Below are 72089 nucleotides of genomic sequence, written 5' to 3'. Positions count from 1 at the left end.
ATAACAGTCGATTTATCACGCAAAGGCGTGGACACGCGTGCCGGTGTGCGATTAATCGAGTCCGGCTAGTGACACTTGAATCGCGACCCAGGTAGGTCGCACACCGTCGAACGAAACCGAAAAAAAAAGGAAACATTAATTCGCAATAAAGTTCTTCGCCGCGCATCCAGCGCGGGTCTGGCGGGCTTCATTATGCGGGATGCCGCGAGATTTAAGAAAAAAGGCACCCCAGGTGGGGTGAGAGGTTAAGAACCACGGAATAGCGAACTGACGGCCATGTGGGAGGACATTATCTTCACTGTAGCCGTTCACCATCGTGACATCGGGACACGTTGCCCAGCGTGACTCCGTATTATTTGGCGCGGCAGTCGCATACGGGGCCCCATGACGCGGCTCGAAGTCGTTAGGCACCATTCAAAATCACCTTAAGTCGCCATCAAGTAGCGACTATTTTGTCCTCCTCTCCTGGAACCACAGAAGAGTTCTCACTACCTACCCCCGCGGCCCGTCTCTGTCTTCCTCTCTCCTCCAGAATGAGGAATTATAATTTGAATGAACTCTTGGACCATGAGGAAGGACAACACGAGCTGCTGATGCGAGAAACATTCCATCGACTCGATGTCCTTCGTCGAGAAAGAAAGAAGCGCGAAAATTATCTTTCCGATTCTTAAAAATAATTAAATGGATATTTTGTCATCTTTATAATTATTTAAACGTTTCAAAACCATTATATAGTTTCTATATTTTTCTTAAACACATGCACACAAGTGAGAAATTAATAAATAAGTTTTAATAACAAGTTTTAAATAAAAAATTGATATCACAAGACTTAACTTTGTGTAATTTATCCAAGTCTATCAATCATTTCTTCAAATAATCAGCGTTACTTTGAAAAATATTTGTGTACAAATATCATATAGATATTGAAAAATAAGAGAAAAAATTAAGAAAATGAAGTAGTTGAGAGAAAGAAATTAAGTCTTGTCTGTCACTTATCTACATTTGTATTTCGAATATTTGCGCTTTTTTTACACAATTAATATTTTATGCGATAATTTATCAGTATATTTATTTCATACTTTTTCATTACCTGAGTAGATGCTACTTTAGTAGCATTTTCGTTAAACCGCATTTAGAATGCATTAAGAGGAAATCGTAAGTGAATCTTTCAATACTCTTCGATCGTGAGTATCGATTAGCGCCTTCAATTGGAGCCCATCGGTCGCTTTGTAGCCATGTCGACGAGATTTTACGAGTCGGTCTATTTGAATCGCACGCAATCGACTGCGGCCATAAAGTTGCACGGCCCGCTGGCGATACGACACGCCGCGGGACAGCGCCAAGAAGTGTACAATGCTATGTACCGCGTGTCCGTGGAACACGACATGCCCATGCAGTGTCCAACAAATGACGGGACCGTCGTGTGTGGTCTCACCTGCGTGGGTGTCTCGCTCTCTCTCTCTCTCCCTCCCTCTCTCTCTCTCCCTCCCTCCCTCGCTCTCTCTCTCTCTCTCTCTCTCTCTCTCTTTCTCGTGCGGCTGCCTCCCCCGACTGGGGATGTATCTCGATCGTCTTGGGCCTATTATATATGGCATTAGTTCACCGTGTCGAGATACCGACGCGGACATGGATCTCATAAGGATCTCTTCGCCTCCGATCCGATATCCGTTTCCTATGTACGAAGAAACTATAGATGGAAGAGAAACTAGTGCCAAGCGCACTGTGAGCGGTAACTGTGAAGATATTTATGCAATCGATAATAAACTTTATATGGAAGAATGAGAAGAAAAGATCTTTTTAAGAAAAATATAACTGATTGATTAATCAAAATATTCTAGCGCGTATAACCCAGTAAATATTTCTTTGTATGTTTTATTATATTTTAATATAAATGTGAGAACATTAATAATTTAAATAACCTCGTGGGATATTTGCTAGAAAACGAGAAAAGGTATTTCTAAAGTAAAGATAAAAAATATAAAGGGGGAAATAACGCCGTTCTCCCATGTGGGTGACTGAATAATTGCGGTACTAAAGTTCACGCGTCTCGTTGATCTTTCTATTATGTCGACCATGCTGCAGTAAAAGAGGTGATTTATATTAATAGAATGCTTTATGAGAAATTTCTCTTTATCTAAATGCAGACTGGCATCAGCTCCAAGATTATACATCTCATACAGTAGCAAAATATCTATGAAAAATAAAGTTTATGAAAAGATTTTCTAATTTTTTATAATTATATTAGCATTCTTGCTAAGGTTAATATTGTTCAATTTTGTATATATGTTCCAACGAAGTAATTCGATGTAAAATAGAGGATGCGGGAACCCTGCTTAACTGAGATTCAATCATTCGCCTCGGGTGGAAGAGTCGATAATTCTCGACGAAGGTGTCCGTGATGAAGCGAGGCCTCTCCGGACAGAGAGGATGTTGTGAGATAAGGTAGTTTCTCCTCTACGAAATAGCATGTGCAGGTAGATCGTGGCATCGCGAGAGTGATCAGGACGAAAAGTGCGTTGCGTTGGGGAAGATGTGTAGGATGAGATAGAGCATCGCCGAAGACGCCCCTTTTCATACGTTAGGTGTTAGTTTAGGCAAGGATTTGGAGAAACAGATAAATATCCTTTGTGAAAAACAGGAAGTTCCTCTACGTGGGCGGAATTCTGGGATATCGATATTTCTGCGTTTTTTCTTCCCCTTGCGTTCTTCATCACGTTCACGACTCTCGAGGGTAAGTTCGTATTCCGAACGTGTCGAGGCAATCTCGAAGCGTACGAAATAACGAAACACTCGAGTGAGACATTTCGCAGATATCGTCGGTATCTTTTTCCGGTTCTTGGGAAAGAGAGCTCTTGGCAAGAATAAAGAAAAAACTCGCGAAATTATCTCAAGTGCTTCGAGAACTTTCCAAGTTGTTAGTGCTCGAAAGTTTCCGGACACTCGAGGACTGCGAAGCCATTATCGACTTGACGCGCTCTGCAAGAGTGTCTGTGACCTATCATCAACATCGTAAGGCACATGTTTGCTATAAAAAGCAGCTTATATTTTCATTTCTTTATATATATTTAGAAATGATCCTAAAATCAAGATATATAATAAGCTTTTTTGAGATATATTAATTCAAACGAAAAACAATTTTATCAAGAATTTTATGATTTATAATTTATTTTATATCTCTAAATTTGTGAATTATTAAAGGTGATCTTGTTTCGTTCACCAGGATGTGGCAAAAGATCAAAGTGTCAAGTGCCTAGTCAAGATACACTAACGAAAATGACGTAGATGAAGCTCCTTTGAAGAGCCGTTGTATCTCTATAAAATTACCAGCAGGAGAGTAAAGTAGCGAAGAGGAAATAAGTGGGACTAAGTGGATACGAATAGCTTGATTGATGAAGAGCAGTTCGATCGTTCTGTGTGAAAGTCGTTAGGAAAGATTAAAATATATTTCTCTATAAGAATTGTCGTGGAAATTGCCAATCTTTCTGTCGCGACATGAGTAACGAGATTAGCTTATAATGGAAGATATTAAATGAAGCTATGCAAAATGTGCTGTACATTCTAACACTTTCATTTCAAAATATTGAATGATTAATTTGATCTTATTCTCTATATTAGTTTGTACTATAATTAAGTTTTATATAAATTATCATATTACACATAAATTATTATGAGAAAACAAGAAATAATTATTAGGAGAGATTAAACAAATTCCTTTAGAAAAAGAATACATTTTTCATATATTTTTGGTCAATAAATAAAATTGAAACGCGCAAGCAAAGGATATGTTTCGAAATGATAATGCGTTTGATGCGAATATGATTTACGATTATTCGCACATAATGTTCCTTCGCCTTTGCACTTCGTTTACGATGTCTATCTTCACCTGATAAGAGATTCCTTAAATCGAATGGTGTATCAGCAAGTTCGGGCTGATTTATGTTTCTTTATGGAAAAAATGCTTCCCTAATCCAGTCTTTATGCCTGCGTAAATGTTTCTCATTCGGTCATAAAATCTCGCTATATCCTATCAATGTGAACGACGTGTTATTGAAAAACACTAACAATAAAATATTTAAATGAATACGGAATGTGCGTCGGTACAATCGACAGAGTTTAAATGTTTTATGTTTCGGACGTTGAATTTAAAGTCATAAACCGACTGCATTTTAAGCCGCCGACACATTTTCGCTTTGTTTGTTAAATCGACTTTAATATTATCGATTTATTAATGATGATGTTTACAAAAATGAATAAAAGTCAATTTCCAATATGTCTTTCAATACTCGATAAATTATCGCCTCATGTTATTTATTTATTTTAAACATATTTGCGTTGCATGTTTAAAAGTTCATTATTATTTTATATTGAAACATGCAATATTAATCAATTTATGGAATATTAATTTCGTATTTATTGCGTGTTGTATATTGTGCATTTCGGTCTTCAAATATTGATAAAAAAAGTTTGAACAAGCTAGATTGCAATGTGCGTGTTGGAAGAATGTCGAGTGACATGGAATAAAATAAAAAAAAGGTTGACATTTTGTTCTCTTGGGCCGCGTACGATAAATCTTCGTGACTTTGTAATTACAAGAACGAACAGACACAATTGTCATTATTTTTGATTACGTTTCCCGTAGTGTCAACACGCGTGGGCACTCTTCTCCTCCATCTGCTTCCAATTAAAATCTCGGCGGACCGCTATAATTCACATCGACGCGCCGACTAATAAATTGGCTATATATCCGCGAGTTGTAGCGGGCGATTTGTAAAACGGAAGTATTGCGTCAGGCGTATGAGGTATCTCGTACACAGGACCGATCCTCGTATCGGGCCCGAGTTTAACGAGGGCGACGCCGATGGGTCCCATTCCTCCGGTCGCGAGCTCTAAGTGATCGGGCTCCGAGCTTGAGACGGGCAGATAGGTCTCGGGGCGAGGGGTGAAGAACGCGGGGATAATCGCCGCACTTAGTACCGTTCACTCGCGCGGGGGACCGACCGTGTCGGACCGAGGACGGGCAGGTGGAGTCCGAAATCCATGGTCCACGGAAAAAATCCCGAGACTAAAGATGCACTTTTATCGCATCTCCTGGGCGAGCATTCGTCCCCTAAGTGGCGTTTATCTCGTAGGCCTGGTCTGTAATATCTGTAACTTAACACTGTCCCGGGAGAGACTGATAGCGGTGACTGAGGCGGCGCACGCACGGGCCGTTAGTCGCAGGGCGTATCCATTCTCAGCTTCGAGGAACCGACCGAGGCGAGTTTGGGGACTATCGTGGATCGAGCTGTGTAACAGATACTACCCGTGCTTATGCTGCTCACGAATACGCGTCCATCTCAAATTTAAATGCGTCAGCCCGGCGTGTATCGAGGAGACAGGTCACGTTCGAGAGGAATCCCTTTTCTCGTATACGCTTGGATTTGGACGGTTGCGTGTCGTTAAAGGGGCAGAGAATAACGTTGCGACGCATCAGTCACGGTGCACGGAGAACGTCGGCTTAGAAGGCCCCTCAAAGAGATGTATTTTGAATGAAAATGGCGGAGAGCGCGGCAAAAGGGTGTCGCCTTTTTGCTGGAAACGAGACGACGCGCTTAGAGGCAAACTGTTTTCGTCTAAGAAAATGGATTCGGGATTTTAGCATATGGCCTTTTGTGCGCCGTTGAGAAAACCGCATTTGTGGCGTATGTTAAAAAAGGTGCTAAGAATTTCATATTTCTTTTATATGTTCGTATGCGAGAAAAATATCTCTCAAAGAAAAGAAATCTATTTAAATCTATTTAGGTCGACGGGTTAAGAGCGTCACGAAAGTCTTTCGCTATTCGAAAAAATTTAGGGGAAAGTATTAAAGATGCACAAAAGTTTATGCTTTACGATGCATCCTTCGGATGCATTTCGTGCGAGATTCGAGCGAGTTGAGAGAAGACGAGGACTCGTGCCCGAGCCTTCCGGCAGATATCCATTTCGAGCGTCTTGGAGACGTCAAAAGAAGTGCAGATGTTGCACACGCATTCTTCAATGACGCGCTCCGCCCGGTCCTTCTTAAGACAAAAGGGCCACGGTGCGCATCGCGAAGTCTTCTTTTTCTCGTGCGGGAAGTAGGTATATCGTATGCGTCGCTGTATGCAACACGTGTTGCCCATTGGATGTCCATCTGTCGTTGACAATAGCCTTCTCGCTGACAGTACGAGAGGCAAACCAACCTCCTTATAAGGCTCCGTATGAGGCTCCTTATATCTTTACAATAAGTTGGTGTAATAAATGAAAGTCTCGCGTGTGCAAGTCTCGAGTATCGTGGCCGATCGGAGAAATTTGCTTTTGATGAAACGCTCATCTCTCTATGAAGAATAAATTAATTTTGTCTCTTTTTAATTTTCTTCTTTCATCTTTTTAGCTTTGTTCGATGCCACTTTACCTGGCGAGAAAGATCGATTATTCACACGCTTGGTAATTGCACTTTCGATTTTGCATTGTTCCGAACTTGCGCGTCAACATCTGTGAAGATTAAACGCCAGTCGGTGAACGTGGTCGGCGGAATTGATGCTTTCTAATGGCGGAATCGCGTAAATCCTCGATGCACAGCCGCTTCTCGTAATCGCGGCGATATTTAACCGGATGCTGTTAAGTAATGGTCTCTTTAGAAAAAGTCGACGATGCAATAATTTACGAATTACAAATTCAACGCGCGCGAAGAGTCCGAACCGCTCCGTCTCATAAACCACGATATTTCAACAGAGAAGACGTCGGGCTCTGGGGTATCACATCACCCTACGTGAATAAATCGCCGTCGGGGAGATCTTTCATCAACTTTATTTCTCTCGATTCTTTCCGACAGCCCGTAGTCGCCCGCAGAAATGATATCTCGCGTGATTAAGACTCTCGCGCCTGTATTCTTTTTCTTCAAAGGTAATAAACATCTCTCTGTGATTGTGTAGAAACATATTTATATAATACTACAGCAACATTAATTTTTGTAAGAATGTCAATTAAGCACGCGCAAGAAAAGTGATATTTTTACAATTTAAAATATATACTTATTTTATATCGTAAATACTTCTTATATTCTTAATATAAAATATATTTTCATAATTTAATGTTTAAGCCAAATTAATTATAGAAATGGAAGCTTATTATTAAAGATAGTCTGCGCGGCAATCATTAAAATAAATATAAAAGATTTGATGGTGGCATAAAATGCGGCTTAGCATCGTCAATAATTTTCAGGTTGATCCAAGATCATCGGATTGCCGTTTCATCCTCGAAAAATATTGAACACTTTTTATGAGGAGATTAGGTTTTCAGCTCGTGGAACCAAAAGTTTTTGATAATCTTCGGAGCCACGATAAACCATTTCGGGGAAGAGTTCAAATTTGGTTGAATTTCGATGGCATCATCCTCGTAGCCACGCGTGAGAATTTCGAGGCGTAAATTTTCATCTATCTAATCTGTAAAATCCGAGTTCCCAGCATGTCGACATTTACGTGCGTGTTTACGCATACAAGGAAACGAAATCGCTCGATGATGTAGTATCTTTCTGTAAACTTGGAGGACTCGTAATATATATATATGTATTTCTCACGATGTGGAATTCATTTGCTTCCTACAACAAGAGATATATCATATCAAGTATCATATCGTTATATCTCTGATATAATATGAATTTTAGGAAACATATTTAAGATTGTAGAAGCTTTAGAATGTTTTTCTCTTCGTATTAAATTAACCTAAAAAAACCTAAAAAAGAAATTAATTTTCTAAATTATTAATAAAAAATTTTGTTTATTTTTAGAAAATGGACAGAAAGAAACTAAAGAATATTAAAAATGATAATTAATTATAATTATATATATAATTGCCATATATAATATATAATTACTATCCTCACTCATTAGGCAAATATTAATAATATTCTAATTAGAATATTATTCTAATATCATTGTTTCACTAGTTGATAATTTATGGCACAAAATGATGCCTGTTTCTCTCTCTAGTTCTATTTACTTTCGCAATTTCGCAAAATTGCTACAGATGCAATATCCTGAATTACCTCGGAAACATGCCAGGCATGCATATTATGCGCAAATCCTAACGGGATACTTTTGCGCGCTACGGAACCGTAAATGTCTTTCTTTCGAATCTGCGAATCCGCGCAGATGCGTCCCGTGCACGCGCGGGGACGCGCGCACGCACAATGTAACGATGCAAATTGCGGACGGTCCGAGACAAAAGTGTTTGCTCGCGCGATTTGCGGTCGGCGCGGCTCCCGAGGCGGCGGATTTCAATTACGAGTCTTCAACGGCTGACAGACGCGCGCGCGAGTATTTCTCTCCGGCCTGGCCGGTAGCTCATTCGAAATTCGGTAGCTGAGCGGTGAACGCTTCCCCGGTAATGAAACATTCGCAGCGCACCGCAAATTGCCCCTCGCACCTCACCGTGCAAGAACTCAAGTGCTTTCAACCGTTCGCTTATATATATCTCTCCTTTTTCCCTCTCTTCCTCGCTCTCTATCCCTCGCCCCATTCACCCTGCAAGTTAGCTTTTTCGTTCCTTCTTCCCCCCTCGCGCCGGAATCGCATCTCCGACACGTACGCCCCGGCACTTCGCGGCTACTGGTACAATCCCGTATGCAATTATTGGTTCTCGCTGCGAAATTTGCTCGCAAATGAGATAGGGAGACTGGGACTTCACTCGCGTTTTTATTTTTCAAGCTCGGCGAACCGTGGGAGTCGCGTAGCCGTCAATCCACGGCGGAATGATATCGTATCGCTTCTCACGATAGGTTCCTCGTTACTTTGCTGCGATCATCGATCGCAATTTCCAGATACCTGGAATGAAAATAAACCGCATAGAGGATTGTGCGCGATTCGACCCTCGCGACCGAACGATTCACCGCGCACGGTGAATTCGTTTTGCATCAAAGTGGTCTTTTAGGTGACATACATGGTGTATGTTGGATACTTGGAGATTTATTTTTAGCCATGTGGCGCTAGGAGATGGAGAGAGAGAGAGAGAGAGAGAGAGGGAGAGAGAGAGAGAGAGAGAGAGAGAGAGAGAGAGAGAGAGAGAGAGAGAACATGGCTCCGCGACGAAGCTTAATGCATCGTAAAAATAATATTACGGTAGAAACTTGCGTTTATGCGCACGATTTAGGACTTTGTTTCATGGATCTATAAATTCGGCGCGTCGGACAGCGGCGAGCCGTGTCGCTCTGGAGAAATCCAATTCTTAATTAACCCATCGCGAGACGATAACATAAATCTGCGCGAATTTAGCGTTCCCGGCTGGTCGTAACTTACTGGCGCTCAACAACTTTTAAAATCTCGTGAAACGAGTTAATAACTACTGCGCACGGTTTCAAGTCGTCGATTGGATAGATCCGAGGGACCACTTTTAGCGAGCGATAACGACGAAATCACGAGCGTGACTCCGGTTTCCGCGCGAAGTACCTTTACCAGATCGGCTAACGTTCCCATGACTATATGGATGAACGTGGTAGTGTATCCCAACGCGATACACGATGCTCTCCGCAAGACCAGGTGTAACTTTGGAACGGCATTCCTCGTTCCAATTGATGCGCGGCGCAACGATTCCCGCGAGAGCGAAGAATGTGATAACGCGAAGCTGAAAAGAGATACGTACTGTATTAGTAGAGTGTTATTGATAAGTATTTTTTTTAATTAAAAATAAACTTCATCCTTCTCTTATCTCTAGATTTTATTATAAAATAGCGCTAATAAAATTGCAATCAGATGAATAAATATACACGAAACATTAATAATTAATAATTTAATAATTTAAGTTTTTTTTCAAGAATGTTAAATAAAATGGGAATCATAGACGATCTTATTAAATCTTAAGAGAATTATAAAAATATTCATCCTTTTTTTCTTTCGCGTCAAATTGACTGCTTTAGTCGCTCGTAAGGTTATCGTCGTTAAAGCTTACTGGTCGATTTCCTTCTCGTTCCTCTCGATGAGTTAATAAACCGAGCGGCATCCGCGGCTCAGCGTGATCGATGCGTCATCGGCTGTTAAGCGCGATTAATCGCGAGTGCGATCGGACATGCTTGCTCGTCTGGTTCAGGCCTCGAACTAGGTCTCTTTAAGATTCATGGCGTTTCTTGTCTGACGGCGAACTGCGAGAGAGAACAGCTTTTATAGGGTTTTAAAACCGGTAACATGCGCTCCTCGAGAAACGTGATATTGAAAGTTACGATTGCACCAGAAGAAATCGATCGACGGTATTGGATTATGTTAAAAGATTTTTAAAAAAACCTGTGTTCTTGTTAAAAATTGATGATCGAGAACGCGTCTGTAAATGCAGTTTTATAAATAATGCGAATTATTATTGAGAAAAAAAAATGTAATGAGTTATGCACTTTTTTATATATTAATATAATGTTAGATGTCTCTAATTCAATTATCATACTTAGAGATTGACCTGAATTAAGATGTTTGGTAATAAATTATTTGCGGAAAATAATAAAATTTTATCATATGTACAAATTAAAGAAAATAATCGAGAAGAAAAAATTATAATAAATTTTCTCAAAGCAAGATTTTGCATATCGAGAATCGACCGCATGTGAATTGAATTGTAATTTCGCGATCGTTCGAAACGATATCTGTTTTTAGCGTATTGAAAAGAACGGCAGATATCGAGAAAGCAATACCAGTATCTGTTGGGAAAGAGCATTCCACCATAACACAAGTTTAATTGGATCCGATCCATGTCCGAAAAAATCGAATCTCACGCAAGGGTTTCAACGAAGGATTCCAGGATGCCATCGACGGATGAAACGTCGTTGTTTCCACCTGGACCACCTTCGTCCAGCTGGTGGGATAATTGCGCGATGACATATCTAAAGTTTTTGCGATGACGGCCACACAAGGATTATGAGGGGCTTCTTCGTCAACCGGTAATTAGACAGATCGGATACAAAAATATGTGAGTGTCGTAAAACGAAGCGGCTCGGCACAAATCGGACCTACTGGGTATCCGAGATGGGACGGAGATTCGTCAAATAATTGACAAATGAATTTAATTGTCAGCTGTGTTTCTTACTGGAATCGGGCACAAGTAAACGGATCTGAGATACTCATGGCGTTAATTATTGAGAAGTTGCTCGTTTTAATGGATTCTAATAGTTGCTCGATGAATCTACGCAAAAATTAATCTGGAAAAAAATCTCAAAATACTAAGAAATCATCAATTTTGATTTTGTGAAGGAAATTTTATGTGTAGCTTGTCTTTTAATAATATCTAAAAAATCCGAAACATTTTTTTCAAAATATAACGAATTTTTATTTTCATTTTATGATTACATTATATTAATTTATTATATTATATTATTAACTTTTTCGTGCACGTTATTTGTCCAAGTACATATTCCGTAGCCGATTGATTAAACTGGGACGATTAAGGCCCTGCTGTTGCTTTATTATGCACAAGTCGGGCGTCGTTCGATTCGTTATCTCGGTATCCGTGGCTAATTTACTCTGACAAATATGGATCGTTCGTTTGTCCAGAATACAGTTGCACGCTTATGCGGGCCCACATCCATGCTCGCTACGATCCACTTTAATAAAGCGCACCGATTACTCACCCGGATGTTTTAGACCGGATGGACAGCGCGGAAATTAACCCTCCAGCATAATATGGGGATCTGACAACCGAGCAGAAAAGTTACACCAATATACTCGGAAAATATCTTACTTAAATACAGCAATGATCTTCATTGTGTATATTTAAGAATTTTATGAACTCTTGTTGCTTTAATCTCAAGTTCATTAAATATCACATTTACATTTACTTAGAAGAACAAATATATGCATCGCGTATAGTTTTCAGAGATCTGTCCAAAATAAAAAATAAGAAACTCGAATTTAAATATTCATACTGTATGTCCACGAGGAAGGCGTCCTCTATTCTCGAGTTGGAACGATACGAAACGAAATTATTTGGTCCCGATCGGAATTCAATAAAATTCGAAGTTGTTAAAGAATCGACGACCGTTTCATAACATCTAAAAGAGCCATTCGTGTATCGTGTTTCGGGCGCTGATTTAAATTTCAGTTGTGCCACTAGGCGGGAAGGGCTCTCGAATCATTAGGATCTCCATAAACGGCAGACGGCCTAACGAAGCTTCCTTAAAATACGCGATGTACGAGCCGTAACGTTGCCGCATCGCAGAAAAAAAGAGAGGGAGGAGAGAAAAGAGGAAGACCGAGACCAAAAGTACATCTGCCGCTTACCCCATAAACGCACTTGTAAATCAAGACACGCGCGCAACCGTGAACGCTTCGCTAGTGAGGCAGAGCCTATAGAGTCTTTGAATTATTAATACGAGCTTGCTTACTGGTCCAATCAAGTCCTCCCACCTGGCCACCTGGTCAATTCTTGGTCGATGTTCTTTTAGCGACCCGCCATATTTGAAAGCGCGCTGCTCGCATGATCCTCGACGCGATTAAGCTCTTCGGCGTCTCTTAAGAAGCCGGCGAAGAGATAAATGGAAAAAATTCAAAGCGCGCCGACGAGAGCTTCATTCTCAGACGGAAGAAAGAGCTTCGGGGTAATCCATCACTCTCTCTACGTGTGGTAGTACGAAAGGATACGCCGCGGCGAGCGATGCGCGATTTTGTTTCGCGATGTAAAAAGGGATGTCTATGAGGCGAGGTAACCGGGGGCATAAAGTCTCTCGAAAAAAATTCCTCCCGCTCGCGCGACGATCCCTCGTTTCACCGCATCGATTTTATTCCCCATTGTTTATCCAGTCCTACATCTTCTCAAACACAGGCGGATACATCCGGAGAGCTGCTATATGTTTATTGCATGTCGATTCGTTAAGCGTTTTCTCGCACACCCGTCGGCTACCGTGCTCGTAACCATCGATGAGAGACTATGCGTGAATGCACGTCTCCCATGCGCGGGAGAACCCATGCTCGTGGCAGTGGGAGAACCTTATGGAATGGTATGAGAGGGCGTCGGGTCGGCGCGTGGGCGGCCGCAGGCAGGACGCACGTCCGAAGGCCGGAGAGAGATAGTCCGGCACATCTCTCTCCCGTGGTATGCCACGAGACCGAGTTCGAGAGGGGAATGCATGGGGGGGAAGAAAAGGAAAAGAAAGACGGGAGGGAGCGAGAGAGAGAGGAAACGAACGTGAAATAAGGAAGGTCGATCGAGCTCCTACGTACCCGCGTACGGCAAAGGATATCGTGGGGAAAAGGAGAGAAAGAAAGAGGGCGAGAACGAGGATAGACGGAAAGTACCGGGCACAAGAGCACGATCCACAGCCGGTTAGGAATAAAAGGAGTTTTATATGACGCCGTGGTTTATGGCCGTGGGTTTTATCTGATCACATTGCCACCGGTGCGGATTTCGCAATAAATTAGACCGAGGTGTAATTAAAAGGGCACCAGTTGCCGTTGTTTCGCGACCGTCGTGTAGTCCTACCGAACGAGAGAAGAATCCTTGTCCTTGGAAATCTCTTTGGGTTGCTTTCGATGACCGGTGAGAGGAGAGGACAACGGGCCAATATGAGAATATCTGTTAGTAATTACGCAAAATTGCGGATATTTAAGCGGATACGGGAAACGTACGATTATTTTTAATTAGGGAAGAAATAGAGCCACATTATTTTATGAAACAATTTTTTGGATACGTGAAAGAATTAACGGCTATGTTTTCTCCTTTTTCCTTTTCTCTCATCTATCTTGCAATAAGATTTCATAAAAAATTTTCATTGCAAGATAGATTAAAGCTTTCTTTTTATTTTAATACGAACCAACCGAAATTGTAGGGAGCATTAAAAATCAAGAAAAAGCGAATGCAGAAACAAGGAGTTAATAAACCAAAAGCGGCGGCTCAGCCTTTAAAGTCTAATTACCATTAAGTGGATCGAAAATTCATCTCGTGCAGCGTACGCGATATCATCCATCTGGGACGTGTAATTCGGGGATCTGATGAGTTACCGGCGCGTCGTAATCAGCAATGCGTTCACCAGCGACGACTAATTTGTCTGTTCGGCAAATTGAAATTACACGTTGTTGCTCTCACGACGTGCCACGCTGGTTCTCTCCATGCAACTGTTAAATTATTATCGCGGCATGATGTAAATCCTTGAAAGAAGACGATGAATGATTCGACGTGCATCGGTAAAGATGAATGCCATGTGTCTTAACTTTCTCCTGACTTTCTGGTCCACCCTCGTTTTCACGAGCGTCATTAATCCTCGGATATCCCTGCATCTTAAACAACGAGATCATAATTCGGGATAATCGTTATTACAAATGTCACAACTATATATCTAATTATTATTTTTAAACATCTGTATCTCTCGATGCAATCATGCAACTCTCTTCCGATAAGAGCAAGAATTGTGCTGTGATTATTTCTTCTGCGAGAATCCGACCTGACTGGAATAGAAACAAAAACATAATGCGAAAATGTTAGAATCTTACTCACATATACTCGTGGACACGTGTCGCATTCGCGATAACCGAAGAATAGCATCTTGTAACGGCCGTAATCATGATAGAAAGAAATATGTCCATAGAAGCGTTTTGCGGGCAACTTGTTCGTGACCGAAGTAACAATCGCGAGGAGTCTCTTATAAACTGCGATTTATTGTACGATCGTACCTGTCGATACGTTTTTTTCAAGTTAGCATCGCTGCAGCGCGAGTCCGCTTCCGCTTTATCCAGCGTCGTGGAGTCGTGACCGCAAAATAAATCCGAAGGCGCCTCGGGACGCGGCCGTGCCTCGTCTCTCTTCTTACATTAGTTCATCCTCCCGTTCTCATGGATCCTCCGTGACCTCCCCTTCTCATTTCGCGGTCTCCGTGGAATTTTTACCAATTTCTGTCCTCCGACGTTTCCCGCTCATCCTTCCTAAAGCCCCCCGAGGATCCCGACAAGATACTTCTTCCTTATACTTCTTCAACGCATTCTTTTATTGTCTCTCTACCGAAATTGTCTACCGTATTCTTTTCTCTTTTCCATTTCGTCCGTTCTTTCCGTAGCTCTCTTATCTCTTCTTTTTCTCTTTTGTCCACGGCCATCCTCTTACCTCTATATCCTCTTTTCTTTCTATCCCTTTGCGGCCTCTCATCCTTCTCAGTTTCTTCGCGAATCTATTTCTTTCTTCTAGTTTCTTCGTCGTCTCGTTCTACTCTCGCGATTTCTTTCTCTTCCTCGCCAACCCGGTGATTTCCGACGATCTCTCCGAGCGACTTCCTCCTCCTTCTCCTCCTACGCCCCCGTCGAGGATCCCGACGAGAGATAACCCTTATAAACTGGAGCATTAGTAAAGCGCGGAGCAACTCTGTGAGAGGGTATCTACGGATCTACACGTTGCGAGAGGGGGCGCAAAGGCGTGCCACAATGAAGCCCGGTATATAAACCATATCTGTATCGCGTTGGCCCTCCACCGAGCGCAGAGCGGCGAATGTGGGACCACCACAATGTATATCGTACAGATGAGAGCAGCGTCAGCCGGTTGAATAACGTCCGGGTATATCTTCCTTCAAGCATCTTACTTATATCTTAACCGGGCGGGCTCGGGTAAAAATCTACGTAATTATCGGGTTCGTGCTTCCTCGGGGAAATTAAGTGAGGATCGTGTTGCGTTAAGGGAAAAATAATCCTGATGAGGTCCATGATAATTAATTAATCCCAGACGATATCATGCAACGGCGTCAAGATCGTATTTTCAATATGCAAGAGTCGCTGTTCGGTAATCAGGAGCGTGTACTTTGAAATTCCGCGAAGACGAGAGCAACTGTGTTTATGGAGCAACAGAAAGGAGAATCCGATGGAAGGAATGCGAGGGTGTTCGCGATTAAGTTGTATCAAATCCGCGATTGAGTACCTCGTGCATCGCGAGTTCCACAGCCATAAACGTCTGGCTTGTGGTGTTTTCCATAATCTACAGGAGACCAACGAGAAAAACGAGGATCGATAACGATTTTAATAAGGAGCGAAAGAGAGACCGAACGAATCGGACGGTAAATAACCGTGAGAGGAAGAAGCAAAACGTACGATAAAAAAAAGGGAAAGGACATATGAAGGGGATAAAGAAGTATAAAGGTGAGGATCGGAGATACCGGAGTGAGAGAGGGAGAACCGAGTGATGGAATAAAAATTTGCGAGAGAAAGGGGAGAGTGCTAGAGAGGTAGAAAGGGAATGCGGAGGAGAGAAAGAGAGAAGATGGCTGGCAAATTCCCGGCTTGTGGTCGTTGCTCTTGAGCGTGTAAGAGGTATCCAGGTGCGGAGGTGACGCTCTACAATAACTCCTTCGGCTTTATGTTGTGGGTGGTTTATACTTTATGTCCCGCAGGACAATCACGAAGCCGCGGACGATTCGGGCTCTCGTTTCTACCGCCCTCATCCTCGCTCAAAAGTCTCCCTTCTCGTTGTTTACGACGATTCGGCGTCGTTGGTTGCGGTGCATATTATTACGTGAATATCCAAATATCTTCTTTCTGCGAGTCATCGAGATTTAGAATTCGCAAACATTTTTTTCACTTTTTCGAAATTATTTTTCTTAGGAAATTATCGACGTTATTACGATCTTTAAATGATTATCTCGATAAATAAAGACTTTCCAACATTTCTGACAATCTCTCGATTTATATTTTTATTCTATCCTTTTTAAATTATATACAAATAATCGATCGTGCATATTTTGATGATTGTATTTCTCTAAATCCGATCTTGCGCGCTGCGATTTTCAGGGATCTAACGAGCGGATGCATAACGCGCCCCCACGCGTGCCCTTAATTTTATTCCCTGCATCGATCATAATTACCAGACGTGATATATGCGATCTCGCATGTATAACAGGCAGGTGTGAGGAGTGCTCCTCGCGCGAGTGATGCAACGCGCATCTCGCGATAAATCAAACTTCGAGAAGCGGCGCGGCCCCCGGATCGATGTCCGAGATTGGCAACGTGCCAATTTTCTCCGGGAGTGAAAGCAGATTTCGAGAAGGGCCCGCTTGTGCGCGCACGACGCTCGCAATGATAGGTGTGATAAATGCAATTATTTACGGTCGATTAAGAGCACTTCGACGGGTGTTTGAGCCGCCGCGGGTACCCGATGCGGCGAGAAAACGCTCCCGATCGGAGCCTTCGATCGAAAGCGGCTATGCTCTCTCGTTGTAAGCTCGAATTTTAAGTAGATTATCTGCTCGTCCACTCTTAGTGGGCTACAGCTTGGCGTTTGTTGCGAAAGCGAAGCATGGCGCCGTTGCTGCCCGATCGATACTTTTACATATTTTAACGATCAAATTGTCGTCGAGATGCGCCTTCGTATATTTCATGATAATGGCGTAGATATTTATGATAAAAGTTAATAACATAAACGCAAGGTGCGTTGTAAAAAAAAAATAGATAACAATTTATCGAATCGAATGATTGACGTCGATTGTCGCCACATTATTATATTTATTTAATTTTTCTGCAAACTGTTATTTTCTTTGATTGCGCGAAATGTAAATAACAATACAATATGCATGCCATCTTATATATTGGACTAACGAAGATCTACGATCGTATCGAATCGAACAGGAGACGATCCATGAAGGTGAGATCTTTTATTTTCTTCCCTCTATACCTGCTCCCGAGATTCCCCCTCCCCCTCAGAAGCGTCCTCGAATTGATGCATCGTCGTGTACGAGAATATTTCACGTCGCGTGTTTTGTCCCACGTATGAGAAAAATATCCCGGTCGCAAGCCCACGCACAATGCGTAGAGAAGCGTGTGGTGTGAGATACAAGGAGAGAGGAAATCTTCGAAATAAATCACGGATCTAGGCAACAGGTGTACAGATTGCCTCACGATTCAAGTTCCCGCATCCAGCGTGTTGGAGGATCCGCCTGTGAACTCGTTTGCATATGTAGCTTTCCTGAATTATCAAATGCATTGCGCGCATCGACGAAAGAGAAAAATGCCCCTATCAGAGAATATAACCATTTTTTCTTTCGATTCGGCATGAACACTAATCGGGATATTCTGTCACCGCTCTAAGAAATCTTGAGTTTGACGTATCACATATATTTGTATTCCTAAAAATATTTCGTAGCAAGTGAAAATTCTCTCTCGTAAAAGGCCTAAACTACATTATTCACGTCCGAAGGCGCCAATATGATTAACACGATTATTCATCAATGTAGCATATATCAAAAAGCAACGCGGGGGAGAGCAAATGAACACTTCGGGACCGAAGCGTATTCTAGGACCGGTCGAGAACGACGGCTTTTTCGTGTCGAATAAAATGAAATTAATCGTACGACCCGGCGGGGGTCGGCGGCTCGTCTGTCCTAACTCATAATAAATAAATCCACAGACCCCTTGGCCCCCTGACGGTGTCCCAATTAATTCGATCTCATTGTAACGCGCGACTCATCCCCGGGATAACGCTCTTTGTGCTATCGACTTTAGTCACGGTCCCGCGAGTACATTATCATGCCTCTCCCGCTTCGACGAATTTAATTAAGCCGCGGGCGACTCGCCGTTACTTTGTTAGAGCGACACCGTGCACGAGTTTCGAGAGAGCCGGGTTGTGGATAAATAACTTTCAAATTACGCGTGTAACGATGTCGCACGAGGGACCCCTTATCGACCCTCTGCGTACGGCGGAGTCAATTTAACTTTCAGTCGGACGATTTCTCAACCGCTCCAAAAAAGTTACATGCGAACCGCGCAAACAAAAATTAATCCCTATCTAAATTGAGAATTGTTGCCGAGGCGATACACGTACGTCAGTTGTATCTTGTCGTTGATAACTGATAATAACTTTGCACAGTGCACGCGTATTATATATTTATTTCCCCGCATATACATCTAGACGAGGAATCTAGTTAGGGAACTTTCTTCTTTTTCAAAAGATGTCAATTTTCGCAAATCCTGTTCCGCTTATCTTGTCTACGAGCTTGAAAATGAAGACAGATCACCTAGCGCATCGGGAGACGTTGCAGGTAACTTATTTAGAAATCCGAGTTAAAGTGCGCAGGTGCGTGCGGAATTGTCTCGAGCCGCGGGCTACGCAATACGCAGCAACGCGCGTGTACGCGTCTCGATCGCGTGGAATGTTGATGTAGGATAAATATCCTTGAAATTACACGCGTAATCATTACGATGTCGCCCGAGGTGGAGGGCACGGTAGGCATTCTCGATGATCATTCGTTTTATACGCGCGCAGATTGGTTGCTTGGACGATCGGCATTTGGAGACGAAATCGAGATTGGACCGGACGCATTAGCCGCGGGGCTCGTGAGACGAAAGTGGTACGGTTGCAAAACACATTTGTTATCTAGTCTATTTATTACGCTGTAGATTGGTACGGCTTATTGGCACTTTTTAATGGAGAGGGAGATCAAAGCCGTCTTGCACGTTTAATGGATGGGCTGATGGATGTCGTTAGGACAACGATTTAAATCGAAGGAAAAAAGCGAGCTCGCTAGATATATGCAATGATGCAACGTGAATAAAGGTAATATTAAAAATTGCGTAATTTGAAATAATCGAAAATAATTACGAAAAATCATAATAGTTATTGGAGATTATATTTTAATGATGAAAGTAATTTTTATGCTAGATTGACAGATTTAAAATCATATATAATCTTTCTTGGATAATTATACGATTGATTGCTATTTGGAAACAGCAATTCACGCTGTGAAAAAGAAATCGAATCGTGGATCGATCGAGATAATGACCGTTATGACCATCGAGATAAAGCTTGGATTCGATCAACGCGTTTAAGACGAAACGAGATCGATCTATGAAAGTGCAGGTCGACCACTTCTCGGCGAAACCCTTATTATAACGTTACATCGCTATAAATACGGAACGGAATTACACAGGTTATTATGGAGTTACTGTAAAGGGGGGTTGAGCAAATAATACGTACTAAATATAACATTACCGGTGGAGTAAGCGAGCTTGAAATTACGCGATTTAGCATCGTTTGGAGAAGATTCCTAGATCCAATAGAAAATACCAATTAGATACTGGAATTATCAGTTTTCCATCGAAACCGAATTCGAAGAGGGTGTAAACGTATCGGGCAAGATACCGAGGATCTCGTTAGGTACATCGAGATAAATCAACAGCTCGATGAAACCGTTTATAACAAAGCGAGATCTATCTGGAGTAACGCACCTCGCCCCTCGTATATATTTTACTAGCCGCGGCTATCCTATTATTACGCGGAGCTGCCAGCACTCCCACGCTGAGGGGTAACCTGATCGGGGTTAATCTGACCCTGACCTGCATGACGGCACCTGCGCGCGCGACCCAACCTAATTCCAACTTTTCCCCTCACAGCCTCCCTTAGTTGGCTCGCTTCACCTCTCGAGCCGCGTTGTTCCGAGATAAGAGCGTAAGATAGGAATTTTTTTCTATCATGACCACCGGTATCTCTAACGAACGCTCAAGTCTGACCATGTTCGATATCTCGTACAGCCATGCGGATAGTAGTAAGAAATGAGATTCCAACGTCTTTGGTGTAAAAACGAAAATTTTTTTGATGACAGCTTTGAGAGCTTGATAAGAGTATCTATCAGACAATTTTGTCATTATTACAAAAAGTAAAGAAATGTTTTTATGTCGAGATATGTAAAAATTTGTGATATTAGAGCTACAATTTAAAGTACTAATACTGGATTAGAAATCTCGTATTTTAAAAATGCGATTCGATTGCGCAAGCTTCGCAGAAGGAACCAGAGGTACCTCAAAGTCTGACCGGTTGCCTTTCGACGGATCTGAACTGTCGCTTTACTTCGACTGGGGACTAATCAACGGCAATATTTTGGGACGTCGTTCGAGCGTTAAATAACACTCTTTGCAGCACCGGACAGGCACGATAATTATTCTGTAATTGAAACACATAGACGTACGCCTTCTGGCAAATAAGATACGATGCGTTATTTAGTTGTCATGCACGATGCATGGCCGTTTCTGGACTTGAATTCGTATGAGAAATCGTATAATGAGAAATCGTCGAATGAGCGTCATTCTTTATAAAGAGATCAAAAGTGATTCCATCGTGGCAGAAAGAAGCATAGTGATCTTAGCGTCGGCGGCCAACCACGCTTTCCAAGAAATATCGCTGCTACAAAGTTGCATTTCGCCGACACCTTTATGGCGGACGACGTCAGAGATAAATTGCTGCGTCTTCGTTAATGGTTAATTAATTATAGCTTGCGGAACGTAAACGATTTTCTCGAAAGAATATTGATATGCGATCCTTCGTCCAGTCGGGAATATATATTCTTATGTTGTCAGGCGAAGGATTTATAATTTGCTACATCTCGAGTTTTATAACTTTACTATACATCAAATGTATTTTTATTAGAGTTTCATCTACGAAATTGAAGATGTGCAACATGGTTGTTCTTCCTATCACTTGGATTTTTGACTGTGCATATAATGACGTTGACAGGTATTCGTTGCGATAAATTTCTGTAACGGTGCTGCTCTAACTAAGTAATTTCGAAATTCCGTAGACGTCAAATTGTCACACACTGAGACGGAATGTCGCCGCCACGTCAGACATCTGCCGCGGCAATTGGCGTGTCGCACCATAAATGCCAAGGTGGAGCGCATCGCGCTGACGAGAAAAAGTGCATCTTACATTTCGCTGCCGCTGCACTCGATGAACGGACTTTTTCGTTAAATGGGCGTGTGATCGTTTGCCGTGCCGAAATCTCTCTTGAAGAATTCGCTGACGTTCGCGGTGTTGGCTTCCCATGAGAATTGCCTTTAAATACTATCTCCTTTCATCGTTCTTTCGTTACCGACTTAATTGCTTTATTCTTCGTATTCTTGATGACTACCTTTTTCTTCGTACGCTTAAAAATGATACTTGAAGCGCATTTTTATGTTTTTTATAATAAGAGAAAGGTTTAAGAGAAATGTTTAAATTAGTATCGCCTTCTTATAAACATGCGATCAAAAATTATTTATGAAAACGACTTGCCATTTTAATGTGTATCCTGCCTTAAGAAGAGGATAACGCACGCTCGAGGCGAAAAATACGTTCTGGGGCTTATAAGAGCACGTAGAAATTGCCATTATGTTAAGCGCGTATTCTAAAAGGAGAGCCTGGAGGGCATAGGGCAGCGCGGTTCCCCGCGGCGTGCCGCAAATAAATTTTGCAAGTCCATAAATAATTAATAGATTCGTTACGTGGGCGTGTGTAAATCATCGACCGACATGAGATTCGCTCGCCTCGAGTCCGTTTGCCGCCCCGCTGAGCTCGTCGGGAACAAATTATCGATTTTCGGCAGTAAAAGCTTGCTTTTTGAAAGGGTCTAATAAAAACGAGCGAAGCGATTCTTAGGCGCGTCGATCAATTGCACATAAATGTTCTGGGAAAGATGATGTTATTTTTGCAAAAGTACAGTGAGAATACGTATATGCCTCATAAATAATTATAATAATTTTTTCACAAGCGCATAATATTACTTTAATTCATATTTTGTTACGTAAATGTTAATCGTGAATTATTAATAATATCCGCGAAAAATTTGCTATTAAAATATTACATTTTCCAATGTATTTATAATATTTAAAACTATTATTTGAGCAAATATGTGCGTTCATTTTGCTTCATGCTTCACATGCTTTGAGCCATTGATGAACACTCGAGTAATCTCCCTCTCACAAATAAAGAATCGTGGAATCCACGGGAGCATCCTCTTCTCTTGTGGGAGAAGCAGGTGCATGTATCCCTGCGGGGGCACGTAATTTGCCCCCGATCTACTACATGTTCGCAGGTCAGATTTTTCGCGGTGAAATAGTGGCATAATAGAAGTCCGGAGGGTCTTTTCTTCTTTCGGAACCACGGTTTTCAGATTCGAGACCTATCATTATCTGGCGCGAACCGGAAGCCCGCTGCCGGCGGGGCTAACCCGGCTATTCCACGATGTCGCGGTGACTTCCAAGGACTTGGGCAAATGAATGGGATTGCTCGGCAATGGCGGAAGCAGAAGATAAGGACGTTACGTTCGATTGTGTGGTCTCAAAGGTGTAATGAGCAGATTAGCGCTGTTGGTGGCATCGAAAGAATGGTTCGCAACCAATTCGCCATTCAATAGTTTCTCTTTCTATCTCTTTGTATTTCTCAAACTATTGTTTCCTTTCGATTCTCTGGTCCAGATGTTGTCAAAGATTTTAGATGCTATTATAGGTCACTGGAATTGATGGAAGTAGATTGATTTCAGTATTTTTATTTCTCTAAAATCTTACATAAATTTTATTTCCTATTTATTAGATATTTTTCTGTTTATTTTTTCATTTACATTTTAACTGATTTCCAATTTTTCAATCAAGTTTTTTCTCATAGTTATCATAACTTTTAATCTTAATTAAAATGTTCGCATTGTTAGCAGGGCTTTGTTAGCAAAAAACATCGCTACATCAATTGTATCATATTTTCGATTTGGACCACGACATCTGGACAACGAGAGAAAGAATCCGAAAATTTCCTGCGACAACCTAGGTCGGCGAGGTTGAAAGTCCATTTCGCAAATTGGCACCGCACCCCTTCCTATTCTTACCATGACGACTTCACGCCTGATTTTGTTAATTATTTTCGGTCTGCAAACATCTTTCCGTTACGTTAAGCTTTCACAGAGGACATATGGCGTTCGAGTCACGCAGTCCAGTCATTCCAGCTAATCTCGTCGAAACTTTACCAGAACTCCACCCCTTTGTCGAAAAAGGGATGCGGAATCGGTGCACTGATGCCTTCGATGGATTCGACACGCGTTGCAGCCGCTAATTATCAATGTCGGGCGCTTTTTTCTGCTGGAGTTCTTAATGAGAGGCCACGGTCAACTGGAAATAAACTAATTGGAGAAAGGCGCCTTCTAATCATTATGTCTAATGGCAAGCTGGCACCATAGGTGACGACCACGAACGCCTTCAGGAAGGCGTGAGTGCTTTGAGTAATTAGTCTTTGAAGGCGCTGCAGTAATTATAGTTTTCCAAATTTACGTTATCACTGAACCACGTGATCTTTCTGATTTTTTTATATCTATAACATTGAACGTGAAATCATTTTTTTCAACATTGATCGAAAACAATATTTTTTTTAGTCAACTGGCTTATGAAAAAAATTGTAATTTTTTAAAAATATATTTAAATTTCTTGAAGATCGTCAGTAAATAAATAAAAGAAGTAATTAAAATCGATCACCACTGGCAATATTTATTGAGGTAAAAAATCACAACGTTTCGACCATAGGTTTTGGTCCTTTTCGAGTGAAAGTAATTAAATTAACTGTTCTATCGTGAGAAATAAGAAATCACTTCGTCAAGATTATCATGTCACTGTCTCCATCAACACACAGAGAAAGACTGAGTCTTATTTCTTATTTCTCATAGAACAGTTAATTTAATTACTTTCACTCGAAAAGGACCAAAACCTATGGTCGAAACGTTGTGATTTTTTACCTCAATAAATATTGCCAGTGGTGATCGATTTTAATTACTTCTTTTTTTTTTAAATATGTTTATCAAAGACAAATATATTTTTTATTGCCAGATATATTTTTTATTGCCAGATATAAAAAATTTTATATATTTTAAGATAATAAATTTTTGCAAAGATTTCGTGAGATGTCTCAGCTTAAAATGCCAAATCTTATTGAATTCGAAGTCGGACGAAATTCCGGCGAATCTGGCTCCAAGATGATGGCGCGTGAAAGAATTCGAGCCGTTGTTAAAACGATAGACCGGATTACTTTCTGGCATTATCTCGGCAACCGGCAACGGCGCACTCAAGAAAACTCCGTGCGCGAATTAAAGTAAATCCTGTTTCCGAATGTCCGTTTTAATTCGGCACAAGGAATCCGACGATGAGGCACCCAGCGGGAAACCATTCAATAGCAACGGCGTAAAGAAACGGGTTCGAAATGAGCTTCGAAGATTATCTGGCTCGTTGCCGAGTTGGGCATCAGAAATGAATGTGGCCACCATATTTTGTCATCGTAACAATAGTTCTGTCACAATATACACGTTGGTCAAAGGATATCGAATTCTTTCCATTCCGTTTTCTCTTTCTATACATTTTTATATTGTAGATGTTAATTATCATTGTTTTTGTGAAATATCAATTCATTTTAATAGTACGAAATTTCTTCTTTATTAATTAAATTTGTCGAATTATATTTAATCCTTCAAGATCACATGGATTATTTTGATTCTATCGATATTTTAATCAATAAAAAATATTTAAAATTTATTTTTTAACTTTTATTATACATGATCATTTTTACAGATATCAAGGGATATATTTAAATTTTTGTAGATGTTTTCAAATACTTTGAGATAGATAAAATTGCGACTAGACATTGTGATTCATATGTGATTCATACCAGAAAATGAAAAAAAAGGTATACCTACAAAGATTAATCGCAGAATAAAAATGTGAAATGTATCCATATTATTAGAGATTTGAAAGTATTGTTGCCGAAGCCATTTCATGATGCCGCACAATCAAACCACAAGATCGTCATAGTTCTACGAAATCATGCCTCGGCTCGAGGCCGCGTCGTGTTTGAACCTAAAAAGAAGCTAAAAATATCGAATTGCAAATCAAATAAGAAGCACGGTCTAATCTTCCACCTTGAAATCGCGCTGCCGCAATCTCATTTTTAATCAAGCCCCGATCGCGCTCCTTGCAGATAGAGAACCTCCTCCGCGTATATCGAACGGCAGATGATCTGCCGTTCCCTCGGCAGAGGTCTATTGTATCCCAAATTGGCTTTTTATGGCGGTTGAATATAACATCAAGGTTGTTTGCAATATTTTTTCTGCCACTTGGTAACACGGTAGCTTACCCGCACCAGGAGAAAAAATTGGTTTTCGCATATCGCAATTGCCTCGACGTCTTTGATTGACTATCCGATAAACTAAATTATGCATTTGGCCATAATAAGGAAGAGGAACCCGATTGACAGGCGCTACTTTGCGTATAAAATTTTGATTTAACGGAACGTGTCTTCTTGAATTAATTTCTATACAGAAACGCAATAAATTCATTTTATCAATTGACTATTAAAATTTAAAAATTGCACAATAAAAGTTGATATGCGTATAAAATTTTGATTTAACGGAACGTGTCTTCTTGAATTAATTTCTATACAGAAATGCAATAAATTTTTATCAATTGACTATTAAAATTGAAAAATTGCACAATAAAAGTTGATATCGTTGTGATGTCGTTTCTTGGATATGGACGCTCTGCAGAGAGATTTTCTTCCATCTGCTTGATTCGCAGAGGGATGTCGAATTTTTCGAGGATAACGTGGCGCTTGTTATTGCGGCATTACAGATATCGGATGTCCTTTTGGTGCTTTTGGCGCTTCACCGCGCTCTCCTTTTCTCTCTCGCTTTCTCCTTTCTGTCCTCCGTATAATATAGAACGACCCATGAGCGAGGAAAAATCGAGTCCTTGTGTACAATGCCGAAGCGCAGGCTGCAGTTCCGCCCACTTCCGGACCTTGAATGCATTCTCGACTCGTCTAACTACCCTTAGCAGTTAAGCCACGTGAAACGTGGAGACGTGTCCTTTTGCCCGGTACGATTTTTTTCTCCTCTCTTTCAGTCCGATGCGTGTAAAAGTGTACGTCACATAGAGTGTACGATTACCAGATACTCGAGGCCGTGTATATTTTCGTGTAAAGCGCAAACGTCTCAAAAATTTTGGAAAATATATTACGCCGATCGTATACAAAAGACGGTAAATTTCTCTAAAGTCGTTATGTAAATCGCTTTGTCTTAGGTCGAACGGGAGTAAATTTTTACGCTCGCAACACGTATCTGCTCCGCTTTCTGCGATTTTGTATATTTACGAAATAAACTTGGTGCTTCATAGAATGTATGGCACGTATTTCTCCCAAGAATTTCACGCCCATTCACGCCCACGAATCGTCGCGGGTGGAAAATAAGCGAAACGTTTTTCTACCCTTCGCGCGCTCTCCTCTCTTTCTCGCTCGTTTTCTCTATTGAGAGGGTTTTTATTACGGCTTTCTCCAAGATCGCGCTCTCGCAGAGGAGTCGGGCACACCCCGTGACACCCACTTCCCTTCCAGCTTGGATATGGGACACCGTGGACCGTAAGAAGTTAAACGGACATATTATTTTCTGGAAAGAAGACACACGAGACTTTGGTCGTGGCGAACACGTGCGGCGAGAATGGAACGAAACGAGCGCGTGCAGTGCAGTCTACGACATCGTTTTCCAAAATTATGCGCGCGATAACGGAGTGCGAACAGACGATAATTGCCTCAAGTACAATCGGGCAAACAATGCGATCGAGACGATAAAGCTTTTTGGTTTAAAAGCCACGTTGCCTTATAAATTTAAATTATACGTATATAATTATATTTATATTATTATTATTTTCTCACTGAGATTTTTGTAACGATAAATATCTTTTACGTCAGATTTAATTTAATACTTTAATTACATAAAGATAATAATGTATCATTATTAATCTTACGCAGATTTTCAAGTATTATTAAATGTTTATCGTATACTTTGGTGCCATCGACATTTTTAAAATTTTTTAATTAATATCTTTTAATCATCATTATCTTTTTTTCAATGTGATTTTTAAAAAATAATCTTGAGGATATGAAATGTCAATATAGATTTTTTGATTCCGTTAAAGTATGTATGATTATGATTCAATTTAGACAATGGTAATTTCCATAGCAACTCGTGCGATATACCGAGATACAAGGGCGATATGCCAGTTTCATTTGCTTCGGCGCACATTTTGCCTCGGCGCTACGCTATTTGCGATTCCGTTTTACTGCTCGATTTGCTATAAACGGGAACAGCGCGCGATGTCTCGTAAAAGATACGAGGATCGTGCATTTATGTAGAAACCACATGCGCTCGTATTCGAACAAATCATTCGGAACCAGAACGGCTTTACCATGTCACGAGTCGCTTCGAAATTGGCCATATACACGCCAAATGAGGCACTATAATTGCAACACGATCTGGTCAATTGTGTGACTATGGCTTAATGACAATATCTTATAGCGGTTTATCCTGCAACGAAGAATCCTGCATACATTTTCTTGATAAATTTCGTGATAAATTTGTCTCTCAATGTCATGATAGAAATCGTCGAGATATGCAAATTGCGGAGAATAAGCATTATTGCGAAGTTAATATCTTTTAACGCGGACTGAATCTCGTAACTGACAACGATGGCGTTCATTTCCGTCGTATGGCGTCGATCTATCGATCGCAGTGCGACAGGAAACCAGGTGGACCAAGCCGCAAGAACTGCTCCAACATTTTTAATTAACCACTGCCAGTGATCTGGACAGTGTCTCTCCTGGCGACAGTTGGCGCACTTTGGTTTCGAGCGAAACGGGAGAAACTACTACGGGACTTTCCAATGGTGGTGAGACTCGTTTCCTACGAATAACTAACTGGCGAACTTCTGGACGGCAAGTGGAGACCCGTAAGGGGACACCGAGCCAACGGGATCGACAACAAACAGGAACTACGCAGGGCAGTACGGTTATCGGGTTACCGATGCGGTACAGCTCGATACAGCTGATTTATTGGCGGAAGTCGATTAGCTCAAATCTTACACTTAATTACGAAAATCGTGACGCGTGACGACAAACGACCCGCTCGATGTGCGTATGTGTATCGTCACGTTTGCGAATATTGTTGCACTTTACAGACAACGGATCTTGAAAAATTTTTCGCGCGATCGAAAGAGAATAAAACGAATAACGTTGTATTTCAAAGCCACGACTTCCTTGTTCCGTGCACGTTTCCCTCTGGAATAGAGTCTCTAATCCGTATCAGGCTTGCTGCGGGGATTTGCACGGGAATCCGGAATTATCCCGGTGGCCATTGAAGATGATCCTAAGTAAACACGCGTGCGGCCACACGACTCGCATCCCCACCATCCAGTGCGAGTTTCTTCGTGTTAGCACAATTCCTTGGTAGCAACCCTCGAATGAATGAAAAGGGAGAGGGGGTGACAATGCCCGGGCGGTGTTGTACAAGAGGAGCAGGTCAGTATTCGCCGACGTATTCGCGGAAAAAGGGACGAATTCGTATGCGAGGACGGTAAAGGTGCTACTTCTATCCGAATGCAGCCTTCGCGTTTTCGTCGCGCGCTGAATGCGTGCCCTTTTCGGAACATGTTATGTCACGAACTGTCTCCTTTAAAACTCCCCGACAAACTCCCTGGACGACGAAAGCAGAGCAGGGACGATACATCGGATTGCAGCTTGCTGTCGAAAGTGATGGATGAGAATTGAGACAGATCGATCGCGACGACGAATATATAGCAGTCTTTTGTATCTGCGAATACATTTGCGAGAATCGTTCCCTTTAAATTTAAATATCTGGCATTATTATTTTGTCTGATATAATGAATGTAAAACTGCAAAAAACCCTCATTATTCTAATTGTTATCCTGATATATATATAAGAATATACGTATACTATTTATCTCTTGTATACTTTTTAATTTTTTCAGATGATTATTCATATGATACATATATATATATGATACATATATATATATATATGCTCATTTAGCAAAATTGACGTTAGTATTTTTAGATCATTATTTTTTACCTCTGCACATTTAGAATTGCATCTGATGTTGGACACTAATATGTTCAAGGTAGGTGGTCAGGTTCAAGGAGTGTGGTTTGTGGTTAGAAAGATCACTTGCTCTCGATACATTGCATCTTTGGTCGATAATATCGACAAAACGATAATAGCGACAATCTACGCGCCATAACGGATGCTCATCATCGTTTCAAAATTGCAGTTCTCGTTCGGAAACGTGACTGGTTGTGTGCACAAAAAGCGCTTAAGTGTCCTGTTTTACGTCCTTTTTTCGGGTCAGCGATATTCCCATTGTGCAGTTTTCAATAGAAAGACCCTCGGTATATCGTGTAAAAATAATAGATAAACGCGTGGTGGCCTAATGCATCAGCCATATGTAATGCTTATTATACGACATAGCCAGGTTTCTGCGACGGGAATATCCTTCGTAAGACAGGTAGAACGCAAGTTTGTTCCTGGAAGATCAAAAAGCCAATCGCGCTTCGCGGTTAGAATCTACACCGCGATTTCTTGCAAGCACGCGATCTAAGATTCTCGCTCCGCTTGTTGATTCTTCGAGTGTTGCCGAGAGTCACACGAATACGCTTAAAAGGAGATCAGGTAAGACCAGTTCGAAGCGCAGAAACGGCGCACGGCTCGGAAGAATCGCGGGAGAAAACATTCGTCATTATTACCATTGACCGTTGGTCCCTAGGATCTACTCATTCGGGTTTCACAGGAAGTAGGCCGGTCGGATCAAGGACTAAGCTGCCCTTTTCCATTTTGAGGCGGCCCATTCAGGTGTAATGGTCAGTTAAAGACTAACCAAACAGAAGATACCACCGGTTCTCTCGATGAACTTCCGCGAGTCCTCTTTTTTTCTCATGACCAAGTATCTTCGACTCGAAATCTTCCTGAAAGGATCGGAATCTTTTGTTTACCTATCGAACTACCAGAATTGATTTTAATTTGAAATTTAGTTTTTATGAAATTTAATTGTATTTTAATACAGATTTTTATTTTTTCTTAAACATAATATCATCAGGTTTATTACAAAAATAATTTAGTATCTTTTTGTTTCTGAAATAATCTAAACTCGAACTTTTTTGCTATGCAAATATTGTTTGCAATATTATTTTTAAATATACATGTGTCGAATAAAAATTACATTTTGTGTATCAAATAAAAATTTTATTTATTCGATTTTATTCGGTGAATTCATAACTGTACGAATTCGCAGCTACGTAACCGGAGCAACTGAAACAAGCCCACCCGCGGTTACCTAAATAGAGGAATCATCTCAAGTATATTTATCCACGTGATCTTCGAATAACAAACGCGGAAATCCTTAAATCCTAAATCAACCTGGCGCGAGCCGAAACGAAGACAGACTGCAAACAAACGGCGGCAGTCGAACTATGGAGGACTCGTGGTCCAATGTGGCGAAAGTCAAATATTAGGTCACTAAATAAGACGTACTTTGAGTTCGGTCGAATTAAGTGATTTTACGGTGGTGCTTTTACGATTTAAGCTATTTTCAATAATTTTTGGTTTCTTTTTATATGGTTATGATATTTTACATTATCTTCGTTAAATAATAAGGTACAAATTTTTCCTTCTTCTGATTATAAGATAAATTAGTAAAATCGTCATAAAAAAGCATTAAAAATATCAATTTATTATTATTTATTATCGAAAAATCTGCATATCAAGTGATTCGATTTATATACATATATGTGTGTGTAATACTCGAAATCTTTTATCATTAAAGTCATAAAAATGCTTTTTGCGAGACGCTCTCAGTTCTCTTCTTATCTGAAACGAGTTGTCTTCACAGCCGCAGTAGCGGCACTGACGAGGAGTAGAAAACGAAGAAACTGAAGACAAGACAATGACCGCTGTTCAAACATGTTCGGACTTCAAACGACCGCCGGCATATCTCGTCGCTGTGCGACGACTGCACATGCATTAGCGGTCCGCAATAGCGAAGGAGAGATTGCTGCACCTTCGGGGTGTCGTATTCTCCCGGGCGTTTAAGGACATCCGGCGTCGGAAGGAAATGATAAATATTTGGGAAGGTGCTACGCGGTACGATGCAGACGCAGCGAAGCCTTTCATTTGTAAGGACACGTCGAAATTAGTGTACCAGGGGCAACGGTAGAATCTGGAGAAAGAGGAATATTTTGCTAGGACCGAGCCGTAGCGTGGTTATATTCAAACATCCACTTTACAAACTGCATTTTCAATCCTGACGCACATAACATGTATATTATGTATCTGTATTATATTTCTTCAAAAGCTTATTTTTTAAATAATACATTGGCGCTCGCGTATATATTTTCATTTAATTAGTATCACGCGCAATTTGCTTCTTTTAAATCGGAATTTATACTTGATGCGCTTGATTGTTATTTTATTAATTTTCTTTTCAAGAGAATTTAATATACTTTGTAAAAGCTTTTCGATAATCTCAATAATTCCCTCGATAATTGTGGCAACTTCGATTGATCACGACTTTTCGGCGATCAGCTGGAGAACGTCGCACGCGCGCATAGCGTTGAGCGAGCAGCTGGCGTCGAATTATCGCACGCGTAGTTTTATTTTTAAAGCGAAGATCCCGCGTGGCGACGCGCGTATCTGCATACGCCGAAGATTCATCCACCGAGTTGACTGACGAGCGCCGCCTTCCCCTAATCGTTCGATCGCCAAAAAATTTACAAAAAGACATCACGGCGCGCCGTAGAGAAGGCGACAAGCGAGAGGGACGGGAAGGAGAGAAGGGGGCGAGAGGATAAGAGGGAAAGGAAGCGAGATAGTACGAGAAGAAGAGGAGTCTCGAGAAACAAACTGAGACGAAACTCTCCCTGCGTGCACCGGGCACCGCCCTTGCACTCCACCCATCCATCTCCGGCGTGCATATATTTTTGGGCGGCTAGTTTTTCCCCCGAGGGAGATTTATCATGTCCCTACGCCTCTTCTCTCGCGGGCTGCTCCATCAGTGCCCGACGTGTGGCAGGGAATAATTGGCAGAGCGGAGGAGTGGCCGCATCGTACTTTAGAAACTACTCTTCGAAGATGATTCGTGGGAGCAGACAATCTTATGGAGAAAATGATTATTTCCGCAACTGTACATTCGCATGGAATGACGAATCCATAACCTGAATGGAGCTGTAAATTCTAGTCCGATCTGTCAATTCAAGCAGATTTTTATGTACTTTTATGCTAATGTTATAATATGTATCGTAACATAAATAAAAAAATTAGATTTCTGCTCTAACTTGGAAAAGTTTCTCCGTCTGTTTATTAAATAACAAAAAATTAGTTAAAATTTAGGGAAGATATGAATAAATATACTGATGAATATAGCTAAAAAAATTTTATATCGTTCACAGTTTTCTTTTTAAAATACATTCAACGTCGAAAATATTGAAAGGGGCAATAGAACTTGTTAGTACAGCACTATGTGGCTGACTGTAAACATCAAATATATAGAGGTCATTATGAAATCGTTCGATCGATCAGTCGTTTGAAATCCTTCGTTGGTGCATGTCATCTAGAACTGTCGTCCAGAATGAGTGTGTTACGTTTTGCTGAAGAATTCTCGCAATTAGTTATGCGTTACATGAAGCATATGCCATTAAATGTAAAGTATTTTATTATTAAATAAAAATATATAATAAATATATATAATTATTTTGAACGAAAATAAAATATAGTCGATAAAAATATTAATGTATATATAATTAGATTTTAGACATACGCATATTACTAGGAAAATATAATGTGGTGCATGTGATAAAATTTTAGAATATAATTCGTGATCGTTATAAATGCGTGTTTCAGAATAAATCAAAATCCGTTATCGTGCCCTTGACCAATGAACAAATAACGTACACTATACATCATGTGCTTCGCGCACTTGGGATAAAGAATGATGACAATGAGAATGACGATGATTCTGTGGCAAATATTGTGACATCGAATAAGGAAGTCGTTTCAACAGATTTAATCAGTTCCAAGATCAATGGCAGTCAAGATAATGAGAATACATGCAGGTTGTTTTAAAGTTTGCGTAATGCGATATCATTTTATATCATTTTAAAGATATTATTTTGTAATCATTTCGTATCATTATCCATTCCATAATCATTTTGTAATAATATTATATTTAGATCTCAAGATGAATTTCAATCCGTAACGGATTCTTCTCTTTCTGATACTTCATTAAAAGCTATCGAAAAAGAAACGGAGAATTCTTTGAATACATTGCAGAGTGAAAAAAAGGTAATATGCAATTTTGAATTATTAATTTCTTAATTATTCATTATTATTTAAAGAGTAATTACAATACATAGTCCTTAAATTAACTGATAATTTAATTATCTAGTTCGCTAGAAAGATAATTTTATTTGCCATTTATTCGTAGTTTATTTCACGATCAAATCCTTCGATTTGCGTTATTGGCAGATCTGATACTTTTGTTTGCAAAGAAGACCAAAAATTAAACAATGATATTCAAGATGACGTGTTTGAGAATAATAATAATGTAATTTCATTACATAGTCAATTAAATAACAATTTCCTGAAATCATTGGCAGAAATACGAGAGTCTGCTTTAAACATCACGTTAAAAATAGATGATTTAAAAAAGGTAATTTTTCAATATACATGCGCGCGCGCGTTATATGTATGTATATATGTGTGTATATATTATAAAATATTATTCATTTATACATTAATTAAATCATTTTATAGCAAACATTCGACAAACAATCACAGCGATTACTTTCAAACAGTCTTCTTAATCTTAATCGTACATCAACGATAATTAAGAAAGAGCCTACCAAAATTCGCAGATCGATGACAACTTTCTCTGGATCAATATTATCTCCTAATTTGCACATAGCGGAAAAAGAAGATAATTTGACTAATAGACGTAAAAGTACTGGAATGGCGAATAATATTATAACTCCTAGAAAATTAGGAACCACAAAAGTGGATCATTCAATGTCAAAGTTAAGTGAATCAGTATTATATAATAAGACATCACCAGGTTTAATCCCGAAGCTAACAAAAAATCCGAAATACGCCCATGTGAAAAGTACTATACCAAAGCCAATCGTCTGCTTAAATAAAAGAAAATCCTCAATAATTACAGTAAAAGAAAAAACTGAACCAATACAGTAAAAATTTCAGAATAATATACAATTTTAATAATTATTCTTATTTGTTAATTGTTAGACTTATTATAGACTTGAAAATATTTTACCTTTAAAAAAAAAGAGCATATTGTTTTTGATTAATATAATTAACATTTGTATTATATGTAATTAATGTTTTTACAAATTACGCGAATTTATCACATTTAAAAATTTCATAATATATGTAATTACTCTCTAGTTTCTTTTGTGTGTAAACAAATATGTGTACAATCTGATGTGATGTGTAGATTATATCCTTAGAAATATTTTCTCTTGCTCACCGAACGAACATACTTGTATACTTCAAATATTTAATAACGCAACCATGATACGAGAATCGCAATAAAAATTATTAATGCTCTGTTCTTGTTGGATCTCGCGAGAAGTTTGACCTGAAACATCGTCGGGAGCAACTTTACGGATTCTTGCGAAATCATTTTTTAATGCGCGATCTTTCTTCGTAATTTCTCTTGTTTAAATCAACCACAAAAATGCGATTTTTTTATATTCGTTTAAAAAGAAATATTATCTATAAATGAGAAACGTTTATCTTTTAATATTTTAAAGTTACCTTTGATCGTCCCGACAAAAGTCACATTGGAGAATTAATTAAAGTTTTTTTTAATTAAAATATCAAATTAATTTAATTCAATACTCCGTTTGCTCCATCTCCAAAGGGTTGATAAGTTCTCCTTTGGTGAGACAGAGTTGGTAAAATAACTATTAGTATCCCGGTCTTTAATTATAAAAATCGTGTAGGCGGTACTTTGGCACCGTGAGCCTTCATCAATCACCCGTCAATCCACGTTTATGAGAACGATTCTTCTAGATTACACGATCCTTGCCCTTGAAAGGTAGACCTTCGTTACTAGGAAGCAGGTAATCTTGAAGCTCGTAGTTAGTAATTAGTGCCCGTCGGGGTGAAGACTATATCTCGTAGCTTTCGTGGCACTTCGCTATGTTAACGTAGAATTCGCGTATAATCTCATATATTATTTTAATTTTAATGAATCCATTTCTATCGGGAATCCATTCCTCCATCATTCGTCTCCCATCAGCGCATCCGCGCACGCAGTAGCAACGTGTAAACTGCATCTGTCCTTAAGTGCACTCCCGGCAGAACACTCTTCAGCTTAAAAAGTGTTTTACTTGTTGACGTGTCAGCCGGGCCATTCGCCGGCTGACTCCGCGAGACAGTTCCATCAGTGACAGCGATTAGCTCCGCGATTCATCTTAATGACTGCCCGATCGTCGCTCTGCTCCTCTTCCATTCGTTTCTTTTTTCGATCTTATTAAGCAGGCGCGAAAATGCGAAGTGAAATGGGACAGGGAAGGACATCGTTTGCCTCTCTTTGCCTCGTCTCTCGTCACGATATAATCGTGAGTTGCGCAGTCGTGTATTTTATTTGTCACTTTCATAACATCGTTTCTCGAAACTTTATCGCGGCATATTAATGAAGGGGAACACACACGAGGCAAAAATTATATTTATGAGTATTCGTTATAGGTCTTCTGTACACTAAATAAACAAACAGTCATGTTGTATTGTAGAGAAAATAATTTGTAAGATAAACAAATGACATATAAATAGACATTTTACATTTAATTGTAAAGTTATGGAACATAGACGATTATAATAATGTTAATCTAAAAGTCTGTACTGATTAATTTACACATACATTTCAAGTGCTAAAGACGATATGTGATCCAAAGTTACAAAAAGTAAATTTTACACACATGTATAAGAAGTAGTAAATGTGAATCGATCAATAATACATACGTCACCGGTACCATCTTTATTATTGTAATTCAAAAGCTGATATGGCCACGTTGGCACAGCTGCCACTTTGCTGAGAAACGAATTTGTAGTTGGAGCGCTTCAAGCTTTTTGTCTCATCGAATCTCTTCCTGTGGCTCTCCCGCTTGCTCTTTCGTTCTGCTGTAGACCAAACGAGCCCATTTTTGGTCCACACGTCGGCGGACGCGCACACGTGTCCGTACGCAGAGGACGTTTCTGCAAACCGATTTGGGGCGCAAAAACAGATCGCATCTTTTAAAAACATACTTGAGGGCCGAAGAAGCATCCGCAATTTCCGCCTGATGGTGCACAGGTGCACGCGTGTGCGTGCATTCTTTTGTCGGTGCGTTGCGTTAATAACGGCCCTCTTTCCGCACCGCGTGGTCACGCAATGACAAATCTTATAAATCATAAAATAAACCACGCGTTTAGCGTCCGACGTTGTTGCGTAAAATGTGGCCGAAAAATTTTTCTCTCATCTAAAGACTCGAAATTATTCTGTTTCGACGATATTTTTCACAGGTACTTGAATTGCATCTAGAGTGATGATGAAAAATATTATGCTCTAATAAAATATGACGTAATATACGATAATACATTTAAAAATTGCGTGGTAATTGCTTTTCATTAATATAATTTTGATAGATTTTTATCATCTCTGTAAGATCGCCTCTTGTTTGACAATCGATTATTTTCTTCGTGTGCCCTTTCAATCGCGGTACCGCCGTCCCTTAAATAAAGCTGTCATATCGTGGATGAATTGCGCCTCTGCTGCACAAGCCGCAATGAGGGCGGCAGCAAACACGAGCGCGTAATCGAGGCTCATGCAAAGTCACGCGACCGGTCGGCTGCGGCGCGAGTCGAGATTGCGCGAGTCTGCAATTTCGCGCGCGCTCGAAAGCCGGCTATCCCGACACCTGTTGTCGAAGGTATACGCACGATGATTCCCTATGCTAAGTTCCGGACGCGGCAAAAAGTCGGCTGGTCGGCTCGTTGCCGAGCTGGGGGCCCTAGGGGCGATCGGAAGCGGCACGGGGCGAGCGAAAGGGGGACAGACCGTAGACGTTCTCCCGATATCTCTCCCTCGTCTCTTTCTTCCCGATTCTACGTGTTCGCAAGAGCATCGGCTCGAAGGGGGGGAATGCAGGGGGAGGATGATTACGCGTGTCTTTTTAACACAAAAGGCTCGAAAACCAACACCGAAGTACGGAGGAGCGTGCGGCGCGCCCTGTAATCGACGACGTCCCAGACCCGGGCTCTCCCTCTCTTCGTGATGAGACAATCATTTTCAAAATTGCGATAGTCGCCTGCAAATAAGGCGAGAGAGAGAGACGGGTCCCTCAGTCGGACGTTGTAGGCAACCGAGGGCCTCTCCTGGCCGAGTTATTATTTGTTTTTGCCCCAGGGGACCATCACGGTACTTATCGAGTCACCGTTTGCTTCAGCTGCAACGGAACGTTACGCCTCAGTCTCGAAGAAAACAAGACAAATCGACCGTCCTCGCTCTGTCCTCGCATTGGCGCATTCGCGTGGGAGTCGCGATTTTTTTCGTGTACAGGAGAGTATGATATTATACTTGTTGCATTCCAAGGAGAGAAAAAAGCCTTGATCGATGTTGCTATTAAAATAATTTCTGAACAGTTTAATCTATAATGCATCTAAAAATGCACAAATAAATACATATATATTGCATAATAATTTTAGTTTGTAGCTATGTTCCTACAATGTCTTTATTAGTCTGCAAATACATTTGATTACATTGCCAAGAATTACTCGTCATTAGAAATTTTCAAAAATCATGCAAGCTTTCTCTTTCGTCGTTTACTTTGCCAGGTAAAAACTTTGCGAATCTTAGGTCGTTCAAACCGCTTGTTATGATACATCGCTCAAACTACACTAGAGAGATATGAAAAAAAATTACCAAGGCGCGAATCAGGCAAATTGGCGAGGAACCATTCAAGATTCGGATTCGGCTGCAATCTCCGCTCCAGGGCATCGACGGCTCACGGGCGATAATTGATATCACCTGCCATGTAAATATCGGGTATCGTCGCTTGCCGAACCTGTCGGCGGAAAAAGGGCCAGGGCAAGAAGAATCGGCGAACGCAACCGCCGGTGAGATAATTACGTGTTGGTTTTAGAAAAGGGGGAAGCACCGGTTAATTCCACGCTTCGTAGTCCGCGCAAAAAATCGCCTGCGGCTACGAGTTCTTGTGTTAAAATTAGGCGACGCGCGTATTGCGTGAGAATCTTAGCTTGAATTGAAGCAGATCAAGAGATCTAGGACCTAAAGAAATCGATTCAGGCTTCCGAACATCAGCTGAAAATTTTAATTTTTCATTTTTGATCAATATTCTAATATATATGTAATTTTACATTATCATCTCATTGTTAGAAATCATCTTCGACCTTGCAGAATCATACGGCACGGCCAAGAATCATAAAGCTAGTCGATGATTTGTGTATATGTATGGCCGATAAAGAAAATCTCGCGTTGCGAACGCCTACCGTTTAGTATCCGGTGTTCATATGTTGCGCGCACCTTGCCGTGAGCCGCTTAACACCTTGGACGCCGGTTTAAGACAGTTTGCGTATCTCGATCTCGTTTTCAACACCTTTCTTATCGACGATTCCTTTTATGCTCCCGTAATGACACGCTTCTCGCAGGATGCCCCTGCGGCAGAGAATGCTGTTGAAAAAGAGATGGAAAGAAATCGTGGCGTTTGTTTAGCAACACGATAGTTTCAGCAGGGAGCGGAAGGCAAGAAAGAATGGTATCAGGTTCTTTCAATTTATTTCTACATGACATTGCTAAACAAAGAGAAAAATTTTAATAATTTTTTATTATGATTCCTTTTAATAATTTATAGTAACGAGAAAAAAATTTATTATTTTTAATGATTTTTAAGTGCCACTGCATCCGTCTGTATCTGATATAGTTTAGTTATTTAATTTTTAAATTGATTCCCTCTCACATAAATTATTTTTAAATATTATACATATCATATAATCATCTTATTTTTTTGTACCTAGTAACATTAAAAAAATAATATGTAAATTAATAATTATAAATTAAATAAATCTAATTTCCTTTTAGAATCTCAACTCGTTTCCTTTGATGCAGAGTAATTTAATGATGATAGAATGCTCAAACATTTTTTTACGAAAATCTAATGCATCATCTTATAGCCTTTGCTGCTGTAGTCGATCCTTCGTTAAGATTTGACGTTTCGATAATTAGGTAAGCGTCTTTACGTCGCGATGATCTATAATTAACGATATAAAAACGGATTTTGGAAGACATTTCTAAAAAGCTCCGGCACGATTTCATCTCACACGTTTCCACGTATCGAAATCCTCGATCGATCCCACGTCAAACGAATGCAATTTAATGCGCAAGTAGAAAATGGTTGAGCGATGGAAAATTTGTCTGAAGGCAGACGTCACGGCTGTCATTTTTGATTTGGGTCTGAAATAGCCGATTCGAAGCATCGATAACGAAAATGTTTGAACGGCGGCCTATAATTAACGATATTAAGGGTAAATTTGCATCGCGCAGTGAAGGAGGAGCGAGCGGCCGCATTATGCATTCTTGGCCAGTCTTGTGCCACCGTGCATGATAAGCTGTAATTAAATTGATCGACTCGCGGGATACGAGCAATGTGCGAGATGCTGTCGAGAATATGCATTAACTTCGAGATCGAAGGTCATCGAAGGGTGGAGTGCTACGTCACGAAGACATTAGCAGCGGCTAATGTAATTATCAAAGCCGTAAAGAACACTATACTGATTGCTGACGTGAATTGTGTATACTTTCCATTCCTTCTGTGAGAGAGCATCGACCATTATTGCGTTTCTTCATGTATGTACGGATCGAAAACCAACATTTGATTGGTGTGCGCTTCTCGAGAGAAATAAGAGCAGCGCGAAAAGGTATGTTATAAAATTTATATTGCTCGTTAGTCGCTGCGTACATTAATGATGATATGTAAAATATAGTCTTTCAAGTCAAGGACAATGATCGAGATCTTCGTTATCTCTCTTGAAATAAATAACATCGAAATTATTCGTCGCCAAGCGTCTGCTCTCGAACGAAGAGAAAGAGAAATACCAAAAACTGTTTATTTCATTTTTTTTTTCTTTCGTAAATATATGCTTCCATATGCAAAAGAGCGGTCAAAGAAATTGACAAAACTATTCATAAAAAATCATGAGTTTACTATTTATGACAATTTAATTAATTCCTATGTGTTCTCGGACACTTTTTATGCAAGATGTTCTTCTCCGCGTCTCTTTATGGCTCTCCAAGATATAAATGATCTGATAAAAAATTTAAACATCGTTGCTCCCTTCTCTCTTTCTACATCTCTTTCTTTCTACTTAGAATACTATTATTATTAAGAGAAAAACAAAACTGCTATAGAAGCCGCGGGAGATAAAAGAGGGGACCATCTCGGGTTCTTTTTCTTTCGAAACTTCATGCATATTCATAGTTAAAGGGGGCATTCTTAGAAGCCAATGGGACTATCGTTCATCTCGCGATACAAAACGATTCGATTAAAAAAGCAAGAAGGTGCCTTTTACTATTCTTGGATATCGCGCGCAAATTTATTGGCAATATAAAACGCGATGCGTGTCGACTCGAGTTAGATAAATCTATTAAACCAAGGGAAATATTTTTTTCGGGTTTATTGATGCTTGGATACGACTTTTAGCACACGCTCTTGTTCACCAGCATCAATTTACGCACATTCCGGCGAGTCTCTTAACGAAGAGCTATGACGGCGTTCATCTCATCTCGCGAGATCTCGTACGTGCCAGGCGAACATTCTCATCTTCGCATGTGGCTTGTAATGTGCTCACCATGTCGTGTCGGAACTTGAAGTGTCGTTCATCGACAAACGCGGCACACAACGTGTTCTTTCACATCTGTCTCGGCCGACTTTATTGCGCAATATTGCGAAGCACGCGAATAACAGCGCGCTGATGTAGATGAAGGTATGAAAGTCGAGATGGCAAATTTTAAAATTAGCATTCTCTAGCATGATATACAGGATGTATCTTAAAAAGCTCCCACTAAGCAAATAGCGTTATTCCTGATTAAAAACCGAGTCGAAAAGTCCTGAACCATTTTTTTTCCAAAATTCATTAAATAATTAATCAGATTTAAGTATTAAAAAAATTTCTGAAAAGATGAATTGTTTAAAAATTAACACAAAACAGTTTATTTTTTTGCTTATCCAAATCTTCATATGTTGATAACGAGGAAGTTTGTCTTTTTATTGACGCGACTTTACTCATTAATTATTGCTTTATTAAGCATTATGGAAAAAAATGGTTCAAGACTTTTCGACTCAATTTTTAATCAGGAATAACGCTATTTGCTTAGTGGGAGCTTTTTAAGATGCACCCTGTATAACGTTCCACGGCACTCGTGTATAGAGGCTGTGACCTATGCGAAATAATAAAGAGCATCCTCTCGATTCCACGAATCGCAGAATATGCAGCCATGCACAACATATATTATAATATGGAGAAAGGAGAAACGAGGAATTCTACACTCGCGTGTATCATTCGCATTCATATTATTCATACAGCTTCTTAAAAATCTTATACATGCGAATAATGTATGAGATTACTGATGTGACAGGATAATAACCTATTAATCAATATTAATTAAATCGATTGCGTTAAAGAAACATTTGATACAATCGGCTAATTTATTCTCTTTGTTTGTGATCGCTCTCGTTGCGGAGTGGGAGAGCGTTTCTATACCTGCGGTTTTAGACCTCGCCGCTTACCTGTTACCTCTTACCTGTTACCTCCGGGACACGTGACACGTGACACACGCGAGTGGCACGCGCGGCGCGCGCTTACCTCTTGCCAATGGTAGAACCAGTTCTCCATGGAATAGAAATAACGTTCTCTCTTTCCTGCATTTGGTGCATCTCGGATGCATATTACGGAGTCTGTACTTTCAACAATTTCGTCTTGAAATGACGAGCATCACTAAAATAAAGAAGAATAAGCCACAAGTATAGAGCTTATATATATATATTACATTTAGAATTTAATAAAAATAAAAATAAATAAAGTTTTTATGTGAAAGAAATAATAGTTAAAAGAAATATGTAATATAATATTTAACAATATAGTTTATTAATAATATCATTGTATTTAAGATCAAATGTAATATTTAGAATGCGTGAGATTGTCTGAATTATTACAATTTATGTATTTATCTTGATCGGCGTATAATGAGGGATTATAATAATGGATCTGTAATTATTGATTTAATCTCTCTTGAACGGATTGCGATGAACAAGCACGAGCCAACGAAATCGGGACATCTCTACGATCTAAACGTTTCTTTGCAATTATGGCAGTAAATATTATTTCATTTAAAAGACATTCTCCTTTCTCTTTACTCATTTTGTACCATTCTCTTTGTATAGCGTTCGACGATTTTCCAAAATTTATTTGATTTAACTTCGATAAATACAAATACGCATATTTCATATATGTATTTATTTATTCTCAAAGAGCAATGTTTGTATTTCTTTCGGGAATTTCTGATCGCAAACAACTATCAATAACGATAAGAGAATATTTTCCAAAAATAGCCGGATGCGATTTGAAAATATTATCGGATTTCCTTTCAATAAAATGTAGTTCGTCGAAATTCAAAAAGTTTCGGGACAAACATCGTGACCTACGTGGCTAGGGAGAGAATTTTTGTAAGAATAGTGCTTATTGTTCCGTCACTTAGGGGTCCTACAATGGGCTCTTCAATAGGACATCTACTTTCGAATAATTTCATAGAGAAAGGAAGAGAGAACATCACCTCACTTCAGTTTTTTTTTTTCATTTTTGTATCCTAATATTCCGTCCAATGATGATCGATCGCAAGATGAGATTGAAAAAATTTATTATTAAAATTATTATAACTATTATCCTTGCGTATTTCATTTCTCACGTACTTTGGATATTCGTTTATCTTTTAAGAAAACAAATCAGGATATTAGTTATATGAACAGCTGAGATTCTAAATAATAAAATATAAAAATTTTACAAATATTATAAAAATCATAATCATTATGGACCATATCCATGTTACAATCAGTAAATGTTTCCTAACTTTTCTATTATCCTATAATTTTCTGAAGATTAAACAAAGAACAAAAAAATTAGAAATGGCTGGAATTATCTCGCTGCGCTATTACTATGGTCAAGAAAAAGTAAAGAATGCAAGAGGGAGTAATTCAAGATTATCGATCAAGAGGTCGAGTTTCATGGCGTTGCATCGCATCGACGTATCTCACGTGTAAGATACGTGCGTTTGTTGCCAATTCCATTAGCGTAATTCTCGTTCGTTTCGTCTCGATCGAGAGATTCCTTCGACGCGCGCGAAACGATCCTGACAACCCACACATCCGCTTCAATACGAATGAAATCCATTGTCGAGCGGTCATGTACTACGAAATTGAAGGTTATTATTGTTTAATACGGTCAATAAAATTGCAGTATAGTACTCTATCCATGAACGTAATGTTAAGGTTCCACGGGGTCTTAGGTTGCGCCAGAGGTTCTCACAGAATGGAAAGAATATATAACCCTTTGTGACTTTACTGTATAATAAATTGATATTTTAGGACTCTCATCTAATGAAATCACAATGATTATCATATAATAATAGAGAAATTTAAAGATTCTGCATGTGTATATCTATGAAGTGTCCATGGCTTTTCCTATAAATACATATAGTCAGTTCCATAAAAGCTTAAATTCAGGACTATCGAAAAAAATTAAATCATATATACGTTAATTCTACTCAAGGAGAACTTCTCAGGCATTTTCTTTTTATTCATCTCTGCAAAAAATACGGTGAGCGCCACTGCGGTCCATCCTGCGGCGCTCTCGCAGCGAGACCGATCGTGCTTCAAAATAATCAAGATCACATTGGTCTGTCCCGGATCAAAAACATTAATTTTAAATTATCGAGATGGCACCGGTCCATACGATGGCGGGTAACATACTGCGATCCCGAAGGCGCTGGCTCCGATCGAGGCGATCAATGGCACCGCTCTCACCGTGAGAGAGATTGGACCAGAGACCGTGATTACGGTACATAAATATCAAAAAAAGAAACGAGGTTGGTACCGCAGAGAGAAGTTGGGGGAGGAAAGACTTTACTCCCAGACAGAATTTCATCCTTGCTTTTAATATATTTTCCCTTTAGTTGGAAAATCCGCAGTAGTATCATCTGCAAATTATTATATATGATTAATAAGTTTTTATATAATGATACCACGATTCTTAATACCAAGTGCAAACGTGTGAATCGATGAGATTAATACTTCTTGGAGAAAGTTTTTTGATTTATGTACAATCGCGAGAAAAGAAATACTAATTCTTTTGTATCTATTATTAACATTTTCTATAAATGAGGAAGATTTGCTCGTCAAAACCTTTTTTTGTTCAACTTACTATCTTTCTCTCTCTCTCAAAAAAAAAACTGAACAATAGATTATTCATATTTATAATCAAGATCAATTTTAAAAGAAATTAAATAAGTTCTACTAATAGTAATAAATATTATAATAGTGTTTTACATATTTCTGCACCCTCTTTAATAGCTTTACTATCTTGATGATGATATATATTAAGGTGACTTTATACATTGTAAGGCAATATTGGAACAATGTTCGCATCGGCTAACAACACATTAACAAAGCAAACAGCGAGCCGAAGATATAGGACTTGTGAGTACCAAGCTTATCTCGTCGAAGCAATTACCGATGGGTAGGGACGAAATTAAAGATGCGTATCGACCGACATCTGCTTAGCACCATCAAATTAACACTTGTTCCAGCCGTCAATTAAACGATCGTTCGATAACGTCCTGCTAATTTTACACTGTGGTTCAGGTAGAAATTTTACAGCTCGATTTCTTTGTGGCTCCTTAAAAGATATTGTGACACAAATTCGTAGTGTATATATAGGTGTATTTATATATTATCAGAAAAATAAATGTTCTAATAATAAAATTATTGTATAAAATGTTAAAAGAGAAAATATTTCATTATATAATAAATATAGAAGGTGAACAAAATTACTTAGAAATTATTTAGATGTTTAGATATAATAAAATAAATATTGAATTATTTAATATTAAGTACAGAGTGCTAAAGATGAGCTTAACAGCATCGCGGTGATTAGGTATGCAAATGAATTTCTGCGATATTTAATTTGTCGACGCTCGTTAACACTGGCTCAAGATAAATTGTTTGCCTAGCATGGCAAGTAGAGGCATGGAGGTATTTCTAATTATTCCATATGCATAAGTTTAATTAAGGACTCGGTTATGTATCTGCTTGATAAATAGTCTCAGTGGCGAAGGTTGGCGATCCGGACATCGATTCATTCTTGGCAGGTAACCATCGCGAAATAACCATTAATTTGAAAGTTTCGGTCCAAAGTTGCAATTATACGAATTATCGAATTCTGAAGGCCGGTTTTGGGCGAAGATCATTACGACAAATTAACTAGTTTTACGATTACTCGCATATTAAAATTTTTTGCATTTCTTGGCTTGCTTCTCGTTTTTACATTAAAAGTATTATTTCGTAAAATGTGAAATCCGATAAGGGGGGGGATTACACCGAGTTGCAGCTTAAGAAGCAAGAGTTTAATCGAAAGAGAGAAAGAAAGAGAGAGAAAGAGAAGAGAAAGAAATCTGCTCTGATGAGCTCATGTCGGTCTTAAAGAGAATTCTTTGTGACCGGTCTTCCTTCGGCATCAATCGACGTTCAGCGGTGATAATCCTCAATAAGGCCGCGCTCAGATTCCTCCTCCCGGAACACTCGCGGCAGAAGAAGATCCATGCAAGCGTGCGACCTAGTTTCGATGGTGTATCGGTAATTTAAGATCGATAAACCTCGATCTATCGTGCCTATCGTGTTACGCGCGCACAGGTCGCCGCCGCTGTTGGGATTAAAAAATTCAACCATTCACGGTAATCCTTTCTCGCACGGGTGAAAATAATACAAATGCGGCCGAAATACGATACCGTCGATTGCATATTGAATTTCCTGCATTGGCTGAACGTGTGCTTGATATTCGATAAAAAAGTGGATTAAAAATATTATATTCCGGGAAATTATATCAGGCGGATGAGAGTAAATTCCGCGTTGCTCCCTTGCGTTCGATCTACTTCATTCGTGATGATCTTCACGGTTAAGTTCAAAATCCTCTTTGAGAGCTTTTTCACGGTTTTACGTTTCATAAACACGGCGACAGGACGCGAATCGCAAGGAGATCGAGGAAGAAGAGGAGACGCCAAAAACGAAAGGCTTATCATATTTTTCTGACCATGGGACAAATCCTTAAATCTTGTTTACTAGCAAATTCCACAATACGGGGTATAAGGGATTTAATGCGACTTCGGACCGATTTCCGCGCAAAAGTCTTCTCTAAAGTGTAATTTACTACGAAAGGATTATTCGGCACAGAATCCATCCAAGAGATAAAACTCTTTGCCAAACGCTTATCAAAAATGTTCCGCACGCAATCACAATAAGTAAATTATGTTGAAAGTCACCAGTGATTTTAAATAACTGAGAAACATTCCTTTAAATAACATCCAAAATATCTACTACATTAAATCTTATGAAAATAAATAATTATGTATCTCCAAATTTAATTTAAAAATTTTTAGATAATTTTATTTATAAAAAAAGACTTTAATAGTTAGTAATATCCGCGATATTAGATTTAAGTTTGCAGAAAAGCGAAATTTATTTTGCGAGAAATCGGAACGAGCAACGTAGATCGTGATATCGATTGGATACGATTGAGAAAATATCCTCTCTTTACCCTCTCAGCAGGGTGTCCTCTGACCAGCGAAGCGTCTTCTAACAGGATTACTATGACGCGATTGTACGCGCGTCAAGGAAATAGAACGGCATTGTGGCATTCGGATGTGCGGATCGGGTATAGACCAGACTAAAAATTAGAAACGTGTTCCTTTCATTTGTATGCTAAATATTTCCTTCGAAGAAGAACATCTGCTAGCTGCTCACAAGATTATCAAAAATATCTAGTTAGAGAAAACTCCCGAGAGAGAGAGAGAGAGAGAGTTTCACTATATTGTATTATTTATTTTTATAAGAAAAATATACTATATAATATTATATAAAAATAAAAATACATGTATCGTGGATATGTACAGTTAAGTATATGCATTACGATAAGAGAAAAGAAAATCTTTTTTTGATCCTCGGCCTCAATATATAAATAACCGCAGGCAAAACAGAGTGGTAACAGGATGGTTAACGCGAGAACAAACACGAATGCGTTTAAAAGATCCAAAATAATTTTCTCATTTTTCTCGTTGACTTCGGCAATTTATCCATTCAATCCTCAGCTCCCCCGATGCGCTCACCGACATGCTCCGCAACTAGACAACACGTCGACGCCTACCACCGTTTAAGAAACACGTTTGCGTTAGTCGAGTCATCCGTGCGGTGATAAAGCTGATGTTATTTTTCAGCCACGCTATGTCGATAGGGGGTGATAGGAACGACTGTTCCCACATGCTGGAATGACGACTAAACAGTCGTCGTTCCCCAAGATGCGGATAACAAGCATCTAACACCCCATTTGTCCGGTATCTTCCTCACATTTATAAAAAGGATTGGACATCCCTACGAGATAAAAATATAAACCGGAAATCGCTTGCTATTTATCAAGCATATATAGTTGGATTTATTTTAATTCTAAAAATATTTGAAAAAATTTATCAATAAATTTAGTTTTGTTATATAAAGTATTGCAATTTTGTAAAAAGGATAATACCTTATTAAAGTTATTTCTGAAAGATTCTTATAAATTATTTATACATGTATTTATCTTTTATCGCAATATTTTTTCATTGCTCATTCGCCGACGTGGATTTAATATTCAGTGACGTGTGCGGAATACAAATATGTTCTTGCTTAATCATCGTCTTATACAAATCTGACCGGTCATGTTTCGCCGCTTGATTAGGATGGATTTCAGGTCTCAGACGGGGAGTGACTCTGCCACCCACGTATTCAATTTTCCGAAAAGCTCGAATGTTTGGTCCACCGCTGCTCGTGAGTCTCGCAGTTGCACAAAGCCGCGGCATGACGTCCAAGGTGTCCCATCGACAATAGCGGCATAAGGCATGGAGAAGAAATCCCCACGGTTCGCTCTGCCCGTTGATCTCATCGATTCACGGTTCACTTAGTTCGAGTCCTTCTTCGACATTTGTCGTACAACTCACTCCAATGTTGTTACATAACGATTCCGTGTCCACGAGAAACCCCACCCCGTCGTCAGTAAACCAGCATATGCTTTTCTCGGAGATTGTGCTCGATCGTCCACGTTCGTTCAAATTTTATGGATAGCCCGTTTCGTTTTCTTCTCGAATTTAGTGGTAGTCCATCGGGATTCACACATTGGGACATCCTTATTTCCCATCGCGGCCGGTCCTGCCCATAATTATAGTCCCAAATGTACTCGATAAATGACAATTTAACCGATGAAAGATTCGCATCAGATAAATGGATTTATAAATGCTGTATTATATATATAATTAGGAAAGAACAGACTTTTTCGGTGAAATTATAATCTTGTATAATATTAAATATAGATTGAAAATATGTTAGCAGAATCATTAAATAGCTGAACTATTTTTTAAATAATTGTTGCGCTCCAATTCACATAATATTTCTAAAGCTGTCGCGATACAAGCATAATCCGTGACACAAAATATTACAAGAAAGTATCATATCTATTTCTCGAGGCTTATGCTGCTCCGAACTGGCCCACGTGGAGTCACATGGCAATAACTCTAAAATTTGATTGCAGCAGACATCGGGATAGGCTACCCCCCAAGGCAACCGTGGTAATAGGCGCTCAACCCTCGCACCCACGCTCTTCTCGCTCTCGAACTAAAGTTCGGGCCAGCTCGGTCGCCACCAGCACCACTACATCGTAAATAAAACGAAATTGTTGACCGGTACCTTTCGGCTGGTTAAGCGTTAAACAAAGGCCCACGGGATGTCGGGCGCCGTATCTTTGATCTCTGTTTGCCGAGGCATGCATCACCCGCGAGATAATCAGGAATAATTATTTGTTAGATAAATACGATCGCAGCAGGCGATAGCGCGCTAAATTTATGATGGACCGCTTGCCGTTTGTAAATGACGTAGAAGGAGAGCTTGTTCGCGCCGAGCTATGAATATTCTCGCTACTCGTGCGAAGCACGAAAATCCAGCGTGTAAATTCGTATGATACATCGGTTGGATTTAAATGGTATCGCAATAGTATATTAGATAAACGATTTAATTTAAATACTTCAATTATTCCATCAAGCTTTCACATCAAGCATTATCTCAAACATCTTTCAAATTGGAAAATAATATTGCGAAGAGGAATATTTCACACGCGAACTCATGGATCTATCTGATCATGGATATATCAGTCTGAAGACTTTAATATCATGTTCTACCCGCACGTTTATATGAGTAGTACGCGTTGACGCGAGTATGTACATTGAATGATAGACATGCCACTTCTCGTGTTCGACTGCTTGCGTAACGCTCGACTAGCTTGAGTAGCCTTTCTCGATCTTCTCGATGATTGAGAGAGGATTGTTGCATCTCTACCAGACATTCTCGGCATACCAAGCAAAATCGATGTATCCACATCGCGATATCGATGCGTCGAGGGTGATGCTTATGCGGATATTTTCAAGTATAGATGTCAAACGAATGTACTCGATTTTCATAGTCATCACAATCTATAACTTTTAGCTAGACATATCACTTGATCTACATTATTTTTTTTATTTTCCTTAAAAATATCATGATAATAATATAAACTTAAAATTAAAATGATATAAAATTAAATATTTTTATTTTAATAAATAAAAAATGAGAATTAATAGGAGGAAAATATTGCTAAAATTATTATTTAATTTATACATGGTTTATTCCCCAAGAAATAAAGTAATTAGAAAATTTTTATCATTTCTCCAACATGTCTGTTGAAATCATGTATTCTATCGCGTTGCTATTTTACACCGTGGCCGATTCGATGTCTGAAAATTTCTAGAGGGGTCCCGAGCCTACTGCGGTCTGCCGTGTCGTACATCAACGTCTCACGGAAGGTGGGCGGACGTCGCGTCAGCGGCTGACGCCCCGCGAAATTGAATCTAAAGGTCCGAGTGTACCCCTACACACGCCAATCCTCCCCACGAAGCTGCAGGGAGGTCGCAAATCATCACCTCGCTACATTTACAACGTTAGATAGCCCAAGATTACAGTCGTTCCACGCTCGACTGTGCTATAGAAACACAAGGTGCTTCTCCTCGCGCGCCTTTCATCTTCCCTCTCTTTCTCTGTCTTTCTCTCTCGACTGGGATATTACAGTGCCTTTCGCGAAAGCGATCCCTCGCCGTTCTCGCGAGCTCGTTGCCTACTTAAGCGAAACAATGTGGCCCCTCTGCGATCGGCCGCGCGCGCGCGCGAGCAACGTCCAGCTCGTAAATTATCCGCCGGCGGGGACTAATGAGCTCGTGATTATAGGGACCGGGGGTAAAAAAGGGCGTTCTCCTACGGTTCTCTTCGCGACGTGCACTCTGGTGATACATCTCGAGTTCGTTGCTGCCCAAGATGAATACGCGAAAGTGTATTGGGACAATTTTTTGTGCGTAAGGTAGGATGGGGACTCGGTATACGATGAAATTCTTGGCTCGAGAGTGGACCGCGTGGTGAATGTGTCGGACTCAATTAGATTTAACGCAGTAACGTGGGTTCGAGGAGACTCTTGAAATTGTTGTGAATAATGTTTTTGAAACAGGGAACTTGTACATTTTATCGTCGCTGTCCGATCTATCATCTGTAAGATGATAATTTGTAACGTCTACATTTGCAAGAAATAATAAAAAATATTATCCACTTTATTTAAGAAGAAGAGTTTACCATAGAAAGAGAGACCGTACTTCTTGCCTTACCAGGAAAAATGAAAAAAAAATTATGGTATTGCGCGACCTCATGTAAAAATCTCCAGACATTATTTACGAAATAAAGCTTGATGATCTCAAGGGGATCAGTCGTATTTCGTTTGCCAATGGAGGATTTGCTTTCTCGGCCGATCAAACAATGCGCCCTGAAGCGCGCCATCAGGGCCCCGAGGAGTCTCTCGTATTTCTCTTAAAACGACGCGAGCGTTCACGTGTGGCAGCAGAAAGGATTGGAGCTGGATATTCCCTTCCTTTTTGTTCACGAGGGACTCTGGTCTCGCACGAAATTCCAGACATCCACCTTCCTCCCTCGCCCATCAACCTTCCCATGTCCTCTCACGCGGCTCGCAAAACATGCACGAGCCCATACGGACTTATCCTTTCTCCGTCGTCTTAAGCCGTTCCCGCGTTTTTACATTCTCGACGAAATCCCTGTAGCTTTGTGCCAGTTTATTACGTTTGCCAACCAAATGATGTCATTAGATATACTTAGGCGAGGTTTTATTGCCGTCTTTTATGCCGGTCGAACGGCTCCTGTGAAACGAATTCGTGCTGAGCATTCACGACTCATCGGTTATCATGCCGAAATTCGTCGTCTCGCTCGTGTTTCTCAGATAGAAGGCTTTACGGCTTCTTTTTCTTCTTCTCGCGACTACGTGAGAACCAGCTATACATTTTTACTACCTTCATATTGTTGGAGAGATATTTTTCGTAGCAACTTTTCATATAAGATATCTAGGTACACATATGTTTTACAATAAGTCCTTGTGCGTCACACATCTTGAATGTGATGAAACTCGGCATCAATGGCGAACCATGGATTTTAAATAGGGAAGGGTTCTAATCAATCATCTTCCAAGTTGACAAAGTTACAAAATTAATTTCTTCGACGATTAAAAAAATTTTCATGTCGTACAAGATGTTAAACATTTTTAAATAATATTTATTTCTTGTTTAGATAATTTCTATTTTGAATATTCTTAATTAAAAATTACAATCATCTTTATTGAAAACAAGTCTTTATATCTCCATTGTAAAATATTTTAAGCTATTTATAAACTGATTTGCTATGTAAAGAGCGATAACCTTTATCGAAAAATATCTGTTACAGAATATTCAAAAGAAAATTAATTAACATATGAAGAGAATTCGCGATCTTTTTGTTATCAGTACGATTAATACGATTAATCTGAGCTAATGGACTTTATTGAAAATTAAAAGTTCTTTCAGCATGATTCGATAAATTATAATGCATTTGGTATTTAAATATTATTATTACTTATTTTTATATTTATTGAGAAAACAAAATTTTAAATAATAACTATGAAATAAATATAAATAAGTCAAAATGCATTCATAATAAAATGTATAAGAATCTCCAATATTTAATGAAATAATTAAAGAGAATTAATGTTAGAAATTGATAGTCTTATTTTTTTAGCTGTTTTGACATTTTTTGACATTTATTTTTCATCCTCAAAATTAATTAAATAAATTTACAAATGCAAAATAAATTTACAAGTGCAAAATGCCGACCGATTTACCCGTTGATATGTTAAGCAGATCTTTGTCGGAGATTGTTTTTAGAAGAAAAAATAATGCTTTATTTAAAAAATTAGCGCGAAAAACTCACTTTAACTTGAAAGAAGTCGAAGGTTATACAGCAAGATAAATATACTTCGATGTTATATCTTTTCATTAACTTGATATAATTTTCATATACTTTGATTTACTATCAATTAATCTTATTATAGCGTTAGCTGTTATACATAGGAAAATAACGCAAACTTTGGGTCCCATGACAAGATCGGTGTTTAGAGACGTTCTACATTCTGGTTTGGATTTTACTGAAAATATTCGACACCTATACATTGATAGAATTTTCGCTATGTTTGACAAGAGAAACGTCTTACAAGTAAGAGCAATTAATGCAATGTAAATGCTTAATAATTTGTATTTTATGGTAAATTATTATGATTATGCGGCTGTGTAGATTCATGTGGAACAATGGATTGAAGGACTTTCTATATTTCTTCGAGGCACTCTGAACGAGAGAGTACACTTCGTTTTTAATGTAACCTTCATCTTTCTATAATTATATTTTACATAGAAACTTTTAGATTTCAATGTACATCCTCAATATTTTTATAAAGTTAAAGTTAATTATTTATATTGTGAAAGAATCACGTATGTATGTGTGTAAGGAACAAATATTATTTTAACCATATGATATTTACATAGATATACGATTTCTGGCATACCAACAAATTAAAGAAGGAGCATATATTTCTGTCAATGCGCGGTTGCCTAATTAAACTACAGACAGACGAAGATCCCGATGATGGTGTCAAGGTTAATTAATTAAAAATATTGATAATATCAGAATTTAGTATGTCATTAAGAAATGTACATTGCTAGTGACATGAAAATTCGTATTTCCTAAAAATACGTATAAAAAACAATAATGAACAAATTATATAGGATTTGATTGATTCGCTGTTGAAAAAAGTCGACATTGATCGCGACGGTGTAATATCCGAGGAGGAATTTCACAGATCCATAAAAGAAAGATATCCACTGCTGCTAGAATGTATGGGACCAGTGTTTCCATCTAGAGTAGCACGACGAGCATTCCTGAGCACATTTACGGATCGCCTTGGACGATTTTGACTCGCATGTTTTACGAAACAAGTCATCATTTATTTAATTGTGTACTCAACAACGTCGATCGTGATCCACGTTTTGTCAAACTTACTAATCTTGTATAATAAAAGTATATATATAATAATCTCTTTAAATGATATTGCCAAGAGCTATTCAAGCTAGAAACCTAAAAGTACATCCCGATGCAATAGACAGGAAAACGCGCTAAATCAGATAGAAAAAGATCCTCCCGGAGGAGCGACGCTCCAATAAGTTTTCGAGATCGTCCATGTAACGTACGGTCTTTATGATTCACCGAACGATGGCAATTGACTCGTCCGTTTTCTTCGCAAACAATCGTTAATGGACCGCGATAATACCACATCCTAATCGCATCAGTCTGCATCCGCGATACGATCGTCGAGCGGGTGAATTGAATCGATCGCTCCCATGATCGCTCGATCGATGAGCTCGCGCGATCGTCATAAATCTTATTACTATAATCAGCGTGAATAGATGATCGATTCATATATCCGCGTGCTATTTATCATGACATATCGATCGACGATCGCGACTGCGTTATTAGTTATATATCATAAAAATATCGCGCGATGGAGGAAGATACGAATCTAAAAGTGCGAAGGAAAAGAGAAAGAGGAACTGTCAAGGATAAATCAGCTGTGTTCTCTTGTAAGGAGGTCTCGCATGAGGTCCACCTGCTCCGCGATCTCTCGATTAATAGAGACCGCTTGTGGGATACGGAACAAATATAGACCTTTCCTGCGAGAGCGAGATGAGCCGTAACCCCACCATCATCGCGAATCGCGCGAGCGGTCTCGTAAATGTTACGAAAAAAAAAAAAAAAAGAAAAAATATAATGAATGTTTGAGGGATCCTGTGAACGGACGAATGAACCGATCCGCGTCTCAAGCAGCTATAACAACAAATTAAACGAGAAAGTCTCGAGGCTTTCGTCGGCTCTCGGTCGACGTCTCCCGTTGCCTATGGTCTCGGCTACAATGCGTGGGCGTAGGATATACAGTACCGAGGCGTATGGCAACGCGTATTTCTTCCTCGACGATGTGGGAGTGGGGAGGTGAGCTGAAACGATATTGTGTAAAGAGTATAATAACGTGCGTATGAAAGGCCGGGTCCTTTGTGGGTAGCCGACCGTGTCCTGAAAGGATCTTCCAGGATCTGCTCGCGGGAGTGACGGGGAACAACGGAGGGGGGAGAATCGTCGATGGTTAGGGGCATCAGGGGCACCAGCTGAGAAAACACGCCCGCGGCGTGTCGACGAAATATTCACGTACGAGCGCGCGTATGCTCGCGTCGACGAAAAGGGGCCGGGCTGGCGCACCGATCTGATCTGATTTTTGGGAACGATTGTCCCTTAAATTCCTTTAAAGCCGTACTATGGAATGGAGCGGGGTATATTCCACATTTCAACACACTTAAAGGCGGTGCCGTCTCGGCGGATGTCGAATCGGTGTTTTACCATGTTTGGTTACAGAAATTATAATCGCAATAATCCGGCGTAAAAAAACGATTTCGTTGACAGTCGACCACGATTCTGAGGGTAAAATGCGAATAAATTATATTCAGAGAGTCGCGATGATTGCAAATGAGTAAAGTCGGGAAATTAAATTCTTTCGTATACTTGTTTCCTGCCGACGAGGTGCGTCATCTGGCAAGATGACAGATTTTATTAAGGATGAAATATCTTTCATTAACGAGAACTATCGCGCAAGGAAATTTAATTACAAATGTTACAGCAACATGGCTCTATATTAAAAACAGCGAACGCGATCGGTGGCTGGAAACAATTCGAACAAATCGTATCGTCTATCATGTTCCTCAAGTCATCACGTTTCGTGTAAAAGGCGAGGCTCGTTTCATCTATCGCGTTTGAGGCAGAGATTGCGGCGGCAGTATATTACCGTGTAATCTAGCCAGCGATGGCATGTGGAAGCCGCAGAAGCGAATCCGTGAATGATGGAAGCGATGTATGCGCTTGAATACGAAACATAAATTATAATCAGCCCTCGGATCTCAGGCGCGGGATAGCCGTGATTACAACAGGACGTGATGAGATTCTGGACGATTCGATTTGCGCGGCACACGCCCACACATCAAAGAAGCCGACGACAGGATCATGAAAATGTCCCGTGAGTCTTTTTCCAGCGATAAATCCATGAAGAGCCGTCTGGCCGACTAATCCGCACCGAAGTCCCAGCGGCTGGATTTGTTAGTCGAATATTAATGTAGGGAGGAAGAGAAGATGATCTTTCTCGGAAGAGAGAAAGGAGTACAACCGAATTTATTTTTTTAGCTCTTAAAGGTGTTATATCTTCCTCCTACGTATTGAATTATTTAATCGTCCGTATTAACCAAAATATATTAGACTCTGTCGGAATTTAAAGAGGCACTTATTCAAGAGCGGCAGATGCAAGCCGATACGAATTTACACAGACCTGCCGGCAAGTTTAATTCCCATTCGAGTTCTATTTGCAAACAATGCGCTATAAGGGGCCTATGGTAACGTTGTACATTGTGGAGGCACGACGACCGCAAACATTGAGATTTACAGCGAGCTGTATCCCACGCCTGTACGCGAAGGCGCGCGATTTCGCGAAATCGATAAATTTAATTAAAGCACGTGTCGATAACTCCGGATACGCGCGTGTGTTCGGGAAAGATAAATGCGAGGAATCGCTCGTGGCCGATTGTGTGTGCTTTCCGAATTGCGTCCATAAATATCGACGGCGTCGGTGTTATACGTTCTAGACCGGGGCCGTTTGCTTGAGCAATGTTTCGTGTCCGGAATGTTCAATGAAGCGCGCAGATGCGCGAACATACCACGTGTCATCCGGTTACGAGAAACGGAGAACCGCGGCATGAGGTCATTCGGGCGAACGCGATATCGCGTCCCGTCGAAATGGCGGGATCTGGGTTCCAACCGGATGGATAAATTCAGGAAGGTTTCCTTAACAAATTCCATGATTTATCTGTTTTTGGAACCGCACGAAGTGAGAGACATCAAACTTCTCACCTATCGCACATGTCCTTTTAGAATATGCGGATCGATAAGTATCTCTTTTCGGTCTCGGTAATATTGTTTTCTGAGGAAAATAATCGTGCTATAAAAATAATTATTTTCGAGAGAATTCGCGTGAGAATTTCCTCGAGAGAACAAGACTCCCAAGAGACGTATGCATTTTGTATTGCGATAATTAATTCAATTCAACCGACCAAGCTAGCGAAATTTTTTTCCACCCGTCGAGAGTTAGTTCAGCTTAGCAGACGCAACGAAGGAACGTCAGCGAGCAGTGATAGGGATCTTTATTGTTTTTTCGAAAGGAACGACGGGGGTAACGCCCGCGTTGTGCCACGCGACTAGACAGATTTCGGGGAGGGAAAGAAAGCAGACGTCCGTCTTACGTGAACCGAGCGTGAAGCATACGCGCCTTGACGGACGGCGAGATATTAAATCAACCGGCCCGGCTCTTCCAGCCGTTTGTTTCTCCTTTCAAGCCGGATTCAATTTTCTCCACGACGTCTTGCAAATCGAGGGATATAGCCGCGTGGCCGAAATTTATATGTATACAAATACGACGCCTTCTCAGGAGAACAGTGGTTATCATTCAGTTTTTCGTTCATATTTAATTATAATAAATATTATAAATCTAGTGTAATTTTACATACATATTCTGCGTATATCTCTCATAAATTATTTGTATTCATTTAAAACTGTCAAATGTTGAATATATGTTTCTCTTAAGCGTATATAAAGGTATAAAGAAACGTTGTCTGAATCCCCAAAAACGTGTGATAAACAGTATTCTTAAATCTCAAGATTTATAGAGGTATTTGGCAAAAAGCGCAAAACGCGTACTTGTTCAAAGTCGAGCTCGACGAGCTCGATTACCTTCAACAGATAGCGACCCAATTAATGGTTGAAAAGAGAAGGGAGATTAATATTAGGTAGAAGGGGAGAAAGGGAGGTCGTTCTCTTCCAACCTAACGGCCGTAAGGCCCGGACAGGCTGTAAGATAATAGCGGCTCGCAGGCCGAGAGATCGAGGGATCGTCATAAACTATCTTAAGGTGTCGAGTTTGTCACGGTCATGCGAGACCGAGTTTTCAAAACAGGATTAGGCGTCCGCCAGATCTCAAGAAAGGTGTACATCGCTCCCTCTTCCTCTCTCGCAATCCTGCGAAACGTGCATCGTCTATTTTTTTTTTCAGTGACGTTCTAGGAGGGCTCCTTTTTCTCGGGGCGTCTTCGTGCTGCAGACTCGGCGAGGATTATCCACATCCGGTCATTTCTGCTTAATTTTTTTTTCGCTTCTTCGACCGATCTCGCATCTTCATAGAAGCACCGAGAGAGATATCGAGTGCTTTATTGATCCATTCTATGGGCGTCTACTGAACCGAACGGCTCAATGGCTTTTGCCTATTGTTCGGCTTTCTCCCGAATAATCGTTTCTTTGATCTGATTTCTTCGGAGGGGCAAGATTCTTCTTTTTTTTTTTAAACTTCCTCTTGCGATCTCCGCCCGCAATGAATTTCATGGCGATTTTAACAGCGGTGGCTCGCTGCTGGCCTGGTAGATAAGTTTTCCAAGTAAATACGATACCTTGACACGAAAAAAGTAATAACAGCAATCGTTATAAAGTAGCCAAGGATACGTCGTCGCGTCATGGTAATTTATTTTACAGCTGCAAGCTACGCGATGAGGAAGGACGACTGCCGGCTTGTATCAGCTTGTTTTCCGTCATTTCTTTCGACGTAATCCGACGCTCGCAGGATGCTCCATTATCCTGTCAGGTTACTCACAGGGAAAGCGGCGGTTCGCCACGAAATAGGTCGACCGTTTGGCCACAGAGCTTAAAACATACAGGATTAGCATAATCAAGCGGTCGAGCATAGGAAACATTTTGACTTTACGACGGTTCCTCCTACCGTCACTTCAACGATTACTTCGTTTTATTTTTTGATTTGGCTGGTTTCAGTAACGATCCAATTCTTAAAAACTTTCTCGACTTTTTTTTCGAGACGCGTCCGAAGTCTCGATCATAAATATCACGCGGTGCAGGGGTGAATACGGTTAGCCCCGAGTTTCTCCGCTCGGCATAAAAATATCGGGTCACCCCGAATTACGTCGGTGCTCTCTCGCCACAGTTTCCGTAGCGCGGAAACGAATGCCTCTAATTATTCCCGTGGAAGCTCTTCCTCAGATGGCGGTATGGCACGAGTAATGCGCTTAATCGCGGCCACCTGTGTTTTCGCCTCCGCGAACGCACTTCGCCTTCATCGAAAGCGCGAGCGCGCGCTATAAGATACGGCAGGAAACCGAGTTTATTTATCAAGCTGACGTGCGCCATTCCTCACGCTAAATACCAGAAGTGCGTTCATTATTCCCGTTGCGCGTTGGCTATCTCCCGGATCCGGGATGAAACCGTGGCGTACCGTGCGCGAGCGGAGCGATAATTACGCTCCGGAGCTTCGTTCTGGGATCTAGAACGAGTTTTACCGACGATAATAGTTGGTTCTCGCGACGAGGATGTCGAGGATTATGCCCTGCCATTTCTATCGTATCCGACGTTTGATGAAAACGAATAAAGTTACGTAAATTGCTCGATGTCTCGTTCTTCATTCATGCGGCCATGTCGGAACCAATCGCATCATATCAGGATGACACTTTGTAATTAGATATTTTCAAAGTAATGCTTTGACAAGAAAAATATAGCCTTGCGCGTCGTGTTGTGAAGAAATTGACAGCTTCAAAGATTAAACGAGGTTCATTTAAACCTACCTGATTTGTTCCTCTTAGCTCGATTATACTAGATATATAGCTTAGATAGCGATCGTCATAATTTAAAAAAAAAGAGTAATGTTCATTCTATGCATTCTCGCGATAAATTGCACGTAAATTGAAATCGTGAAAGTATGCCAAGTTCTCCTCGGCCCAATCCCAGTACCCAGAATTTACAGTCACGCGCTATTTATAACACTGTCGCATCGTACTAAAGAAGTTCAATTTCGCTTCTTGCCTGGTACTTTCTCACGAGAGAGTCTAATTGGCCTCGCTGACCCCACAGCTGACCACAAATGCGCAGATGCAACCGTTTCGATCCATGGAGACGGTGGACGACGGAAACAATCGTAGGAGAGCGTAATTTTTTATCTTAATGACGAATGACCACCGGTTGCACGATCTCTTTCTCCTCCTCGTCATCCTTTCAATGTGACGTGACACCCTTTCAATTCTCCCCTCTGTAGTGGTCACACCTCCTACCTCTTTCTTTGACGATGTTTAGAGTGCTAATGATGCGAGCGATTTGCATATCAATTGCGATTGACCAATCTTTGTTACAACTCGTAGCGGTTATCGTCGCTTGTGTAAAAGTAACTGTTTTTCGTTTGCTCTGGTATTGAGTTTACCGCTCGCGAAATCGAGCATCGCGACTTAATTATTATTCGCTCGAGATGAGAATCATTTCGAATACGACACGGTCCGTGATGAGTGCCACGATTAAAGATCGTTGGCGATAATTCGTAATTGGAATACAAATTACACGAGTTTCTCGCGCGAGACTTATTTAAATTCTGATAAGTTGTGTGATGTGGATGGTATACATTGAAAAAACAAATTTCGCTTCAAGTCGATGAAAGCCTGGTCCGTAAGAAATACATCAGATTAATTAAAGTTTAATTATAGTATTTAAATGCAATGATACTCTTGACAGATATGTCGTTCAAGGATATTATTGTGCTGTTATAAATTGCATATGTTTATTGTATTATATATATATATATATATATATATATATATATATATATATATATTGGATGCAAACGACGTTTACCCGTCAAAATTCAAGATTTATCAAAGAAGAAGAATCTATACATGATTCTAAAAATAATATTCCAACGACAATACACTTTAATATATTTATAATATATATATATATTATAAATATAATATATTAAAGCGTATTGTCGTTGGAATATTATTTTTAGAATAATGTATATATATATATATATATATATATATATATATATATATATATATTATAAATATATTAAAGCGTATTATCGTTGGAATATTATTTTTAGAATGATGTATAGATTTTTCTTCTTTGATAAATCTTGAATTTTGACGGGTAAACATCGTTTGCATCCAATCGTGGCACCATGGAAAAGCATTGGGATGCTGTTATTTTCGCCGACTAATGCGGCAGATGTCTAGTCGTTAGTAAAGCATTGGGCGAGTGTCGTCACGCGTCTTCAGATTCAGATTCCGTGTATTTTTGAACTTGGACGAGCCTCCGAATGTCACAATGCGCGACATCGTTTGCAGATATATTCTATTGTCGGCTTTCCTTGACATCGGGGAAATGATGCACGAAATTCAAGATTCCTTGAAACGAACTTGGAAATCGAAAATAGCTTCGTAAGTACGTTGACACCCGAAATATATTTTGAAAACATCTTCTTCGATGAGTCATCCGATATGATGATGACATTTATAAATGTTCTTCGCATTTGACGCACGCACATCGTCATCTAACTTTATTTTGAAACAGGTTTCAAGAAATATATCATATATATTTAAAGACGAAGACATAACGAATGATATGTGTATAAAACGATGATCCATTTTGTCGAAAATCATCATGAATGAGGTAAAGTGCGTCGGTGTGCTCGTAATCGGATCGACGTTGGTTTTGTATTAACTTCTGACCTCCCCTCGGAGCAAACCAAGCCGTCGGCTCGGAAATAGCCGATAATTATTATTACTTACGCAAAGAGTATGCACAGTTGCCGGATATCGGGGCCGGCGGAAGGAGAGATATCATTAGGGGATCGATTAAGCCGGATCGAACGGTGGACTCGTATATTCACCGGCAACGAGCGCGGCTCGCCTCCGAGCGATCCCTCGCCTCGTGCGAATTACTTGATTACAGCGGCCGATCAATCGAGCGGACTTATTGAGGGCTCGTTATTTAGCGGGCATCACTGTGACGAGTTCGCGCCGCCGGTAGTTACTGGAAATTACGTGCGTTTCAATTTCTCCAACAACGATGAATCGCCGATAACCCCCCCCCCCCATATTTAACGACGGATGTTTTGTCTGGCCTGGTATATTGACTGGTGCTTTATCTCCGGATAGTTTGTTAAAGAATACACGCTTCTGCATGTTGTGGCTGTGGAGAGCCACGTTTTGCATACATTATTTTTCATTATCCAATCAATTTTCAGGAGATAAGTATTGCAGGCCCAGATTCTCCGCTTTATTTAACGATATGATTAAAAGAGAAGTCGAGGGAGTCGATCTTCGGAATGCATATAATATTCATTATATATGTATAATAATAATATTAATAATAATAATGATCATTTCATTAAGTGTAACAAGGTAATATACACATAGTTGGTAATGAAAAATTGAAAAGCTATTATATACACAATAGCTATCGTGATACAGTATAATACATTCACTTAAATGCCACACAAATACACGTCTAAAAATAATTTACAAAAAATGAGATCTTTTCTTTACGCAATAATAAAATTTCTTTTGCGCTGGCCGAATCCCGCGTCTCGCAATCACGAAATAATTAAAACACTTAAACGGCAATGGAGCGTAATTCATGTAATCATCTCCCTTCTTAGCATGTATTCGCAAATCGAATGCGAGTGTCTTATATAATCCGCATAACCGTGGAACACGATAATCCGCTTTTAGACCTGTTCCAGCGGCTGCCGGGGGATCCTACCCGACTTTCTCATCCTGCCGCGAAACACGGTGGATCGTGCATGTACCTTACATCGCGCCCATTCACGCGGAGCGTCGAATTTTTCGTCTGCGAGAGCCGGGAGAGCAGGATGCGGTTTCCCGGGATTGCAGTCGGCTGCAATTACTTGCAGCCTGCTCGGTAAGCCGAGGCGGGACGACCTCCGACCCTTAGGCAATGTCTGCTGCCATGGAGGCTGCTGGTAATCACGTACCCTACCGTACGGTTCGCCAACGAGAGAGAAGATCCCTGGCGTGCGTGCCCTCCGCGGCGACCGATGGAGTGGGAGGAATGTGTAATTTTCTCGCAAGCTCGAAAATAATCGGGGCCGGGGATTGATACGGCATTCCACGGGAGATCCGAATCGGCATACGAATGCCTCTCGAGCGGATACCTGTCCTTCGCTTTGGCTTGCTCCGTTTTATTCCGGCTTAACGTTGTTCGACCGAGCTAGGAAAAGATCCGTTTAGCGAACGATTAATCATAGCTGACTATCAAAAGTGTCATGCTGATTAATATACATGAGTGATTAATACCAGTAGGTGAAAAATTCGATTAAATGAATAATTAATCCGTTGTAGCAAAAACCGGTTTAAATCTTGTAACATTAATGTCGCGGCTGAGTGCAAATGATAACCGTATGTAATTTCGCAATTTTGGAGGCTTTCTCATTCAGAGAAAGTTAATTTTTGCTTTTGCAATTATCGCGCAAATTTACATCTGTAGAAATACGCACAAAGATTAATTCAATTTTTATTGATATTTGCTTATTTAATTTGCTCGATAATAATATAATGAAAAATAATGTTTATAAAATACTGATATTATAAATAGAATCCCAAGAGTAAGAGAAATTTTACGAATATTTTATATTACACTTAATAAAAAATAAAAATCTCTCTCTCTCTCTCTCTCTCTCTCTCTCTCTATATATATATATATATATATATATATATATATATATATATATACACATAAGTCGTCAAAATAATACTTTTTCCTCATTCTATCATTTCTTAGCTGAATCTCCTGCGTTTTGATTCTTTAAAAGGATGATTCGTTACGTTGCCTCGAGAAGGTTTAGAATGAAGTAGATATGACATGTGACAAGTAAACAGGACATATTTTTCGAACGATCAAAAGCATCGAAAATATGATCATCTATAGCTTTACTCTTCCAAAAATTTAGTCGATCGTCATAGTAAATGGCACAATAATGGTTATTTATTTGGAATAGTTGAATAGTGATTTAAGTGGCTGTCTTGAGGCGGAACATTGCTTAATATAGCGGAAAGGAAACGCAGGTCGTCGCGAGACACTGATCTCGAAAGAAAACTCTGGATCACATATTGTATCGAAAGAAAAATGAAAATTGCAAACTTATGGGTCTCCGCGAACCTTTCGACGTTTCATGCATCGTTGCCTGGAGACGCAGCTGTGCCTTGATATTTAACAAATTTTGAAATTATCTCGTGATTTCGATATAATTCTCGATGTTCTTGAAATTATAAAAAGAGGAATAATTAGTTTCGATATTCGTAAAATGCAAGACAAAATATCTGAAAATTTTCACATTTCTCGTGAATAAAAATGCACTCTCGGATATGTAATTGACACGATCAAATACGTCAATTAAGCGAGCAATAATAGCACGAGTCTGATACCACTTATCTTTCACGAAACTGATCATTAAAAGTGAATTGGATCGCTCGACTTCCGTGAATCGGGTAGCATTGTATAATGCCGGTGCATCAAGTTCTCGCAGAATCGTGCTCGCATTCAGAACTGGGCATATTTCACGCTGATAGGTATATATTCTGGCAGGCTCCCTCTAATTAGCCTTTAGTAGTTCTACAGAACTCTTAATTACCTTGTCGGATGCAAAACAAATTCATGGTAGTCCCGTTAAACGATCAGACATACAAGAGTATCAAAACGAAATAATTTTTATGAAACAGAAGTATTTTTAGTGATGAAAATATTCCAGTTCCAAAAGAATGTAAACGTCACTAAATAAAGAGTGATTGTAGTACAGCCTAATAAATTTTACAAAATTTTTTAAGGACTCGATAATATTAATTACATCTTGAAACTGTTTTTTGATGAGATGTTTCTTCGCAAGCAGGGCTTTAATCTATATTCCTAGAATTATTAATCGCCATCAATTTATTAAAAGCAGTCTAAAACATTTTAATTATTTCAAGAACATATATATTATTTTGTGAATTATTACTAAATTACAATCTATGTGTGTCTGGCATTAAAATACAATTTCTCTTGGTGTAATGTGCGCTAATAAAATGCGGTTGATGATAATGATGATTGTATAGGGCATGCTTAATTGTACACACACATCATATAATTACTGTAATAACAGTAAATTATTTCGTCTTTCATAAGGATCTATATTATGCGATGTAAAGGAAATAATATGATAACCGTTCTTTTTTTATTTAAATGGTGATCACGATCGATTGTATCAATATATATTTGATCATCTGGAAAATGTTCCATCGTTATTAATTAGCATCTTTACGAAATGATATAAAGTACATTCAATCGAGTGGCTCGGATGAAAATGAATTGTACATGAGGCAATATTTGAAAGTAAGAGGTCAATTATTATAGTTGAACGATTCGTGACTCTTTTTGTCAGATATCTGATAGTTAAATGGAGTTTAAATGAAGTTTTACATCTCTTCATGTTGCAGTGTTTATTCGCAAATTATAATTAAAGATTTACAGTAAAGCTTTTTCAACGGATATTAAGCTGCGAGAGCTAGTCAAAGATAATTTTTATTCAATAATATAACTCTTTGTATCACTCTTTTTGTGTGATTTCGTATTGATCTCTCTTCCTTGGTTTTACTGAGAGCAATATTGAGGTCAGCTTCCCGCGATAATACCTGCTGGTAAATAATATGCGGTATCATTTCGTGTTCCCATTACACTATTATAAATCATACTTCCTCTTATTTTCGTGATCTCGGGCTGGTTTGCGGGCCGCCCGTGGTTGACGTGAGAGGTCAATGGGTCGGCGCACCAGGTGAAACGTTCGAAAATCAAAAATACGTGGTGCATTGATACGTACATTTAACATATTACATATCGAGACATCGGTAAAAAATATGGCAAAAATATGGTGAAATAACAATCAAAATGCTTAAGTTCTTTTCTGACATATTATATAAATATAGTGTTTACTGCAATACAATATCTAATGAAAATTCGTCGTCAATATGATTATTAATAATTATTAAACATATATTGAAATTAAACTGTTTCTCATATATTGTTTTTGTTGTTTCAAATCAATTCTGAAAATAAATTGAGTAAATAAATTTTAAAATAGAAGATAAAGTTTAATAAAAATTTGAAGATGTGTTTATCGCAAACAAATAAGCTGGATTATATTAAATGATGATGTTTTTAATAATTGCGTTAAGTGAAAAAATGAGTTGAGAAGGGAACAGCATTGCGAAATACTCACACGTTAGTCGGGTTGCATGTTTTAAGGTTCTATGGGATCTCTGAAGTATTTTCTTGTGGTGAAAATCTCTTACAAGTTACATTCTTGTAATGAAAAAATAAAAGTATAATAAAAATTTCAAAGTTATGCGGGATGTCGAGATATGTTCTTAATGACTGTCAGATGTTTGTTTATAATTATAACATATTTTCGAACGTATCAAGACAACATTTATCAAATTGTAAGCTTTTAATCGATATCATTTACTTAAAATTGGATTTACGCGTTGTTTTCGATAAGTTCGGTTACATTAAATCGCAGTTGATGTTGCCATGTTTATTGTATGCACTGTAATATATTAATAACAAATACTTATAGCTAAAAGTTTTATGTCAAAAATTAGAATGAAAAAAGAAAAGTGTATAAAAACAATAATTAATTTTGTATATAAAAACTCGTCATTACAAGTAGACGAAAGATTACATTGTTAGTTTGAATAAATAAATAACATAAACAAATTACTTTCTCATGATGTGAATATATAAAACAATGTTATATTTCTTTTACTCTTTTCGTTACATAAAAGACTGTTTAATAAGCAATATTACGCATATTGTTGGTGTGTTGGTATGAGAGAAGGCACGTGTTTGCAGGCATGTCACGTGCAGCTGCAAGTAAGAATTATTCTCCATAAAATTTTAATTAAGATTTTCCTAATCCGTGGATGCGCTCCTCCCTTTAATTATAAAGAAAAATTTAATAATTACTCGTTGAGATGAGACCCGAGAGAGATGATAGCTAGAGATGTATGAGAAAGAATCGAGATTTACGTTGTGTAAGACAAACATGTTTCCCTCATAAAATTTTAATTACCATAAAGCGTTGCGTTTCATTGTCCAACATCTCGGAATTTTTATCATCTCTCAAGGATTAATCTCATGCTTGTTATTTTAAATAAAAATTGTTTTCACTTGATATTGCAAAACTAATTTGTGCAAAAATATTTCGTTATAAAATTAGAACATATTTTGAATGCTACGTAATTTTAAAAACAGAGTCTTGAAATCCATTTGTTACGAGATGGTCGGGCACAGCTTTATGTATTCAAATCAGTGTTACAACCGCAAAAAGAGAAACGCGTCGCAGACTTGCGGTTATCAGCTTACAGAAAAAATGCGGAAATATTAACATGGCGACGTAACTCGAGTAGCAACCGTTGAGCTGATGAATGAACAGCTCGTTTCATTGCGTGTGTGTATACGAGTATATGCATAGAGGCAATTTATTTCTAGCGAATCGGCACTGCATGGTCTTTATGTAAGCAAATGTATATATTTCTATAGAATAATAAATTTTTATACTAATTTTTATACTAATCCTATAGAATAATAAATTTGTATACTAATTACTAATCTTGTATGATTTATTAAATATAACAGTATGTTGAGATTTGCAGGAAAACAAGTAAAAAGAATATAATTTTCCTTACATTTTTTAACTTTTAACGTTCATGTAAAAATCCTTTATTTTTAAAAAATATATATATTTATAAATAATTTCCACTTGTCTCAGTAAAAAAATTTGAATTTTGTAGTTAAGCGTACATATAAAGTTCCTTTCAGAACGTGTTTATTATTTTAATTAACCCTCGTGTGAATCTATGAGCCAAACAAGTGACGTTCCCGAGCCGCGAGCAACTCGAAAGGTGACTTCACGTATTTCATTTACGACCGCTTTACCCGAAGCCACAGAACGTCCTTTACATACTCGTACGCGGATGATTCCGAGAATTGCATAAGCATTGCGTAGAGACGCGTGGGTAGCGCGTATTGCACACGCTCGCACGTTGCACCGACTTCGTGTCGAGTGCACGTGGTCCAGGCCGGGGTCAGGCAGGTGCTTGCAACAAGAGGTCACGCCGCGAACGTGCACTGTCACGCCGCGCGTATCGTGCATGTCGGTGTGTACATTTACGCTTTTATGCTTTCGCTCGCCGCGTTCTTAAGGGTCCCGCTAATGAGATTCCGCGTGCACGCATACACGCATGTATGTACACATTCCCCTCTATCTGCGGGCGATTCCAGTTTTCGCGCGCGAGTAATACTTTATAAATATCAACATCACATTGCGTGAGTTATGTAACATAAAGTGCGCGTTGAATTTCAGGTGAGTTAAAGTTCGAGAATTTTCGCCCTTTGCGCAACGTTGCTCAAAAATGGCGACTAATAGCGATAAAAGATCGACATCGGAAAATAGTTGAGGATTTGTCGAATGAAATGTTTTTGTTTCAAATTCAATCATAAGGCGTCGATATTATTCTTGTTACAGAATTTATTACAGGTTTTATGTATATCAGTATTGCAATTTTTTATACACTTTTGCATTGTGTCTTTTACGTTATAAACTTCAAGAAACTCTGTTGAGATTTTTGCTCCCGTGTTTCGAATTTATATACGATGAGAGCGATGATTATAGATTCATGAGAATAGGAACATCGGGCAGAGGAATTCCATCGATATATCTGGCATTGTGTTAAATTCACCATTCATCTGAATCATTTTTCAATAATGGTAAATTATAGGCAGTAATTTGCTGCACGGGAGAAATTTGCTCAACAAATGTAAAATTGGCTGCCGTTCGAGATTGCGCATGAATTCGATTCGATGCATCGCGCGGATGTAATGTACGGTCGTTTCTCGTAGTCGGCAACACGACGCAGCTGGCGATTACGAATGTATATGGAAATCATGACAAGTTCATTTAACCCTCCGGATGTAATTCGTTACTTTCTCTCAAGGAATCGCTTTATCGATATTTCATAAGCGAAGTTCATCGCAAGGCTTTCTTTCGCATGCTCAATATTTGCAATGACTCGTGAAGCTGTCAATGTATAAAAACGATCATCAATGTCGTTTCTTGATGAATTGATGATTGATCAGAAATGTTGATCTTTGATCTTCCGAAGAATGCCCATATTTAGCTTCTTTTTTTAAAATTTGTTACACAATTGAAAACTTAAGTTTAATTCATACATTAAGTTTTAGCAAGCAATGGATAATTACGCAATAAAAATGAGAACAAGTTGAACAGTGGACAACTTATTTACATTACGACTGTTCGATACTTTTTTGTTATCTTACTAATCATGAGTTTCTGATATTCAAATTTTATTTTCTCGTTCTTACATTTTTAATAACTAGCTTCTTAATTAATCAATTGACATACATAAACTTAATTAGTACCGATTAGTTTTTATTAATATTGCAAACCATACGATTTAATTTTTTTGCTGTTGTTTCACGAATCAAAAAAAGATTGTACAAATGTAATTTTGACTTTAACTTAGATCATGTTAATAATGAGAGATGTATCACAAAAATATAATATGTTATATTTTATATATGTTATATATTTTATTTAAAAAAAATTGCCGACATTTGAAGTAGATTAATGAAATCCAAGGAAAGATTTCGAGAACGAAGGCTCGTGCAAGCGCATGCGAAACGAGTCTTATAGAAGGAGTGTAAAACGTGCTCGAGATTCACAACTCATCCAACTCTCATGCTCTTTTAATCATTAGTCTTCGCGTAAAAAGAGACGAATCCTCCGAAAGACCGCATGATGAACGCGGTTGCTCTTATAGCCGCGAGTAAGGAATTAAATTAATATTAATCTGGAGCACACAGAACCATCCAAATTCTCGGTTACAGGCTACAATTTGCATAATTTTAGATTTCACAGCTGCTTCGTGTTTTTCGTTATTGTACGCGAATGCATGCTACGATTTTGCGCAGACTTGGTACTGTGTTTTAGAGATTCGTGGCGACCTCAATTTCAGTTACTATTCATCAGATTTATTTATATTCTATACTTATTTTTATTTTAGGATAAAAAAAGATAATTATATATAACAATAAATAAATAAGAAGTTCACGTAAATTGTCAAGTTACACGCTGTATCTTATTCTTTCGCATTGCATTTTGTATTCGTGTTGCGCTATCATGAGTATATCATACCTTTTGTATCGAAACATCAGAGTCTTGAATTTTCCGTTCACGATTCGTATCCGAGTCAGGCGTTCTTAGAAGCCAAGATAGTTCTTAGACTCCCCAATTAACGTGAGGCTCACGAGCGAAAGAGGAATCTTCTCTGGATATCGCGGAAGGAGCTGCTAGAGAAGCTTGGAAATCGTGATTGTCACGGACACAGTCGAGTGCAACCCATGAATATCGATTCGGTTGACTGGTACTGATCTCATCGGTCGGAACGAATCAGTCTCTCGTTCTAGCGAAAATAGTTCTGTCTATGTAGCCACATTTAACATCTTCTTTTTTTACTTTTAAACTATATGAACAAATATTCCTATTTTTAAATGTGCAAAAGCACGGCTATCTCGTAAAGCAAATGTAAATAGTTGTAGATTAAATGTTATTTTTTTTCAACTAGAAGGATTTTTATATAATAGTTTTACATTTATATAATACCATCTACATCTCTTTAAATTAATTACATACAAATATATCGTTTGATTTTTTCTCCAAATATCTCGCAATCAGAATAAAAAGAATTGTGAAAAAAATTCACAAGAACGAGAGTTTAATCTGAGAATCGTAATTGTCACGGGCGTGGCACAAGCTCGGTCCGTGACAATCGGTCAAGTTTATTGACTTCGACCTCGCTGAACGGAATCACGGATATTGACAACGAAAGCGTAATAATGTGCGGATTAGTTCTCCCACGAGATCCGTGACAATTGCTCGTAGATCGCTTCAAATCGATTTCAACGAGCTGGAAGAAAGGCACCTTGGTGGTCCACGACCTCGGTGGTCATGCATCGCTGAGAATGAACGAGGTTCCTTGGCGACGACCACCGTGATGGATTCAGTGGTGGAAAAATGGTGATTTAATCGATGCTTCGCTCATTTCTCTTCCAGTCTTATGACGGGTTGTCCGACGTAAAAATATCTCGGTTGTAATTCTCTAATTAATATGTAAGAATATATCAATTAAGTCATTAATCATTAGTTGCGTCATTAATTTCTAATTTTGTCAATTTGTTTTAATTTAATTAGAGTAGCATTTTTTTTCTATTTCTCCGATGTCTTCTAATCTTTTTTAGATTGCAAATCTCTGTTTTGCTTACGAAAGATTTACAGACGAATTCGCGCTCTCCTTCGCTTTCCTACGCTTATTGGCATTTACACCTGCGCCTCATTCTTCTTCGTTTTCCGCGAAGAACATGCGCTCGCAATTCATTCCCGTTCAGCGATCGAGTTCTTAGTTTATCGTAACCTGTATCGGCGTTAATTTATCGTCTCGTTCTTCGAGAGACGACATTAGAAAACGAGAAATCACGGCCGCGATATTATAAATCATGCCGAGAGCAATGTCATCGTTGTCGTTGCAATAACAGCATATATAAAATAATTAAAATATTAAAAATTATATATATTGAATGCCGCTAGCTTCATCAGTATTATCATCGTAAATTCAAAAAAGAGAGCTTACAATGTGGAA

The 72089-nt window shown here is 39.3% G+C and overlaps 2 protein-coding genes across 2 annotated transcripts; both read left to right on the top strand.

The window, feature by feature from the left end:
* The first annotated feature begins 33119 nt into the window (after positions 1–33119).
* Positions 33120–34904, top strand: LOC105256277. The gene is made up of 5 exons (XM_011266056.2): positions 33120–33248; positions 33449–33660; positions 33778–33889; positions 34032–34256; positions 34361–34904. Exons 1-5 carry the CDS (start codon positions 33177–33179, stop codon positions 34790–34792), a joined length of 1053 nt encoding a protein of 350 aa, XP_011264358.1. The 5' UTR covers positions 33120–33176; the 3' UTR covers positions 34793–34904.
* Positions 34905–53184: 18280 nt separating this feature from the next.
* Positions 53185–54326, top strand: LOC112639599 (EF-hand calcium-binding domain-containing protein 1-like). The gene is made up of 5 exons (XM_025414136.1): positions 53185–53311; positions 53411–53571; positions 53650–53730; positions 53898–54008; positions 54138–54326. Exons 1-5 carry the CDS (start codon positions 53185–53187, stop codon positions 54324–54326), a joined length of 669 nt encoding a protein of 222 aa, XP_025269921.1.
* Positions 54327–72089: the final 17763 nt, after the last annotated feature.

Source organism: Camponotus floridanus, unplaced genomic scaffold (assembly GCF_003227725.1).
Source record: "Camponotus floridanus strain SB8 unplaced genomic scaffold, Cflo_v7.5 scaffold78, whole genome shotgun sequence".
In the NCBI taxonomy this organism is placed as follows: Eukaryota; Metazoa; Arthropoda; class Insecta; order Hymenoptera; family Formicidae; genus Camponotus; species Camponotus floridanus.
The sequence above is the reverse complement of the archived record's forward strand: the minus strand, read 5'-3'. Positions and strand labels throughout refer to the sequence as shown.

Bases quoted from the DNA above. Each gene is read 5' to 3' on its own strand.
- LOC112639599 (XM_025414136.1), top strand. From the start codon at position 53,185: ATGCCGACCGATTTACCCGTTGATATGTTAAGCAGATCTTTGTCGGAG. The intron at 53,312-53,410 runs GTTATACAGCAA...ATCTTATTATAG, and splicing joins TAACTTGAAAGAAGTCGAAG to CGTTAGCTGTTATACATAGG. The intron at 54,009-54,137 runs GTTAATTAATTA...CAAATTATATAG, and splicing joins ATCCCGATGATGGTGTCAAG to GATTTGATTGATTCGCTGTT.
- LOC105256277 (XM_011266056.2), top strand. From the start codon at position 33,177: ATGAGTGTGTTACGTTTTGCTGAAGAATTCTCGCAATTAGTTATGCGT. The intron at 33,661-33,777 runs GTTGTTTTAAAG...TATTATATTTAG, and splicing joins GATAATGAGAATACATGCAG to ATCTCAAGATGAATTTCAAT. The intron at 33,890-34,031 runs GTAATATGCAAT...ATTTATTCGTAG, and splicing joins CATTGCAGAGTGAAAAAAAG to TTTATTTCACGATCAAATCC.